This window comes from Artemia franciscana, unplaced genomic scaffold, assembly GCF_032884065.1.
Source record: "Artemia franciscana unplaced genomic scaffold, ASM3288406v1 PGA_scaffold_60, whole genome shotgun sequence".
NCBI lineage: Eukaryota > Metazoa > Arthropoda > Branchiopoda > Anostraca > Artemiidae > Artemia > Artemia franciscana.
Window position 1 is genome coordinate 118,497 of NW_027062699.1, and position 72,089 is coordinate 190,585.

At 34.8% G+C, this 72,089-nt stretch overlaps 4 protein-coding genes across 4 annotated transcripts; 2 read left to right on the forward strand and 2 right to left on the reverse strand.

Annotated features, from left to right (window-relative positions):
• Window positions 1-5,576: 5,576 nt before the first annotated feature.
• Window positions 5,577-6,530, reverse strand: LOC136042065 (N-acetyllactosaminide beta-1,3-N-acetylglucosaminyltransferase 2-like). The gene has a single exon (XM_065726938.1). The coding sequence runs from the start codon at window positions 6,528-6,530 to the stop codon at window positions 5,577-5,579; it is 954 nt and encodes a 317-aa protein (XP_065583010.1).
• Window positions 6,531-23,340: 16,810 nt separating this feature from the next.
• Window positions 23,341-29,282, forward strand: LOC136042066 (uncharacterized). The gene is made up of 3 exons (XM_065726939.1): window positions 23,341-23,465; window positions 26,894-27,165; window positions 28,912-29,282. The coding sequence occupies exons 1-3, from the start codon at window positions 23,341-23,343 to the stop codon at window positions 29,280-29,282; spliced, it is 768 nt and encodes a 255-aa protein (XP_065583011.1).
• Window positions 29,283-30,020: 738 nt separating this feature from the next.
• Window positions 30,021-32,177, reverse strand: LOC136042067 (uncharacterized). Its single transcript, XM_065726941.1, has 2 exons — window positions 32,074-32,177; window positions 30,021-31,167 (listed from the first exon to the last, which is right to left on the reverse strand). The coding sequence occupies exons 1-2, from the start codon at window positions 32,175-32,177 to the stop codon at window positions 30,021-30,023; spliced, it is 1,251 nt and encodes a 416-aa protein (XP_065583013.1).
• A 27,365-nt stretch (window positions 32,178-59,542) lies between these two features.
• Window positions 59,543-59,896, forward strand: LOC136042068 (uncharacterized). Its single transcript, XM_065726942.1, has one exon. It carries the CDS (start codon window positions 59,543-59,545, stop codon window positions 59,894-59,896), a length of 354 nt encoding a protein of 117 aa, XP_065583014.1.
• The last annotated feature ends 12,193 nt before the right edge of the window (window positions 59,897-72,089 follow it).

Below are 72,089 nucleotides of genomic sequence, written 5' to 3' on the forward strand. Positions count from 1 at the left end.
TCTGTGGGACATAAGGGGGAGGAGGTACTAATCAGAATTTTGTCTCGGGTGCAAGAGGGACCGGAATTGTCATTGCATTGTTATATTCGGGAAAGATGGAAAGTAGGAGAAAATAGTAATGATTAAGGAGGAGTAGAAGTAAGGAAGTAGTTAGGAGTATGATTAGGAGAAAGTATAATTGCGATTTCCTAATAAAGCACAAAACTAATTGCGGAAAATGTTTCAAGTAAAATTATTTTCAATATCTTAGTGATTTCATTTCTTCGTGAGAGTCAATAGGACGACAATGTTATGTATTAAAATACTGAGCGCGTTTAAAGCTCTACTTTCTTGTTTTATACTGGATAAGCTGTTGTATTTTTCATTGGGACTTGAATATCTGGCTTGAGTGGCTTGATAATTGGTTGAGATGTTTGATTAGTAGCTTGGATAGTGGTTTGATAATCTGACGAGTCGAGCTAACCAAAAATCTAGTGAAAGTGTAGGATTTTGTCCTGGACTGCTAGAGAACAGTAAATTATTTGATAAACTTGTAATTTATAGTTTATTTTTCTGTTAAATACTGTGAAAGAATATTTGAAAATCCTCAGTAGCATCGTCCCCCAATCGGTAATTGAGACTTCTAATAAAAATTCTAAAGATTTAAAATAGAGAAAACAATTTTGGAAGAAAGAATAAATACTAAAATTTGGCAAAACATAAAACGGTTTTCTATTCCTTACTTATTCATAGTCTTCTCCCTGCCCTCTTCAGAACTAAACGCTTAATAACAAGTATTTACTTCATTAAATACAGAAAACTTGCCATCCTTTCATTATCATAGTAGCTTTCAGTCTATCTATTCTAGCTCTCTCCTCACCTCTTTAGCCTGTACGCTATATAGCCCTAGCCTATTCATAGCCCCAGCATTCTAAGGCTATATAGCCCTAGCAGTTCAGAAATTCTGTTGGTTTCAGGTATTTTGTTTCTCAGAATAATTGAAAAATAATGTCCAATAATAACAAAATGGTATGATTCACTAGGTTAAAGATAAACAAATCACTTAATATGTGCTTTAACGTTAATTCCCAACAGAAACATCGATATGTTTGCAATTGTTCTCAGAAGATGGAGCAAGTTCTGCACATTAGATTCCGGGAAACCATATTCGATATCTCGCTGGATATTATATTGGATTTCTGCTTACAGAATCTTCAGAACATGCCCATTTTCTTTCGTGCCAATAGTAAAGTTTTTGGCAAACTTCAAAGTTCTTCGATTGGGACGCGCCCCTTTTCTAGTAGCTTAGTTTCGCCTAGATTTCATAAGCGCTTTAATATCTTTTGAACATAAAACAAGTATCAAACAGTTCGTGGTAACGAACTGTAGTAAGGAACGACCCAGCTCAATAGTAAACGAAACTCTGAAAAACAGAATTTTGATGCTAAAAGCTACATCAAAAGAATTGAATTTTCACGCTGATTCTAAATATATAAGTGTCAATTAATTTAGTCTTTTTCATCAAAAGTTAAGAGCCTGAGAAAATTTGCCTTATTTTGGAAAATAGGGGGGCACATCCCTTAAAAGTCAAAGAATCTTAACATCATACCATCGCATTTGGCGTATCAGAAAAACCTGTAGCAAAAATTTCAAGCTCCTATCTATAAAAATGTGGAATTTCGTATTTTTTGCCAGAAGACAAATCACGGGTGCGTGTTTATTTGTTTTTTGTTTTTTTTTTCTTTTTCCCAGGGGTTATCGTATCGACCATGTGGTTCTAGAGTGTCGCAAGAGAGTTCATTCTTACAGAAATGAAAAGTTCTAGTGCCCTTTTTAAGTGATTAAATAAATTGGAGGGCCCCTAGGCCCTCTCCCACGCTCATTTTTTCCAAAACTCAACCGATTAAAATTTTGAGATAGCCATTTAGTTCCGCATAGTCGAAAACCATAATAACTATGTCCTGGGGAAGGACTTACTCCCCCACAATCCCTGGGGGAGGGGCTACAAGTTACAAACTTTGACCAGAGTTTACATATAGTAATGGTTATTGGGAAGTGTACAAACGTTTTCAGGGGGATTTTTTGGTTTGGGGGGTGGGGTTGATGGGAGGGGGCTATGTGGGAGGATATTTCCTTGTAGGAATGTTCTGGGGGAAGAAAAATTCAATGAAAAGGGCGCAGGATTTTCTAGCATTACTAAAAAAAAAATGAAAAAATAAACATGAAAAGGTTTTTTCAATTGGAAGTAAGGAATAGCATTGAAGTTTAAAACGAACAGAGATTATTACACATATGAGGGGTTCTAAAAATATTTTGGCATAAAGAGCGTGGTATTTAGGGGGAGATAAATACCTCGCTCTTTATGCTAAGGTATTTTTAGTAAATTCAGCTATTTATTCTACGGCCTTTTTGATTCAGGGGTCATTCTTAAAGAATTGGGACAAAACTTACGATTTAGTGTAAAGAGCGAGGTATTAACGAGGGTACAAACCCCCTCGTACACATAGTAAAAACATAAGAATATAAAAGTTTGTTACGTAAGTTAATTCTTAAGTTACGCATATTTTTTACTAATAAAAACGTTCGTTAAAAATTATAAGTTCTTGTAGCCTTTTTAAGTAACCGAAAAATTGGAGGGCAGCTAGGCATCCTTCCCCACCCCTTATTTCTCAAAATCGTCTGATCAAAACTAAGAGAAAGCCATTTAGCCAAAAACAATTAATATACAAATTTCATTTCAATAATTTATGTGCGGAGAGCCAAAATCAAACATGCATTAATTCAAAAACCTTCAGAAATTAAATAAAAAAACTTGTTTTTTTAACTGAAAGTAAGGAGCGACATTAAAACTTAAAACGAGCAGAAATTACTCCGTATATGAAATAGGTTGTCCCCTCCGCAATCCCTCGCTCTTTACGCTAAAGTTTGACTCTTTGCCACAATTCTACTTTATAAAAAAATTAAAAGCTTTAGCTTAAAGAGCGAGGGATTGTGGAGGGGACAATCCATTTCATATACAGAGTAGTTTCTGTTCGTCTCAAGTTTTAATGTCGCTCCTTACTTTCAGTTAAAAAAACTAGTTTTTTTATTTAATTTGTGACAGGCTCTGTTTTAATATCTATTGGCCTTCTGTGGTATTTCGTAAGGTGATTTTTTGTTAAATTTGTCTACAGAGCATTTAATGAATATTCTCCCAAGTCCCTATTTAAGGAAATATTGTTATTGATCTTTAGTCTGATTTCAATTGCTTCTCCGACTACTTGCTTTATGCCTAGGTCATTGCTAACCGGATTCTTCAAGAAGTATTTTGTCGCTAGGATTTTCAAAAACACGGCTGCTTAAAGCAGAATCAAAAGAAACAGAAGAAATATTAGAATTTAGAGCTTTGGTGATATCAACTTTATGCTGTTTTAGACGTCCCTCGAAATCCAAGTGAGTTCTCCCTCCATAAAATTTACCAGAGTTGCATGGTATTTGATAGAAACTGCTTTGGCGAGTAACTGGAGTTTTATCTTAACCAGAATATAGGAGATTTATGTTTTTCAAATTACTGGTAAATACAACATACAAATTATTTTGTGTGTATACTTTTTTAAGATTCCTAGCGATTCTTTTCAGTCTACGGTTAATTGTATTATTAATAAATAAAAGGGAATCCCCATTTCCAAAAAATATGTCCCTGATAAAGTCTGGCTCTGCTGTGATGTAGGAATCAGATCAAATGTTTAGGGCACGGTCAACGTGAGAGATTACGACAGCTATTTTAAGTCGTGGGGTGGTGGTGGTTTGATTTAAAATGTAAATATCTTACGTTGGTTTTCTGTAAATAGTAAAATTGAGTTTACCTAAGCTACGAATAATTAACATATCTAAGAATAAGATTTTATTTGAAATTTCAGTTTCTAAGGTAAACTGTAAATTCCTATCATATGTATTAAGGTGATCTAAAAAATCCTCAAGTTCATTTTCATAGATGACGTAATTACACTTTGGAACATTGGGGGAAATTCTGGTTAAATTCCATTGGAAAAATCAGCCTCTTCGCTATTAAACCTTAAAGAATGTTATCGAACATTTGGGTGAAAAAACCTGAGATAGATTAAATAAAAACAAGATTTTTTCAAAAGAAAGTAAAAAGTAGTATTAAAACTTGAAATGAACAAAAATTAGTCCATGTGAGATTGGGGCTTCCCGCTCTTTAACCCCTCTCTCTCTCTCTCTCTCTCTACGTTAAAGTTAAATCTTTGTCCAATGTCTTAAGACTGACTGCTCAAACACAAGTGACGTTGAACTAACAACAAAAAACTCTACGAAACTTTCGCGCAAAGAGCGAGGGGATACGACCCCCATGGTATACAGAATGGTTTCTGTTAATTTTAAGTTTCACTATCGTTCTTTACTTAAATTTGAAACAAAAAAATTTAACCTCGACTGGTTCCAAAGAGCCAATTAACATGCATCAACGAATAGGCTCAAAAGTTGCTTGCAGGCTAAAAAGAAATGAAAACTGAAAAAGAAGAAGATAAAATACCCAAGCTTGTGCACTGTCGGGAAAAGGAAAGTTAATTTTCCCCATATGGGGACGCTACATGGATGACGTAATTTCACTTTGTAACTATGGGGATAATGAACTTACGGGTTTTATAGATTACCTTAATACATATGATAGGAATTTACAGTTTATCTTTGAAATTGAAATTGCAAACAAAATCTCATTCCTAGATGTGCTAATTATTCGTAGCTTAGATAAACTCAATTTGGTAAAATTCTAGTTAATTGACTTCTTGCTATCTCAGAAAGGGTTTAGGTTAGGAAAATGAAACTTTCAGGGATGAAACTACAGACTAAAGTATGTCCTGGGAAGGTATTTTGAAGCAACTACCTCCACCCCTTCTCCATGTAGAGGGCCCTGACCTTTGATGACCTTTAAAAATATGTCTGTTATAAAAGTGAAACCTTGAAAAATATAACTCTTCTGCTTAATTGAAGTACAACAAAATTGTTTTCAGCTTCATAACTTTGTTCAATTCCATTTTATAAGGTTTTAAATATATGCAAATACATTTCCTAAATTTTGAAAAAAAAACATTGATATGGCTCAATTTATACTCAAATAACAGGAATTGCATTTTCAGAACTAAAGGCAGAAAAAAGCAACTAGTAACGGAAAATAAAGGTAAAATGTTGTTTTGTCAAAATTTCAATAGTACCTGTCATGTTGGCAAATTTCAGGGCCCTCTAGAGGGGGAAGGAGCGGAGGTGGGTACTTTAAAATATCTTCCAGGGACATTCTTTAGCCTGTATACCCATCCCTGAAAGTTTCATTTTCCTAACCTGAACCCTTTCCGAGATAGCAAGAAGTCCTTTTACTCTCAATTTTACTATTTACAGAAAACCAAAACAAAGCAATAGATATTTACATTTAAAATCCAGCCGCCCCCCGACAAGTTAAAAGAGCGGTCATAATCTCTCTTGTCGATTGCCTAAATATTTACTCTGATTCCTACATCATAGCAGAACTAGACTTTATCTGGGACATACTTCTCGTTCAAAGAACAAAAAAGAAGAAAAGTAAAGAAGGGTAATCTACTCACGATCTACATCTGATCATTGTTCACAATTTCCCACAAGTGATGTAGTACTGAAGCTTCTGGTATTTGTGTCGGTCCGACAGGGCGTTTATTAAACGTCTCAGTAGCAATGAAATTTAATCTAGTTTCATTTATTTCAGTGAGATTGTAAGCATTTGAGGGTGCAATAAAAATTGGCTCAGTAAATCGTGGTATATTCGACTTCGCTGCTAGAAGGCCTGTGAAGAACACATCATCAATCCAAAAAAACTGTGTATCGTTGATATTACGCAGTAAAAGGTTTACTGCATTTTGAGGATAAATTATTGCGTAACCGTTACAATAGGTTGGATAAAACTTTCGTCTATATTCTTTTCTAGAAACGTACCATTTTGACTTTTTATTTCTACGAGCTTCAGCAGAAAGCACAGTATCACACAATATATTTGGTTTTTCAAATTTATTCTCTATAGATTCTATATAAGAAACTAGCTTCTTTGGCTGGACAAAAATATCATCGTCGAACTTAAAGAGAAAATTTACACTTGGGCAGTAGGTAATAAACCACTTCAAGGATATTACGTGTTTCCACGTCAGATTACGATAAGTGTCAACGAAATCACCAACTACTAAATCTTCATGTGTCGAATGTTCCAAAGATATAAGATCATGAACATCTTTGTTGTCATTCAAGCCAACGATAAAAACAACAGGAATCCCATGATGACTGGAATTTCCCCACGTTTCACGGATGCCCTGTCGTAACGCTGTATTATTTATGGCACTATGAATGGAAATTGCATATTTAGTTCCACTTTGGCATACTGAATACCTCGCTATTGTTATATTTACCAAGTCAGGGTCTGTTACTGTGTTATTTTCGTCCAGAAGGTTTATGAAAATCTTGTAGCTAAACCAGAAGCATAGCCAGGTCAAAAGTATGGAAAAAGCAATAGCTGTTCTTTTCCCAGGGGAATTCATTTAACCTGTTAAAAAAAGACATAGCCTACAGTTGAAAAACAGAATTTCCAAAAATATGTTAAAAAAAGAATGATAAACAAAAAAGCTTTATTCCAAGGATCACCATTCATGTTTTAGAAGAAATTCATTTTGTTCTCCCAATAAATTTGCTCTTCGTCTTTTCCAATTGTCATTTTTTTTTCTTTTTTTTGCCTGCAAGCAACTTTTGAGCTTATCCGTTGATCCATGCTAATTGGCTCTTTGAAACCAGTCGAGGTTAAAATTTTTTTATTTCAAATGGAAGTAAAGAGCAATATTAAAACATGAAATTAACAGAAATCATTCTGTGTACCATGGGGGTCTTATCCCCTCGCTCTTGGCGCTAAAGTTTCATAGAGCTTTTTTGTTATTAGTTCAACATCCCTAGGGTTTGTATGTTTCAAATGGAATATAATCAGAATTTTCCTCATAGTTCTAAAGTGAAATTACGTCATCCATGTAACGTCATCATATGAGGAAAATGAACTTAGGGGGTTTTAGATCATCTTAATAGACATGATAGGAATTTAGAGTTTACCTTAGAAATTGAAATTGCAGATGAAATCTCATTCCTAGATGTGCTAATTGTTCGTAGCTTAGATAAACTAAATTTTACTATTTACAGAAACCCAACACAAAACAATCGATATTTACATTTAAAATCAAACCCCCCTCCTAAGTTAAAAGAGCTGTCGTAATCCCTCTCGTCGATCGTGTCCTTTATCAGGGAAGCACTTTTTGAAAATGGGAATCCTATATTATTTAGTAATCATACAATTAACCGTAGAATGAAAAGACACTCCCGTAAAATCAACGATAATTTACCATTTGACAATCCCGATAAGCCCCAAAACATAATTTACCTCCCATATATTCCAAAAATCACTAGGAATCTTAAAAAAGTACAAAGACAAAATAATTGATAAATTAAACGAAAACTTACTAAGTTTGAAGTTTGATTGTAATTCTACTCCAAAGAAGGAGCGCCAGCGTAGCTGAGAGTTCAACTGAGATAGACGCGTGCAATCGCCTCAATTGACCAAAACCAAAACCAGTATTTTAAAGTCGTTGTAGTATGCGGTGGATAAGCTCATAATGAAACGATGAGAGTTCAATGGGAAGGGAAATCGGGAGGGCAGTTGAACTCTCGGCTGCGCTGGTGCTCCTTCTTTGGAGTAGAACTACAATCAAACTTCAAACTTGGTAAGTTTTCGTTTAATTTATCAATTCTGCTCCAAAAAGAGCGCCTTAGCTTCGCCTCGAGTTAAAATGAGATTTTAAAGTTCAGCATGACCTAAACCAACACTAATGACCAATATTAGCCCTGTTCAATAAAAAGAGGGTGCTGTACAAAAATTCATTTATAGTAAGATAATTCAAATATAACAGAATGCGATGAGTAACTTCAAAAGACATATAACTGTTTTCCACTTTCAATTGGTTTATTTTAGAACCTTGCAAACGTTTTGGCATTTGTCCAGCCTACATATCTTATGATTTGGTCCACATCAACTCCTCTTGCTTTAAGGTGGGACGTTGAGGCAGACCGTGTGCTATGAGCACCATAAACACTGGTATCTATACCTGCAAGAAATAACACTTCTTTTATCCATCTAGAAATAGATGACTTGGACGCAGCAGTATAAGGCTTATGATATGTAAGAAAAAGTGCGTCGTCTCTATTCAGGTATGACGTCATTCTAGTATACCTAGCTAGGTGCGTCACCGGACAGAGGGACGACTCTAGAAAAGGTCGAAATTTAACTACTGATTTGTGGTTTCCCGGTTTCGTTGTTTTTAATAACACTTTAATTTGAAAATCAAAACTCCAATCGTCATTATGTATCATATTATTAAGTGACAAACTGGCCAAAAGCTGAACTCTTTCACAAGCCGATAGAATCAATAAAACTGCTAATTTTTGTGTTAGTGTCTTTAATCTAAGATTTTTGATATCCCAAGCTGGGAATCTAAATAGATCGAATACACATTTTACACCCCAAATACTAGAAATCTTGGGTAGACTAGGCCTTCTATTAAAGACACCTTTCAAGAATTTATTGGTGATGTGATTACTGCCCTAACTGAAGGCTTGGTAAAATTGCGGATAAAGCACTCTTCGCAGTATTAATAGCACTGTATCCAACACCTGAGTGAAACAGTTCCGTAAGAAAGGTCATAGTCTCCAGTACAGTTGCCTCCAAGGCCTGGATTGTGTTTCTACCACAAAAGTCGATCATTTTTAATGTAAACCCTGTACTGGCGCTTAGTTGAATCCCGCCATCCATCCATGATAATATCGACTGTGGAGGGAGAATATCCCTGGTGGTGAAGCCCTTGCCGGAGAAGACACAAGCCGCTAGACGTAACGTTTTGGACAAAGGATGTTGTTAGGTCGGTTTCTGTGGAAGAGACAAAGTAAAAGTATCATTTGGTAAAAGTATAGGAGCTCCTATTAAGAGCTTTAATAGTAAGGGATACCAAACTTGTGTGGTCCAGTTTGGGAAAATCAAAATACCAGTTGCCTGATCTGTCTCTACCTTCTGAAGGGTCCTCAGAAGTAAGCTAAATGGGGGGAAAGCATAAAAGAAATGAAGCTCCCAACTCATTGGAAATGCATCTACGAAAAAACATTCTGGATCTGGTTTCCAAGAAACAAATGGTTTAATCTGAAAATTTCATCTAGTTACAAACAGATCAATATCTATCGACTGACATACCAACGAATTCAAAATAATGAATATTCTAGAATCTAATTTCCATTCTTTTTCATTATCAAATTTTCGAGATGCTTTGTCTGCGATACTAGCAACTCCTGGCACATGCTCTGCAGATATCCACCCTTTACCCTGCAATACTAACTGCCAGATCTTATTTGCGAAATAATTACAAAATTCAGATTTTGTTCCTCCCATTTTATTGATATAAGCTACTGTAGTTATATTATCTGAACACAGCCGGACATGAGTGCCCTTAATATCCTGAGCAAAACACTTTAATCCCAGATAAACGGCCTTCGTTTCTAAAACATTGATGTCAAATCCATTCTCTTCTGAGGACCTTACACCTGTGGCTGTTCTCATGGAATATTCATCGAAGAGTACCAAGCCTAATTTGGATGCATCGCTGCACAAATATTTGTCAATTGACCTAGGCTAAATTGCTTTAGAAGCATGATTGGCAATATTCAACCACCATTGCAATTCCGAAATTACATCGGATGTTAAAGTTAACCTAGCCGCAAAATCACCCTTCGCGTGCTTTAGCACTTGAGTTTTCAACGATTCCGCTTTCCCGTAATATAAATGCCCTAATTCTACTGCTGGGAAGGTTGAAACAAGAACACCTAGAATTTTGGCCAAATTTTGAATCGTAGTCGATTCTTGACGAAGAATTTTTGAAACTAATTCTAAAACCTTTTTAATTTTTCTTTCCGGCAGGAAAATACACATTAACCCTTTAAGTACTGAATTATGAAATCGATAGGGAAAAAAATATTTGAAGGATTTCTCTAGATGAAAAAAAATTGCAGAACTCGAATATGGAGTCACATTTTCGGTATCTGGTTCAGGATTCGAGATCCGTTATGTCCTTTTAAAAGGACATCCGTCCTTAGTTGAGTATTTTTTTTCAAATACTGCCATGTATTTTTGTATCAGACAATACTAGTAACTACTACAAAAGTAAAAAAGAGTTCACCTCCTGTGGTAGGAAAGAATACAGTTCCTCTCGGGAACAAGGCACAGTACAATTCCAAGGCACTTGCTACACAGGATTTTTGTATTTTTCTGACAAATTCGGCAGCGTTTTTTATCTTTTCCGAATTCAGGAAAATGGTTGTACCCGCCATGATTCCCATCCGTAGGGAGGGGGGTAGGCTATGTAGGTATTTTTCATGGAGGAGTATCTTCGGCTTCCAGAGATAAAGGTCTACCAGGGCACCTTTTGGATGTGTCGGAGTATCCGAGAAAGCATGCAATGAAGGTTTTGAACTTCAGTAGAGGTATTGGTTTGTCGTTTGACTGCCAGCAGTGACGACGATAAATTAGCTTGGCATTGACTACTGCATTGTCAAGAACGTAGTAGAATATGCGCATATGCCACTTTCTTGCCTTCAGGCTTGAGCTATACAGCTCTATAGGCATATCAGCCTAGTCCACACCACCCATGTACTTGTTGTACTCTTTGAACACTGCGGGCCATTCGATTTCCACGTATTTCTTCTCGGAGGAGTCCCAATGTCTACAGGTATCCTTGGGCCCAACTGAAACGTAGTACAACACAAGTGAGACCGCTTTGTTATCATACCAGCGCACCAAGCAAACTTCTGTCGATTTTTCAACTCTCCAGTCGACGTGTCCCATAAGAAACCCCCTATGTCCCCAGATCCGATTCGAATTGAAAATGGAACATCTGAGACATAAGATGCTTCTATATATCAAGCTTCATTAAGAGCTCTAAAGCAAAAGATCGTTCTAAACATCGAATTTCATTAAGATTCGATCACCCTTCGAAAGTTACAAATACCTCATTTTTTCTAATCATTTTTCCTCATTTGTCCTCCCCTTTATGACTCTGGATCCGGTCGGGATTTAAAGTAAGATTCGTTCCGATTTTGTCAATCACGTAAGTAGGACTTCTGCTTATTTTTCCCACCATGTTTCATCCCAATCCCTCCACTCTAAGCGTTTTCCAAGATTTTAGGTTCCCCCCTCCAATTCCCCCCAACGTCACCGGATCTGGACAAGATTTGAAATAAGAGCTCTGAGACACGACATCCTTCCAAACATGAAATTTCATTAATATCCCATCACCCGTTCGTAAGCTAAAAATACTTCATTTTTTCAATTTTTTTAATTAACCGGCCCCCCACTCCCCCCACAGATGGTCAAATCGGAAAAAAGACTATTTCTAAGTTAATTTTGTCTGGTCCCTGATACGCCTGCCAAATTTCATCGTCCTAGCTTACCTGGAAGTGCCTAAAGTAGCAAAACCGGGACCGACAGACCGAAAGAATTTGCGATCGCTATTTTTCACTTGGTTAATACCAAGTGCGATAAAAAGGATATCGATGCTTCTACATTGAGAGCTTTTCTTCCGGTTTTTATTTTTGAAAAAAATTCTTTTTGGTAAAAAAGAACCACCTTGAAGAAATGTCACTTTTGCTAAAAAGTGTCACAACAGTGTCACGTCTCCTGAAAGGTGCCACTTTGAAAAAAAAGTGCCAAAAGTGGCACGAAAGTGTCATTTGTGGCAACCTTGACCTTGAACTAAAAAAATGCTGGGCTTAATGATTGCTTCATCCCCTAGAGAAGGACCACCCACTTACAGATGATCTTTAAAAGATAACAATTAGCTCAAAGATTACCTGACAGAGGGTTAGAAGTTGTACAGGAAATGGATTAATATGATCCTGGTGAACCAATCGGGTAAATTCAAGCTGAAAAATCATCGAAAACGGTTAACAAATTCGGTCTAGATCAGTAATTAGGCACTATCCCTTATTCTTTGAGAAGTATCAGAAAATTACGGGAAAATGAAAAAAAATCATGAGATTTGGGGGGGGATAGGCTCGGAGGGCTCTTCTGCATACGTCCATGCACTGAGACTATCTGTTTTGGCTTAACTTCAATTACCCATGGCTTTCAAGTTTTTCATTACTTCTACCCAAGTTGACAAACTCAAAAATTAAATTCAAAATTATAGTTTTAGTCACTCCAGTCGTGCTTCCAGTCACTCCAGTCTTGCTTTGGCTCTCACTGAGACTATTTGTCTTGGCCAAACACCAATTAGCCATGGCCTCCAAGTTTTTCACCGCTTCCATCAAGTTGATTTGAATTCGAAAATGAATGGACTTTCAAAAACTAAAAAAAAAATTCTCAAAACCAAACTAAATGGCATCTTTCCGAATCTTCTACCCCGTACCATAAAAAGAGTACCCCAAACTCTTTATTTTGGAATTCTTTCAACCCTGCGGTGTTTCATTTTCGAAACCTTGGCGCTGCATTAAATAATTGCCATTTTTGACCGATTTTCAATTTTTAAGGCATGATCTTCATGATTTAAACTGTCTTCTGTAATTGGTGATTTTAAAATTATTTGCAAGAAATTTTGTGTCAATAGCTTAACACTTTTCCAATTTTTTTCAAAAGGCAACACAAAACCCTATTCCTAAATTATAGTAAATAAAAAGAACAATAAGAAAACACTTGATGGTATTATTAGATATTTAACGTACCTGAGACCCCTTTGACTTGTTTCTAATGAATAAATGGGGTTGAAGTGAATGCAGGAAAATGGCATTTAAAAAGTTTTCCAAGACCCAACATCCAAGTTCATCGAGCGTCTGAAAAGCCTCCCACTCTAATGACAGACTAGTGGTCAAAGGTTAAAATTGCGGATTAGCTACACTGACTAGCACAAGTTAACCTTTCTTTAAATTACAAATAACGAATGGAGCGTTCTAAACTGATTTTTTTTTGCTGATACCAAAACAATTTTCGAAAGGCCGACCAATTACACGTTTTCAACTTTTGGTTACTATGGGCTGTGGTTCGCTCTTTACTATTTTGTAGCTACTGCTGCAACTATGATTTGTTATTTGAATATATACAGACATTTTTTGGGAGGGGCTATTCTACAAGGGGAGAATTTTCAGCGGTAAGGAAAATTTATGGAGATGAACTTGCCAAAGGAAATATAATCCAGAGGAAACAAATGGAGCGTTCTAAACAGATTTTTTTTCGCTGATACCAAAACAATTTTCGAAATCTTCCCGTCCCCCAGTTTTAGTGTATTTTTAAAAAAAGTTTTATTTTTGGTTTTTCCTAGGGAAATTTGGCTGGTTTGACCTTTAGAAGAAGTCAGTGGCTGAGGACTTCTTCCATCGTTTTAAGTTCTTAAGCTAAATTCAAAAATTAATCAAATTTAAATAGGTATCCTCGGATTCTATATTAAATGTCGTGAAGATTGTTCGCAACACCAAAAACTCAACACAAAAATTGTAAGTATTGTGGCAGCAAAGCTGTGGGCGTTTGAGGTAATCTCTCAGTTTTTTTTCGTTGACAAAAATGTTACAGTAGGAAATTTTTTGTTGACAGTTACAATTTCACGCTTTTAAACTCCAAAACACCTAATTCTGCGAAAAAAAAGTTCTGTGAAATTATACAGCGAAAAATTCAGATTTAATTTTTAAAATCAGGATATGATCTTAAATGAGGAAGTAATAAGCAATATGTGATTTTTATATTTAACAAAATCACTTTGACAGTGTTGTTACTATTAATATAAAGGTGTAGAACTACAGAAAAAGTTCTTACCTGCCAAAACCTTATAGGAGTAAATACTCGAAATTCCTTTTTAGAATGCGCTGGAATCAATACTTACTCTTTCTTCTGGTATTCCTGGCATAGTCCCGTCATGTCTTAAAAGAAATACTGATTACTGTCCTATATTTTCATAAGCTAGATTTTAGTTTTCCTGGTAAAGCTGTGTAGTCACTTTGCTATAGATTATCAATTATTCAATAAACAAGATTCTGCAGATGATTTAAGCATCAAGAGTGTGACGAAATCAAGATATTTCTTCTAGATCTTTCCTATGTGAGTCTTTGGATTTATTTATTCTATCAAGACTATAACTTTTTACCACGTACAAGCCAGTATTTTTCAAACAGTTCGTGGTAACGAACTGCAGTAAGGAGTGACCCGGCTCAATAGTAGCCAAAACTCTAAAAAATGGAATTTTGATACTAATAGCTACATCAAAAGAATCGTATTTTGAAGCCGATTTTAAATAAATAAGTTCCATCAAGATCAATTATACCCATCAAAAGTTACGAGCCTGAGAAAATTTGCCTTATTTTAGAAAATAGGCGGAAACACCCCCTAAAAGTCATAGAATCTTAACGAAAATCACACCATTAGATTCAGCGTATCAGAGAACCCTGTTGTAGAAGTTTCAAGCTCTTATCTACAAAAATGTGGAATTTTGTATTTTTTGCCAGAAGGCAGATCACGGATGCGTGTTTATTTGTTTGTTTGTTTTTCTTTGTTTTTCTTTTGTTTTTTTCCCCTAGGGTGATCGTATCGATCCAGTGGTCCTAGAATGTTGCGAGAGGGCTCATTCTAACGGAAATGAAAAGTTCTACTGCCCTTTTTAAGTGACCAAAAAAATTGGAAGGCACCTAGGCCCCCTCACACGCTAATTATTTTCCCAAAGTCAACGGATCAAAATCCTGCGATAGCCATTTTACTCGGTGTAGTCGAAAAACCTTATAACTCTGTCTTTGGGGACCACTTGCTCCCCCACAGTCCCCGTGGGAGGGGCTACAAGTTACAAACGTTGAACAGTGCTTACATATAGTAATGGTTATTGGGAAGCGCACAGAGGTTTTCAGGGGGATTTTTTGGTTGGGGGAGGGGTTGAGAAGAGGGAGATATGTTGGGCGATATGTTTAGGGAACTTTCCATCGAGGAATTTGAAATGGGGAAGAAAATTTCCTTGAAGGGAGCGCAGGACTTTCTAGCATGATTTAAAAAAAAAACACAATGAAAAAATAAATATAGAATAGTTTTTTCAACTGGAAGTAAGGAGCAGCATTAAAACTTAAAACGAAAAAAAATTATTACGCATATGAGGGGCTCACCTCCTCCTAATACTTCGCTCTTCACGCTAAAGTATTTTTAGTAATTTCAACTATCTATTCTACGGCTTTTGTGATTCAGGGGTCATTCTTACTGAATTGGGACAAAATTTAAGCTTTAGTGCAAAGAGCGAGGTACTGACGAGGGGGTGAACCCCCTCATATATGTAATAAAAACATAAGAATATAAAAGTTCTTTACGTAAGCTAAATTACAAGTTACGTATATCTTTTACTAATAAAAACATTCGCAAAAAATTAAAAGTTCTAGTTTCCTTTTTAAGTCAAAAAATCGGAGGGCAACTAGGCTTCCTCCCCCACTCCTTTTTTTCTCAAAATCATTCGTTCAAAACTATGAGAAAGCCATTTAGCAAAAAAAAAATAAAATGCAAATTTGGTTTTAATTATTCCTCTGCGGAGAGCCAAAATCAAAACATGCATTGATTCAAAAACGTTCAGAAATTAAATTAAAAAAAAACAAGTTTTTGTAACTGAAAGTAAGGAGCGACATTAAAACTTAAAAAGAACAGAAATTACTTCGCATATGAAAGGGCCTGCTTCCTCATTAACAACTCGCTCTTTACGCTAAAGTTGTAATGGGGTTGAAAAGAGTGCCTAGTGGCCCTCCAAATGTTTTGTTTCTTAAAAAGGCCACTAGACCTTTTAATTTTATTAACGAACGTTGTTATTAGTAATTAATATATGAAACTTACGAATTAACTTACATAGCGAACTTCTATGTTGATATATTTTTAATGCGTATATGAGGGGGATCAGCCCCACGTAAATACCTCGCTCTTTAAACTAAAGTTTGAATTTTGTTCCAATTCCATAGGAATAGCCCCTGGATAACAAAGATAGTTTAATTAGAATAAATAGCTCTTTTGAAATTACTAAAAATACTTTAGCGTAAAGAGCAAGGTATTGAGGAGGACAAAAACACCCTTATATGTTTAGTAATTTTGTTTGTTTTAAGATTGAATGTTGCTCCTTACTCTCAGTTAAAAAACTCATTATTAAACTTTGTTTAATTTCTCCTTTTTTTAAATAGTGCTGAAAAATCCAGCTTTTCTTTACTTCCCCCATGGTAAATTCCTCCGTGGAAAGATCCTCTCACTTAACTCCCTCTTCCCGATCTCCCCCACCACCACCTGAAAAATCCCCCCTGAAAACGTCAGTATACTTCCCAATAACCAACACAATATCTAAACAATTGGCAAAGCTCATAACTTGCAGCCTTTCTCCTGAGGATTCTGGGGGATTAAGTGGTCCTCGAAGAGATAGTTATTAGATATTTCGACTATGCTGAGCATAATTGCAAAATGGTAAAAATGAGCGTGCGAGGGGGCCTAGTTACCCTCAAATTTTTTGCTTCACATAAAAGGACACTAAAACTCTTAATTTCAGTTGAAATGAGCCCTTTTACGATAATCTAGGACCTCTGGGTCGATACAATCACCCTTGGGAAAAAAAATAAAAAAGTATCCGTAATCTTTCCTCTGTCAAAAATACAAAATTCCATATTTTCAAACAGTTCGTGGTAATGATCTGTAGGTAGGAGCGACGGCTCAATAGCAAACGAAAGTCTAAAAAACTAAATTTCGATACTAATAGATACACTAAAAGAATTGTATTTTTATGCTGATTTTAAATATACAAGTTTCATCAAATTTAGCCTTACCCATGAAAAGATACGAGCCTGAGAAAATTTGCCTTATTTTGGAAAATAGATGACTATTAGGAAAGACCGCCTAAAAGTCATAGAATATTGACGAAAATCACACCATCGCATTCGGCGTATCAGAAAACACCACTGTAGAGATTTTAAGCTCCTATCTACAAAAATGTAGAACTTCGTATCTTTTGCCAGAAGTTCGATCACGGGTGCGTGTTTATTTGTTGTTGTTTTTTTCTTCCTTTTCCCAGGGGTGATCATATCAACAGTAGGGGTGACAGTGGTCCTAAAATATCGTGAGGGGGCTCATTCTAATGGAAATGAAAAGTTCTAGTGCCCTTTTTAGATGACCGAAAAAATTGGAGGTCATCTAGGCCCGCTGCCACGCTCATTTTTTCCCCAAAGTCAATGGATCAAAGTTTTGAGTTAGCCATTTTGTTCAGCATAGTCGAAAAACATAATAAGATCTCTTTGGGGACGACTTACTCCTCCAGAGTTCCCAGGGAGGGGCTGCAAGTTACAAACTTTGACCAGTGTTTACATACAGTAATGGTTATTGGGAAGTGTACAGACGTTTCCAGGGGGATTTTTTGTTGTGGGGGGGGGGGAGGGTTGAGGGGAGAAAGATACGTGGAAGGATCTTTACTTGGTGAAATTTGTCATGGTGGAAGAGAAATTTCATGAAGGGGGCTCAGGATTTTCTAGCATTATTCAAAGAGAACAATAAAAATAAATATGAAAAAGTTTTTAAACTGAAAGTAAGGAGCAGCATTAAAACTTACAAAGAACGGAAATTATTACGCATATAAGGGTTTCATTTCCTCCTAAATACCTCGCACTTTACGCTAAAGTACTTTTAGTAATTTCAACTATTTATTCTACGGCCTTTGTCATTCTTAAAGAATTGGGACAAAACTTAAGCTTTAGTGTAAAGAGCGAGGTACTGATGAGGGTCAAACCCGCTCATATATGTAACAAAAATAAACAAATATAGAAATTCGTTACGTAAATTATTTGTAATTTATGTATATTTATTACTAACAAAAACGTTCGTAAAAAAACCAAAAAGTTAGTTACCCTTTTAAGTTACAAGAAATTGGAGGGCAACTAGGCAACTAGGCAAAAGGGGCAAAGCCCCTTTTTATCAAAATTGTCCGAACAAAAATATTTGAAGGCCATTTAAACAAAAATAATCAATATGCAAATTTCGTTTTAATTATCCAGGTGTGGTCAGCCAGACCTGACCACAAAATCAAAACATGCATTAATTAAAAAATATTCTGAAATTAAGTAAAAAAACAATTTTTTAACTGCAAGTAAGGAGCGACAATAAAACTTAGAACAAACGGAAATTATTCCGTATATGCAAGGGGTTGCCTCCTCCTCAACGACTCGCTCTTTACGCTAAATTTCTTTATTTCTTTAAAAAGCAGTTAAGAGTTGTGACACAGAGTCAAACTTTAGCGTAAAGAGTGAGGAGTTGAGGAGGATACAACCCCTTTCATATACGGAATAATTTCTGTTCATTTTAAGTTTTAATGTCGCTCCTTACTTTCAGTTAAAAAAATTGTTTTTTTTTATTCTTTAAATAGTTGCAGATAAGAGCTTGAAACCACTGCATTAGGGTTCTCTGATAGGCTGAATTTGATGGTGTGATTTTCACTAAGATTGTATGACTTTAGGGGGTTTCCCTCTTTTTTCGAAAATAAGACAAATTTTTTCAGGCTCTTAACTTTTAATGAGGAACATTAAACTTGATGAAACTTACATATTTTAAATCAAAATCAAATTCTTATGACGCGTATAGCCTATTGGTATCAAAATTCCGTTTTTTAGAGTTTTGTTACTATTGAGCCTGGTCGCTCCTTACTACAGTTCGTTACCATGAACTGTCTGATCTTTCAGATTCAAACAAAGGCAAAGCTTTAGCCTTATCTAAAAAAGATACAAATCTCAGCCTTACATTATTTTCATGAAAGGGCAGTTATGATGAACTAGAAATTTCTCTGAACGGTGATAGTGACTGCTCGTTTGCAAACGGGTCTCTCGTGTCTAGCAGTTCGAAAAAGAGAAATTTTGGGGCAAGTGACAAATATTCTCAGATACTTACAATCCCGGGAAACTAAAGACATGTTCAAAGACTAGCTCATAAAAAAACCAAGTGGTGATTCGGTAATTTGCTAATGGTGTAATGCTGAACTGAGCTACCATAAGGGAAATAATTAGTTTCACGAACCATTCTATGTTGAAAACCCACAAGAAAAATGTAGCCATTCCGAAGAACAATGCACGTATTTTCCGCAGGGAGAACATTCCATGGGGAAGGAGGTTTCCAGGGGTGAAATTTTGAGGGGGAATTGTACACTGGGGTAATTTGCCAGATTTCCTAAACATTTGTTTTTACTTGTTTTTACTTTCTCTCTGTTGACCCAATCCTATGCTTGGAGATGTTAAGGGTAATTGTCAGGGATACATTTTTGACAGAACTGAATTGTCTAAAAGATATTTGCGGGGAGAGGAGGGATTTTCCGTGGAGGTGGAGCCGGATTTTCTGGCATTTTTAAAAAACCATTTGAAATAAAATAATAAATTCTTTTTTTTTCATCTGAAAGCAGGCCTAAGGAGCAACATTAAAACGAAAAAAATATATTTATCTATTATGGGGGTTGCCCCCCTCCAACCGCTTCAACACTTCTGTTTTTCCGCTTTTCTGCTTGAATTTAGTCCCGATTCTGTAAGAAATACTCTCAAAACACGTTTGTTGTTTAAATAGAGCAATGAGAAGCTAAAGTACTAAAAAACTTCAGAGTGAATAGTCTGGTGTTTAGAGGGGGCAGTCCACCTTACTATGTTATCGTTTATATTCGTTTTATTTTAATGCCGCCCCTTACTTTCAGGTAAATTTATACACAATTCCTGGTGTAAGTTCATGTCTGCTTGCCGAAGAATATTCAATAGTTGGAGAAATCATTGCATGTGGTATTGCCTCTCTATGCTTTATTTGTATCAGTTTTCTTAAAATAAGAGACATAAAAGTCTCATTTTCAGGTCAAGAGAATAAAGCAATAAAGACATTATAAAACGTAAATCAATGGAGTTTCAGAGTGTAATTCAGATAGTTTTTTTAATTTAAAAATAATTTTGAAGTATTTAACGCAATAAGCATTTTCACCTATGGGTTCCAATCGCGTGCTGGCTCTAAAACTTACTCTCTTAAAGTCAACTATGATTTACTAGGCAGATCCAACCCCTATTTGAAACTGAAAATGAAGCTAAAACCTATTCTGGCCACCCAAATTTTCGCAACAAAATTTCATTTTGTTTTTCCGTGAAAATTCCACGAATCTAGTTACTTGTCCCCGAAAACTCCCCGAATTTTTAAGACTTTTATCTGAGTTTTAAGATTCGAGAGTGGAAGTCCTTATTTTTTCATCTATAATTAGTTAATTCACTCTAGTCGTCTTCACCTGTTCGCTATAGTCAAACAGTTCGTGGTAGCGAACTGTAGTAAGGAGCGACCCGGCTCAATAGTAAACGAAACTTTAAAAAAACAGAATTTTGATGCTAAAAGATACATCAACAGCATTGAATTTTCATGCTGATTTTAAATATAGAAGTTTCATCAAATTTATTCTTTGTCATCAAAAGTTACGAGCCTGAGAAAATTTGCCTTATTTTGGAAAATAGGGGGAAACACCCCATAAGAGTTATAGAATCTTAACGAAAATCACACCATCGCATTCGGCATATCAGAGAACCCAACAGCGAAAATTTCAAGCTCCTATCTACAAAAATGTGGAATTTCGTATTTTTTGCCAGAAGACAAATCACGGGTGCGTGTTTTGTTTGTTTGTTTTTTTGTTTGTTTTTTTTTCTTTTCCCCAGGGGTTCGTATTGACTAAGTGGTCCTAGAATGTCGCAAGAGGGCTCATTCTAACGGAAAGGAAAAGTTCTAGTGCCCATTTTAAGTGACCAAAAAAATTGGAGGGCATCTAGGCCCCCTCCCACACTCATTTTTTTCCCAAAGTTAACGGGTCAAAATTTTGAGATAACCATTTTGTTCCGCATAGTCAAAAACCATAAGAACTATGTCTTTAGGAATGACTTAGCCTACTCCTCCACAGTCCCTGGGGGAGGGGCTGCAAGTTACAAGCTTTGACCAGTGTTTGCGCACAGTAATGGTTATTGGGAAGTGTACAGGCATTTTCAGGAGAATTTTTTTGGTTCGGGGGTAGGGTTGAGGGGAGGGGGCTATGTGGGAGAATCCGTATATGAAATGAGTCGTACCCTCCGCAATCCCTCGCTCTTTACGCTAAAGTTAGACTTTTCCACAATTCTACATTTTAAAACAATTAAAAGCTTTAGCGTAAAGAGCGAGGCGTTGCGGAGGGGACAACCCATTTCATATATGCAATAATTTCTGTTCGTTTTAAGATTTAATGTCGCTCCTTACTTTCAGTTAAAAAAATTAGTTTTTTTTTTAATTTAATCAAACAGTTCGTGGTAACGAACTGTAGTAAGGAGCGACCCAGCTCAATAGTAACCAAAACTCTAAAAAATGGAATTTTGATACCAATAGCAACATCAAAAGAATTGTATTTTAATGCTGTATTAAATATATAAGTTTCATCAAGTTTAGTCTTACCCATCAAAAGTTACGAGCCTGAGAAAATTTGTGCTTTTTTAGAAAATAGGGGGAAACACCCCCTAAAAGTCATAGAATCTTAACGAAAATCACACCATCAGATTCAGCGTATCAGAGAACCCTGTTGTAGAAGTTTCAAGCTTTTATCTACAAAAATGTGGAATTTTGTATTTTTTGCCAGAAGGCAGATCACGGATGTGTGTTTATTTGTTTGTTTGTTTGTTGTTAGTTTTTTTCCCCAGGGGTGATCGTATCGACCCAGCTGTCCTAGAATGCTGCGATAGGGCTCATTCTAACGGAAATGAAATGTTCTAGTGCCCTTTTTAAGTGACCAAAAAATTGAAGGGCACTTAGGCCCCCTCCCACGCTATTTATTTTCCCAAAGTCAACGGCTCAAAATTCTGAGATGGCCATTTTGTTCAGCGTAGTCGAAAAACCTTATAACTATGTCTTTGGGGACGACTTACTCCCCCACATTCCCCGTGAGAGGGGCGACAAGTTAAAAACTTTGACCAGTGCTTACATATAGCAATGGTTATTGAGAAGTGTACAGGCGTTTTCAGGAGGATTTGTTTGGTTGGGGGAGGGGTTGGGAAGAGAAGGATATGCTGGGGGAACTTTCCATCGAGGAATTTGTCATGGGGGAAGAAAATTTCCATGAAGGGAGCGCAGGATTTACTAGCATTTTTAAAAAAAAAACGATGAAAAAATAAATATGGAAAAGTTTTTTTCAGCTGGAAGTAAGGAACAGCATTAAAACTTAAAACAAACAGAGATTATTACCCATATGAGGGGCTCACCTCCTCCGAATACCTCGCTCTTTGCGCTAAAGTATTTTTAGTAATTTCAACTATTTATTCTACGGCTTTTGCGATTCAGGGGTTATTCTTAATGAATTGGGACAAAATTTAAGCTTTAGTGTAAGGAGCGAGGTACTGACGAGGGGGCGAACCCCCTTATATATGTAATCGGAGGGCAACTAGGCTTCCTCCCCCGCTCTTTTTTTCTCAAAATCATTCGATCAAATTATGAGAAAGCCATTTAGCCAAAAAAATAAATATGCAAATTTTGTTTTAATTATTCCTCTGCGGAGATCCAAAATCAAAACATGTATTGATTCAAAAACGTTCAGAAATTAAATAAAAAAAAAAAAGTTTTTTTAACTGAAAGTAAGGAGCGACATTAAAACTTAAAACGAACAGAAATTACTTCGCATATGAAAGGGGCTGCTTCCTCATCAACGCCCCGCTCTTTATGCTAAATGTTGACTCTTTCTCTCAATTTTTCTTTTTAAATCAGTAAAGAATTTTAGCGTGAAGCATTTAAAACAACATTTAAAAGCTATTCTCTCACTGTTGAAAAAAAACAGCCACAGGGCAAAAGAGGAAGCCATGAACAGAAGGCAACTGATGAGCCAAAAGTAATGCAAGAGAGAGGGGATACCGAGCTGCCATTCTTGGGAGACATCTGACAGTTTATAAGCAGTTACGGGATTCCTATGTTGTTTTAAAATAACTTTTATGTGAATAGGCAGCGTAGCAGCAAAGTACACTTGGCACATTGACGATAAGTTGCAGTCTAGTTTTAGTTAAGAAATATTAATCAGGCAGTGGTTTTTTGCCCCCCTAGACCAGGGCCAATGCTTAAATTCTAGCCTTATAACACTTTATTTCAATAAGATCATGGTATGCATGCAATGAATTGAGTGTAATTTATCACTCAGTGTTTGTAACCCTCGGTATTGTGCGCCCAACACTTATGTGCAGGTTATCTAATATACCGCTTGTATTTTCTCCTCGTTTTACTCATAATACTATAATGGATATAACATGGTTATATTAACTTTGGCTATTTTTGGTATTGAGCCAATTTGGGCAATATCTATACGTTCTGCCAAAAACCTGACAACTATTAGAAGAGGTGAGATGTACCAAAATGGATCTGTTGAACCACTGTAGCAGCGTCGCCTAACCCTTCAAAGAAGAATGTACCACAAATGGCACGAAAAATATACAAAAGAAAAAACAAATTGTATCATATATGCAACACGCGGATCGTCGGTATCGTATAGTACTATCTATGAAAATTTCCTATAAAACATTTTCAAGAAAAAAAAATTGTACCATTACAAAAACAATGCTTAGAAACAATAGGGAAACTTTCCTCAAGACAGTGGAATTCAAATCAGTGAACATTTCGGCAATGTTTAGAAGGGCCGTCTTCAGCACAACACTATATATATATATATATATATATATATATATATATATATATATATATATATATATATATATATATATATATATATATATATATATATATATATATATATATATATATATATATATATATATATATATATATATATATATATATATATATATATATATATATATATATATATATATATATATATATATATATATATATATATATATATATATATATATATATATATATATATATATATATATATATATATATATATATATATATATATATATATATATATATATATATATATATATATATATATATATATATATATATATATATATATATATATATATATATATATATATATATATATATATATATATATATATATATATATATCTATATATATATATATATATATATATATATGTACCAATATATATATATATATATATATATATATATATATTATATATTTATATTTATATATATATATATATATATATATATATATATATATATATATATATATATATATATATATATATATATATATATATATATATATATATATATATATATATATATATATATATATATATATATATATATATATATATATATATATATATATATATATATATATATATATATATATATATATATATACTCACATTAAAATGCGAACATTAAAACTAAAAATACTTTTAAAATACCTTTTAAAACAGCCCTAGTATTCTTATTTCAACGAAATTCAACCAGGCCGAAATATTAACTAATTTGAATTATATTGTCTTGAGAAAAATTCCCTATTATTTCTGATTTTTGTTTGCTTATTATGGAAAATCAGCGTAATCTTCGTTGCTAAAAATTGTACCATGTCTCAAATTCGCCGGTGACGTAGATTACTATCTATGATAATTTTGTATGAGACATTTTCATTCACTTTCTTTATCCATTCCTTCGATTTTCTTTCTCTTCTAATAGTAACAGCCAGTATAGAGGTCATTGTTTCTAGTAGAAAGTCGGTGAAGATAGAATGTTGTTTACAGAAACGTCAGTGAAGACAGCAATTTGCTGAAAAAAAACTAGAGCTAAGAGCTCATATGGCACTTGTGACGAGGCGAGAAGAGCTAAGAGCCAGGGAATCATATGGTATGAGGTCTAACAAAATTCTATGAATCAATAGATTGATTTGAAAAGTAAAATAAGAGGGTTAATGCTGGTCAGGATTTAAAATAAGAGCTCTGAGTCACGATGTCCTTCTAAATATCAAAATTCATTAAGATCCGATCACCCACTCGTAAGTTATAAATACCTAATTTTTTCTAATTTTTCCTCTCCCTTTAGCCCTCCAGATGGTCGAATCTGGGAAAACGACTTTATCAAGTCAAATTTTGCAGCTCCCTGACACGCCTATTAATTTTCATCGTCCTAGCATGTCCAGAAGCACCAAACTCGCCAAATCACTGAACCCCTCCCCCCACCTCCCCCAAAGAGAGCGAAAGGTAACAGGTGACACAATACGTTGGAACAGGTGACACAAAAAAGGTAACAGGTGACACAATACGTTGGAACTACATAATTTTGGCTATATATTTGCACATTAGGCAGGTTGGACGTAAATTATAGTATAGAGATGCCTGCTTTTCCATTGTGTATGTAGGCTAAGTAGAAGGTCACTTGTACCTGATTCTGTCCGTGTTGTTTTTAGTTGGGTGGGAAACATCCAAAGAAAGTTTCCTTTGAAAAGGAAAGGTGAGAATGCCCAAAAGTGAGATTGAATTTGTCAAAGCTTGGAGGTTTGCCCATTCAGTCTGTTTAAAGGAAATGGATTCATAATTGAAGCTTTGTTCATTTCAATCTTAAGGGTGACCTATATTTGTGACAATTCATTAAATGGTTGTAAAGGGGTTACTTTTGTTTATTCATTAGTCTTCTTTGTTTTCTAACAATTTTTTAATCTTTAAATTGATATCCATTTCTTACAAATTTTTATTGATGCCAAAGGCTCATTTGCAAGTTTTCACCTACTTTGTAATCCCTGGTCTCACAATTACATTTAAATTTACTGAAGCTAGGAAACATAGAGCTACTATCTATTTAAAGAAAATCAATGGATATAAGTAGGTTTTATTGTATTTAAGCCCTAGGGCCATGGCAATTAAAGACAAATTAAACAAGATTAACTTTAAAATACTGGACATTAAATAAGCATGATAGTCACAAAGAAAAACAAATAACAAAATTATACTTCTGTGTTCAGTTGCCAACCTGAGCAATAGTCATAAATTTTTTAAATCTTGCAGAACATTCACCCCAATTACATTCACAAGCTATCTCTCATGACCCACACTCTTGTCCATACATCCACATTTCAGGGAAATAGAAGGACCATCATACTGGTATTCTTCATTTTTACTTATATTTAATGGGTTTGAAAGAGAGTTTCTATGGCTAAGTCAGTAGGCCAGTAAAGGACCTGGTGGTCCTTTAGCCAGGTAGTGCAATAGGAAGCTAGGGACCAGTCAGCCTATGCTCTTGCATGCCCTTCCTTCTTACTGTCCCTAGATTTCCATCTGTACTCATTTAAAGTTAGGCCAATTCTAGCTGAGGTTAGTCATATCACCAACCCCTATCCAAAACAAAATAAACTGACAATGCCAGGAATTAAACCTGTACCCCTTGGACAAAGCATTCCAGTCCAGAGTGCCTACCACTTAGCAAGGAACACAAATTTGACCAAAGAATAATAATTATTTTAAAAACAGTAGAATATTGAAATAAAAACTTGCTATAGTTGTCCCACTACTATCCTGTAAATGCTATAGGCCCATTTTATTTAGACATATCAATTTAAGACAGGTATCAACAAAACTCCATCAGGGATTGTATATGCTTAAGATACAATCAAGCTATTTGAATGCTTAGTTATGTGATATTCTAGTCTTCAAATAATAAAAAAAGAGAAAAAGTATATGATCTATTTATTTTTCACTAGCTCATTTGAGCAAAATCATTTGTGACAGCCAAATGCCCATGGTTGGCTTAGAACCTCTCTAAATGCTATGAAACTGAAGGAATAAAAAAAATATACTAATCAGCATTAAACTGTCCCTTAAATTTAAACACGTGCATATAATTCGAAAATAACGCTACTGCTAGTCAGCTTACTGTGCCGTTCCTACTGGCTCTACCGCAGTTAGAAATGGGCAGTTACCGCGCAGTTACTGCAGTTACTGAAAAACCGTCAGCTGGAACACACCCTACGTTAAAAGCCAAAATGGATGTTTTTGATGAACAAATTATTGAATTTGTAGAAGCTAGGAAATATTTATATAGCTCAAAGGACCCTGGTTTCAAGGATAGGCAATTGAAGCAGAATTCGTGGGAAAGTCTGAGCCAAAGCTTTGCTTCAGTTGGTAAAGACATTAGTGGTGAGTATTCTTGGTATTTTCTTGATTTGTAGGCTAGGGTATGTTTTGCTAAATTTTGTTATTTCACTTACTAGCAGTCTGTAAGTAATGCTGAAAAAATTAACAATGCATTATATATTTGAATTGATTTTTCTGTTGTTTTTTCAAATATTTGAAACAAAATTAGCCTAGCCTACTGGTATTTTACCCTAGCCAACTGTATCTGTTATAATAATTGAAACTCTTTTGGAAGTAATCTTTTTCTAGGCCTGTTCATAATTAGACCCATTGTTGAAATTATTCTTTAATGTGGAAAGAATTTAAGATCATAAAAAATAAAGAATTTAAGATAGGCTAGGCTGAAATGGTTAAAATGTGGTTAATAATGCTAGAAACATCATAATCTGATTGATAAAATACATGATATGTTTTATATTTAAGAACCTAATCATTATTCAGTAATTTGGTATTTTTTTAGGTTGGCTACTGAGGGCTAAATCTGGTAGCCCATATTTAAGAGGAGGGTAAGGTGCGTTGTCAAAAATACAAATGTGATACATAAAGAGAACATAAAATAAGGAATCTAGTGGTAGCCTACTGCTTTCAGTATTAGGCTTATAGACTGTTTCCTCCTATGGAACTCTTGATCGAGAATAGTAGCCTACCTTGCATCCTAGCCTAGTCTCCTTTCACCTGATATTCTTCAATTTGAGCTATCTAGCTATAATATAGCCTATCAAAATAGCCAGGCTGTACATGAAAGTCTGTTGATTTTTTTCTGAAAATGGCAATACTGTTGGAAATAAGTAGCCTACAATAAACAATGCAAGTCAAAATAATCACCAAAGTTTCATATATAGTCCATGCCATTGGCTATATATTTTACATTGTCATTAGTAAACCATGTAGCAAAAGAGATTGAATGACACTGTTAGATTATCTTTATTATTAACAAAGCTTTCAAATCAAAGGAGGTCATTGCTTATAATTTCAAAACTGTGATGATTAATTCCCCTATTAGTCTCCCTATTTGCATATATGTTGAGCAATGTCTTTTTCTTATGTTGTTACATGTACTGTTGGCATCTTGTTTTGTATTTATACTGTGAAGAAGTTTATAAATGAGGATTTGGTAAAACATATAGGGCATATAGAGATGTGTAACTTTATGGCAAAGAGCCTTTAAGGGATGTGAATGATTTCATTTCTGCTTTTGTCTTTTTTGTAAAAAAAACTCAAGTAATATATTACAAGTCAACTTAAGTCATTATCCCACATACTATTTTACTCACTCAGATTTTATACCCTATTGAAACTAATTTTTAGCAATTGTGTTCCTTCAGTTTCAAAACAAAGTAACTTTGAACATATGAAGACTGAACAGTTACACCATTTTTAGCTGAAAACTTTATAAAAAAAAAACAAACAGAATAACTATACTTTACAAATCTATTACTAAACATAGTGCTAAGAAATAAAAACAAAAATATATGGGTTGAGCGCATCAAAGACAATAATTTTCTTGCTACAAGTACTTTAACTCAGAATCAATGAATAGTATTGATATAAGAAAGTTACAAATTTTTAATGTTGTTGAAGTGACAACAAGCTTAAGTTGGTTTAAAGGATCTTTCTTTCACATTTCATTACCCTTTCTATCTACAAAATATTGTTTATAGGGAATAGCTATGTAGGTCCCAGTTGAATTTGCTGTAAAAAGAGCATGTCTAAAATTGCTAAACATAGTAATTATTGTTGTTTTTCCAGTTACTGAGCTTGTGAAAAAATGGGGTAATTTGAGGGATCGCTATGTCCGTCTGAAGAAAAAAGGAAAAGCTCCCAGTGGCTCTAGTGCTGATTCAAGCTTAAAGCCAGAAGAGCGAAAACTTGTTGAAAAAATGAACTTCCTTCATAGCCATATTGTGGAGAGAAGCAGAAAAACTACAGGAAATACTGTTCAGCGTGAAAGTGGTATTACTAGTGAGAATCCACTGGACTACACCACCACCATTTTTGCTGATAGTCATGATTCAACATTTTTACAGTCTGCAGATAATCAAGAGTCAGAATTTTCACAGTCTGCAGAAACCAGCCTTCAAAATAGTGATGAAGAAGTGAATATTGATGGAGTAGTTTGATTTTATTACACCAAGGAAAGAGACTTTTATGGCAAATGAATCAAGTGCTTCATCTTTTCATCAGAATACCACAATCCCACTACCAGGAACTTCAAAAAGAAAAAGGACTGTGTCTGCAGATTCAAGTGACTTGAATAATATTCTGACAGATTATTTCAAGCAAAGAGGTTGCAAAAAAAATAATACAGATAGCAACTTGGATCAGCATGATCCAGACAAATATTTTTTACAGTCACTCTTGCCTCATTTAAAAAAAGTACCAGATGATTTGATGTTGGATTGTCAACTAGATATTTTACAAACAATTAAGAAGTATATTTAATCAGATAGTGTATTTTGAAGTATATTTAATCAGTTTTATAGACAAATAAAATAAAGCTTTTTAGTTTTCGATTTAATTTAAGCATTGTATTATATTAAAAAAATGGTTAGTAGGTCAAAAAAATTATAAATAGGCCATCAATATAAATAATGAAGAATAATTATTTTAGTACAAAAATAAAACGTAATTTGAGAAAATAGTTGCAACATTTTATGGCTGTGTTTGAAATAGAGTAGCTGGCTATAAATATTTTTTTAAACAAAATTTCTTATAATAGCTTTAGTTTAGACTCCTATTTCTTAGGGAGATGGAGAAAAACAAAGTAAAGAGGAGACAATTTTAATATAAAGTAAATTAAAATATGTCAAAAGACATGGCTGTCATATCCCTATAATTAATGTGAAAGTAGTAACAATTTAGAAACTGACACGTAATGCTCTTTCCCTTTGCCAAGGTACACTTCCAGTAGGTGAAACTAAATACCTAGCCAGACTGTCTCTGAGACATTGGGAGTTTCGTGATGCATTGTTGCTTCCAAACCGTCTGTGTTCAGATAAGACAAAGCTAGTTGATGTTTCATTTTGATCACTCTGAGCTCCACGAGTCTGGATGAGAAAATTATGCAAACATAAACATGCTAAAACTAGTAATTTTGCATTTTCTGGCTGGAGAATAATCTCACTCCGAAATATTCTAAATCGTTGGGCAAAAATACCAAACGCATTCTCAATTGATCGGCGGGCACTTGATATTCTGTAGTTATAGATTTTTTGTTCCTCTGAAAGCCTGTTTCCAGGGTATGGGCGCATTATGTAGTCTTTTAGAGGGAATGCTTCATCAGCAACAAAGAAAAAAGGGAATTTATCATGAGTTCCAGGTAATGGGCTTGGATCTGGGAATTTAATTGCACCACTTTCAATTTTCTGTCCAAACTCTGATCTTGAAAAGACACCCCCATCACTCTCACTTCCATATGCACCAACATCAACAAATTTAAATATGCAATTTGCATTGCATGTTGCTAGCAGAACTATACTATGGTAATTTTTATAGTTGTAAAATTGGGAGCCTGAATTATATGGACACTGAATTCTAATGTGTTTTCGATCCATGGCTCCCACACAGTTTGGAAGTGATGATTTTGCCTTGAATGTTTGGCTTATTTCTTCTAGATCACAGGAATCAGGCAGTTTTAAATATTCATCCTTGAGAGCTTCATAAATAGCATTCAATGCGTCTTTTATTATGCCAGATACTGTTGAAAGGCCAACTCTAAAATCATATTGCAAAGAGGTCATTGACATTCCTGTGGCAATGTACCTAAATATTAATGCTAACTTTATTTCTGGTGAGATTGGCTTCCGAAAGTTGGTATGATTCTTTGTCAGCTTGTTCTTTACTTTGTCAAATATTTGAAAATACTCATGTCTTGTAAACCGTGTATAGTTAAAAAACTTCTCCTCATCATCAACAAGCAACATGTGTTGTACCAAGGCAATCTGGCCCTTCTCCTCTCTTTCCTTTTGACTGAAGATTGGACGGACCCATATTCTTCTCTTCTTTCTAAAAAAAGCCAGGATTTTAATGGAGGTTAGTATTATTCCTGTTGCAAAACAGAGGTGAATATGCTACTGGAACTATGGTTTAGAACCAGGAATTGATTCAATTGAATCTAAAGCCATTATAATATAGCCTACCGTCTGGTAAGAATTCTTAAGCAATGTCCCTTTCCCAACCTTAAAAACAATTGCTGTCATCTAGTAATAATTAATGAGCACAATAGGAACCAGTTTGTATTTTGCTTCAATTTTGGAATATTATTACCAAAAATAGAAAGAATTTAAAAAGCTTATTTATTCAGTTAATAATTTCAAAGTTATCAAACAAACACAAAGTGGAAACAATAGGGAAAATCTTTTCAAGACAGTGGACATCAATGTAGCCCTGGTTGAACTTTGTGGAAGTAAGGATGGTAGGACTGTTTATAAAAACACTTTTTCTAATTAATTCTCAAATTTTAATGCAAGTTTATTCATATATATATATATATATATTCTTTCTTGTATTGTGCTGAAGAGAGCCTTGGACATAGGGCCAAAATATCCACTGTCTTGAAAAGATTTTCCCTATTGTTTCTACTTTGTGTTTGTTTGTTATGGAAAAGAAGTGTGGTCTTCGTTGCTATTTTCAGAGTTATCAGTTAGGTCACATAGATGCAGACTGATTTCTAGCTGCTATTGCTTCTTTAAACAAAGAGTACAATTTATTGGAAAAAAATCACATGACCATTAAAGCATTTATTATAAGCATTTATTTAAGCATTTATTACAAATTTTGTTTGGAAGGAAAGTAATCCTCAAACAAAAATATGAGCGCTGAAAATAAGTAAAGACAAGTCTTTTCAAAGAAAAGAGAGCAAAAACACGCAAGCTTTCTGTAAAGAAAATTGGAATAAATAGGACAACATACCTTTTTAGCTGTTTAGATTCCGCAAGGATAGCCACAGCAGCGATTATATCCTCTTCACTGTCACTACTTGTTCCAGTGTTCCAATTCCAACTTGTTGATTCCATGTTTTGCAAATTCAAACTTTAGCAGATGATGATTGTGATCGATTTTCTGCGATAATGGTCTATAACTTTATTACAAATAAACGGTTCGGTGTGAAGGGAAGAATTTTGATGTGAAAAAACATAAACGTAAGACCCGTAATATGAAACGTAACAACCGTAGCATTAACCGGAACGTAAGGTCTTACGTTTTCAATGTGAAGGAACCTTAAGGCTGACCAAAATTGTCCGGAAACCCGGATCGCTCTTTTGGGCAATAAAGACGCCGGGAAATCCACATTAATCCGTGTGCTGACGAGAGGAATGTTGGATAACGGGCATGGAAGCAGTTGCAAGAATATTCTTCAAAATGAAATCCCGATACAAATGCCCGTCCTATAAGAAACCCACACGCCCGAATACCTCCAGGATCAACAATGTAATATTGGGTTTTGATCAAAAAGGAAATACATTTGATTACTCAAAACCTTTCATGACCCTCGAAGATTATTGCATGCAATCTACCAAAATCGTGAACTTCATTGACTTGGCTGGACATGAAGAATTTTCGCTCACTACGATCCGTGGAGTAAATTGTCAAGATCCAAATTACGCTATGCTAGTCGTTGATGGCGCAGCTGGTCCTGTGCACACCAGAAGATGCCCAAAATTTCATCAACGTTTGGCAATGGCAGTCCAAATTCCCATAATCGTTGTTATCACGAAGATTGACCTTATAACGATTCCCACTTTGGAATATGTAATCAGAAGCGTAGAAAAGCTTCTGGAGTCCGTTGGTGAACTCCGAAGTCTTTTGAGAGTTATAGAAGACATTGCTACCTGTTGGGATGGATCAGAATATCCCAATTCTATGTCTCTCAAACGTGACTGGCGATGGATTGGATACTCTGAAGAAATTCTTAAATTTGCTGCCACCTTCAACAGCTGGATTGCCTTCAGCTCTTGAATAAAATGAAATTTCGGAGGAGTGTGTTGAATTTCATGTCGTTGACAACTTCAATTTGCGCAGAAATAAGACCCGCCTTGAAGGAATTCTTCATAAGGGCACATTGAATGACGGATGTCAACTTCTTGTCGGCCCCTTCAGTGGTGAAGAATTTCTGAGTATTTCTCCCGACTTCATCTTGTACCACAAACTGCGCTGTAAATCAGTTATTGCAAACACAGCTGCAGGTGCTGTTGTGAAACGAAAGGTTGGTCAGAGAATAAGAAGAAACATGGTTTTGGTTTCCCCGTCTTCCAACCCAAAGGGAACCCTTTGCTTCCGTGCATCCTTCAATGTTCTCAACCGAAATAAGAAGGATATCATTCAGGTTGGATCCAGTGCTGGTGGAGAAAATTTTTTTTAGTTTTCTCCCCGACAGACCTTTACCCTGGTCCAGGTTTTTAACCTGATATTGTTAATTATTGGTGAGATGGCACTTATGCAAATTTCATGTTCTTTCATCTTTTTGTTTATGTATTTATTGACCTATTGACCTTGGCATGTTTTTTGGACTTTGATTGTTGGATTTTGATTTGGATGTTGGTTTGTTTTGGATTTATTTTCAATAACTTTTTATGCAACAAAACACAAATATTAGCCTCGGAACTCGGAACGATTTTTTGAAAGTTAGTAAGTATAAAAGTCGTTGTTTTCTTTGCCAAGATCATTTTGTCCCACGGACTTCTGTTAAAAGTACATTGTATAATAAAAATTTTGCATGCAAGTTACGTGGTCATGTTAATTGTAGAACAACCAATGTAATTTACCTATTAGAATGTAATAAATGCTGCCTACAATATGTGGGGGAAACAACTAATAATATATATAAAAGATTTTCTGGACATAAGACAACAGTTAATAATGAAAAAACTAATAACTATCTAGTTCAACATTGTAATAATGGTAAATGTTCCATATCAGATATAACTGTCACAATTTTAGAAAATTTAGAATTAGAAAATTTAAATAAAGAAGAGAAGAATAATAGACTACGTAAACAGGAGGATTTCTGGATCCATACTCTTGGTACAGCTTATCCTTTTGGGCTAAATGATCGTGTAGCAAAATATGGTGACATGTCTCATGTTGTTGTTAAATGTATTGATGGTTTTATGGATAATCCTTCTTTTACTTGTCCTACTAAACGTAAAAAACGATCGAGAGGACATAGGAAAAATAATAGAAAAAATGAATTAGATGTACATATGCTTTCTATAGATCTATGCCAGCTACTTGAATCTAGGGGTATGATTTCTGTAATAAAGTGTCTAAATAATTTATCCAAGAGGAATTTAATCAAACTTTTCTGGATTGTTAAGAATAATACAGCTCTTGATTATAATTTTAAAGTAATATGTGATACAATTTGCATTCTAACTAAAACGAAATTTATTTCAAAAAAGAAAAAGTTCGATAAGATTAGTAATAAGGATAACAGATTATATTTACCTATTAATTTTACTTGTAAGCAGATTGAAGATATTAATTTACCAGAAATTTTAAATCAGCGGCATGTGAAACAGGCCCTTCCTAGTAATTTAAATTATAATGATAGTCCAGTTTTAACTTATAAATTTTCAAAAACTATTGGGCAAATTATTTTTAATTATAATTTAATACTAAAAAAACTAGATAGTGATATAAATTGGAAACCGGTTTGTAATTGTAAGCAACTTGGCCCATTTGTAAATCCTACTTACAAACATGTTATAACAGGGGACTTGTCAATAATAAAGCAAGATGATCTTCAAATTATAATGAATAAAGGGGCTAATTTCCGTCTTTCTCATCATTTGAAACCATCGAGTGTTCTTGATGGCTTGGAAAACGATTTTGATTTATTTATTGATAAGTGGTGTAAGAAAGAGAATAAAAATAAAGAGAGTTTTCAAAGTTGGAAGAATTTAATTATTAGTAGAGTAAGAAATAAAATATATTCTAACTTAAAAAATAGTAACACTAAATCATTATTTTATAATGCGAAGATTAAACAAGCAATTGCTAATCTAAAGAATGAAATTGTAATTGTGCCAGTGGATAAAGCTAATAATAATTTTGCCATAATTTGTAAGAAACTGTATTGTGATATCTTAAAAAGGGAGTTATGCACAACTAATGTTTACGAAAAGGTAAATATAGAGGATGAGAATTTAATTGAAAAGACTGAAGAAATACTTTTTAAAAATTTTAATATTAAAATAAATGACAATGATAAAAAGTTCCCTTTCCTATATTGGACTGTAAAATTTCATAAGAATCCCCCTAAACCACGGTTTATTGCTGGAGCAGCTAAATGTCCAACCCGCATTGCTGCTACTGACCTCTCTTTAATTTTAAAGGAAATTGTAAATAAACTTAAAACCTATTGTTCTGGTATTAAAAAATTTTCGAATTTTAATCCATATTGGAGTGTTAATAATTCACTGCAGGTGATAGATTCTTTAACAATGGTTTCAGCTAAAAGAATTGAGTCTTTCGATTTTGCGACAATGTATACTAATTTATCACTTAATTTAGTGTTTGATAATTTAAAAACTGTTATAAAGAAATCTTTCCTCTTATCTAGTAAAAGGTTCTTAAAAATAGACATTTATAATAAAAAAGCTATATGGACAAACTGCTTTAATACTACAGTTAACTTGAGATGTTACAGCTTGGATATGATTTTTGAGTTATTGGAATTTGTTTTATACAATACTTATATAAGATTTGGGGGTGATTTGTACAAGCAAATTATGGGAATTCCCATGAGGGGGAATGCCAGCCCATTTATAGCTGACTTGTTTTTAAGTCAACTAGAATATAAATATATGATGGATAAGAATAATCCAATTAATTTAAAACATGCTTTGTCAAATAATAAAAGATATTTAGATGACATTTTGGTCTTAAATTGTAAGGATTTCATTGATATTTCTAAAAATATATATCCATCAGAGCTTATTCTTGAGCCTAGTCATGGCGCTGGTCATGAAGATCATTTCTTAGATTTAAATATTAATATTTGTGATAATAATAAATTAAGTTTTAAAATGTATAATAAAACGGATAATTTTGATTTTGAAGTGATTAGTTTCCCATTCCCAGAAAGTAATATACACTCAAATATCACATATTCAGCGTTTTTCTCACAGTTACTTCGTTATGCAAGGATTTGTAGTAATTATATTGATTTTAAAAATAGATGTAAAATCTTAAGCCAAAAATTGATATCAAGAGGTTTTTCTGCAAATAAATTTGCAGAAATAACATGCAAAAATCTGCAAATAACATTAATATATTATTTCTTTTTCTTTCTGGATGTTTTTCAATTTTTTTTTTTTAATTCATCGTCTCTGATTGCCCATGATGTCATTCTTCGTGAACGTTTATTTGATTGTTTTGTTATTGTGATATATTTTTTGTCATTCTGCTTTGTGTGGTGGGCCGTGGACTTCTAGAGTCCAGAAACTAGGATCTTCAACTAGTTTTACTTATGTTGATAACGTCACCACAATCACAAGCTCTGCCTCTCCGTGGTGACCATGTGTATTTTATTTGTTATACGTACTACATTAATAAATTGAATTGAATATGCTTTAAATATTGCAAAGGATTACATGGGGCAGGAAAAATTAAAAGTCAAAATTCTAGTTTTCTGGATTCTAAAATTATTTATTCTGTAGGTTAAATCTTAAATTTTCTGTAGGTTTGTTTTGAAAAAGCGTTTGTCATTCTTAAAGATGTTTTTTGTCTTAACATTGGATAAATAGAGACAAAAATATATTTGCCCATGGGGAAAGGTAATTTTTCAAACATAAGGTAACAATGAGTACAGGCACTCCCCTTCATAACACCCTGTTGGATGAAAAGATAAAACTGGTTTCATACTAGTTAAAAATACTTTAATAAACAAGTCATCTTTTTTAACCTTTTCACAGCAGCTCTTAACTCAATACTATCGTCATTTAGTTAAAAAAATTCTTATTTAGTCATAAATCAAGCCAAATACTTCCGCGGGATTGCCAGGGGATGAATACATAAAAATTCCAGAATGTTGTAAAAAAGGGTTTTTTTATTTTTTATCAACTGAAACTACGGATGACCTTCACATTGGTACTCCAGAAGTGTTCACTCCTAAGGAACAAGTACACTTCGACGTCGAACGAGTTCCCGCTGACGTCACTAACCTTTCGATAAATAAAGAAAGAGAAATTGTTGAAGCTAAGTATGGACGCTGTCATTGGTCCTATATTAAAGAAATTCTTCAGTTCAGGGCCAATAGAAGCAGGATTAGAAGTGGGGACGGACGCGGGATTGCCAGGGGATGAATACATAAAAAGTCCAGAATGTTGTAAAAAAAGGGTTTTTTATTTTTTATCAACTGAAACTATGGATGACCTTCACATTGGTACTCCAGAAGTGTTCACTCCTAAGGAACAAGTACACTTCGACGTCGAACGAGTTTCCGCAGACGTCACTAACCTTTTCGATAAATAAAGAAAGAGAAGTTGTTGAAGCTAAGTATGGACGCTGTCATTGATCCTATATTAAAGAAATTCTTCAGTTCAGGGCCAATAGAAGCAGGATTAGAAGTGGGGACGGACGCGGGATTGCCAGGGGATGAATACATAAAAATTCCAGAATGTTATAACAAAAGGGTTTTTTATTTTTTATCAACTGAAACTATGGATGACCTTCACATTGGTACTCCAGAAGTATTCACTCCTAAGGAACAAGTACACTTCGACGTCGAACGAGTTCCCGCTGACGTCGCTAACCTTTCGATAAATAAAGAAAGAGAAGTTGTTGAAGCTAAGTATGGACGCTCTCATTGATCCTATATTAAAGAAATTCTTCAGTTCAGGGCCAATAGAAGCAGGATTAGAAGTGGGGACGGACGCGGGATTGCCAGGGGATGAATACATAAAAGTTCCAAAATGTTGTAAAAAAAGGTTTTTTTTATTTTTTATCAACTGAAACTATGGATGACCTTCACATTGGTACTCCAGAAGTGTTCACTCCTAAGGAACAAGTACACTTCGACGTCGAACGAGTTCCCGCTGACGTCACTAACCTTTTCGATAAATAAAGAAAGAGAAGTTGTTGAAGCTAAGTATGGACGCTGTCATTGATCCTATATTAAAAAAATTCTTCAGTTCAGGGCCAATAGAAGCAGGATTAGAAGTGGGGAAGGACGCGGGATTGCCAGGGGATGGATATATAAAAATTCCAGAATGTTGTAAAAAAAGGGTTTTTTTATTTTTTATCAACTGAAACTATGGATGACCTTCACATTGGTACTCCAGAAGTGTTCACTCCTAAGGAACAAGTAAAATTCGACGTCGAACGAGTTCCCGCTGACGTCACTAACCTTTTCGATAAATAAAGAAAGAGAAGTTGTTGAAGCTAAGTATGGACGCTGTCATTGATCCTATATTAAAGAAATTCTTCAGTTCAGGGCCAATAGAAGCAGGATTTGAAGTGGGGACGGACGCGGGATTGCCAGGGGATGAATACATAAAAATTACAGAATGTTGTAAAAAAAGGGTTTTTTATTTTTTATCAACTGAAACTATGGATGACCTTCACATTGGTACTCCAGAAGTGTTCACTCCTAAGGAACAAGTACACTTCGACGTCGAACGAGTTCCCGCTGACGTCACTAACCTTTTCGATAAATAAAGAAAGAGAAGTTGTTGAAGCTAAGTATGGACGCTGTCATTGATCCTATATTAAAGAAATTCTTCAGTTCAGGGCCAATAGAAGCAGGATTAGAAGTGGGGACGGACGCGGGATTGCCAGGGGATGAATACATAAAAATTCCAGAATGTTGTAAAAAAAGGGTTTTTTATTTTTTATCAACTGAAACTATGAATGACCTTCACATTGGTACTCCAGAAGTGTTCACTCCTAAGGAACAAGTACACTTCGACGTCGAACGAGTTCCCGCTGACGTCACTAACCTTATGATTTATGATTTTGATTTTGAAGTGATTAGTTTCCCATTCCCTGAAAGTAATATACAGTCAAATATCACATATTCAGCGTTTTTTTCACAGTTACTTCGTTATGCAAGGATTTGTAGTAATTATATTGATTTTAAGAATAGATGTAAAATCTTAAGCCAAAAATTGATATCAAGAGGTTTTTCTGCAAATAAATTAACTTGGCAATTTAAAAAATTTTGTTTTCATTATAACGAACTTTTAAATAAATATCAAAAGAATTATCTAGAAATACTTAAAGAAATTTTCAACTACTTTCGGAGGTTCGAGAAATGTTGTCGCAGCGCCATTTATTTTGAATTGTGTTTCTTATTGAGCGGATTTTCTTAAAAATTAGCCACATGGTAAAGATGAATTCTATAATTGTTTAGTTCATTCAGGTTTTTTGCAATGTGTTAATATTTGTTATTTGGTAAAATTTATAATATCTAGTTTACCTATTGTTGCTAAAGGGAGGGATATATTAACAGGATAAGCTTGTTTTGGTTTTACTTGGTTGTTTTACATTTGCTGTTTTTTTTTCTTTCATAGGCATATATTTTGGGGGTGATACCTGACGCGGGGATGCCATGGATATTCTGTGGTAGCCACAACACTGTGCTGGGTAGAGAATTTAGAGTGGCGAAAGCCTATATAGGCCAATGTATTCTCCTGATGAGCCCTTATGTTGGGTGTTGCCTCTGAATTATTTGTCTATATTATTTTTTCTATTGTTTGGTAAATGACGACTTATACTTATTGACGACATGACTGCCTGTCCATGAATTATTCTTTATGGTTGATTGTGTGTGGCTATGCTGTTTGACCTATGTGATTGTATGGATGAGTAGGGTTAAGGCCTCATTCAAGTGCTGGTCTATATTAATCACTAATTTAGGTAAACAGTCTTCCTTTTCTCCTTCTGTCTCTTTTTTTTTCTTTTTTTTGTGTTTGTGCTGTTGCATTGGTGATTTCTCTCTCTCTCTCTCTCTCTCTCTCTATATATATATATATATATATATATATATATATATATATATATATAATATATATATATATATATATATATATATATATATATATATATATATATATATATATATATATATATATACTAGCTGTTGGGGTGGCGCTTCGCGCCACCCCAACACCTAGTTGGTGGGGCGCTTCGCGCCCCCCCAAGCCCCCCCGCGCGCGTAAGTCGTTACGCGCCATAATAGTTACGCGCCATTGTAGTTGTGTCCCTGTGTCCCACCTGTGAATATAGATAGATTTATATATGTGTTTCAAACTACGTAAAAATTGCGAATATACAACATTTTTGGCTTTCCCACTACTGGAAGCTTTCCGTTTCCAATTGCCAGCAATTGATCTGAAAATGTTTGACCAGAATCATCGTTTTGCAATCGGACACGCATATTTGTAGTTAATTTTAATATTTTTACGTGTGCCCATAAATTAGAATTTTTCAGGCAAGCATTCATTTCGTCTGCAGGAGTTAAACTACGTAAAAATTGCGAATATACAACATTCTTGGCTTTCCCATTGTCTGTGCATATACAAAGCCGTATGCACTAATAATGACGTCATATGCAAACGCTCTTTTTACAAACAAACAAACATGCATACACACAACTCGTTTTTATATAGATAGATAGATAGATGGATACAATACAAATTAACTGCGTAAAACTTGCGAATATACAACATTCTTCGCTGTCCAATTGTCGCTGCATATAAATAGATTGTCAGGTTTACCGACCCTCGAACATGCAACGTACAATTGTCCATGGGAAAAACAATCAGTATTAAGATCTATACCACATTTTTCTAATGATTGACCTTGAGCTTTGTTAATGGTGATTGCAAATGCTAATCGAATTGGGAATTGCAATCTTTTAAATTGAAAAGGCAGATCCGTTGGAATCATGGGAATGCGAGGAATAAGAACAGCCTTACCCTCAAAATGCCCTGTCAAGATTGTCACCTTTATTAGGCTTTCCATTGTTTTTTTTACGGCAAGTCGCGTGCCATTGCAAAGCTTTGGTGGGTCGCCTATTTTTAGTTGTAGCACGTGTGGTGGAAACCCTGAAAGATATATGGAATTTAAAAATTCAGATGTATAATTAACCGCTTCATTTGGTTCCGAAACTGTGTCGACTGACTTGCAAAGGACTGCCTGGTCTCGAATCTTGGTCAAAACAATATTATTGATTTCGTGGACGTCTATATTTTTGGGTGCGAGAATCGCTCTTTCACTTAGCCATTTATTATTTTTATAATTTTTTAGAATATTCGGAAATACTTTTTCAATCAATTCATTTTTGGACGTCACTAAACTACAGAAATCAGCAGGTAGTTGTATACGTCCTGAAATTGAGTCTATCGTATCATAAATGTCTTTTTGTTCCGACGTTAACTTGTAAATGTTATTTTGTACATACGACAATAGATCACTCGTACCGTAACTTTGTTCACGATCCAATTCTACACATGTCGAAACAGCAGCTATACGGTTAGGTGAAGGCATTCCCAGATCCTGAACAGGTTTGTTTGCCATACGTACGCACAAATCTTCTATAATAACTAAAGTGTCGTTATAAATTTCTGATGTAAAATCAAAAGTCATTTCTGACGTCTCTAACTGTTTTCGATGGAGTATATCTTCGGACATTTTTGACTTATATTTTTCCCATAACTCTGTAGGAGCTGATGGAGAGCAAGTGTACGAATTTGACTTGGGGTTGACGTTTCGCACGCGTCATTGATGCAGTTATCCCAGTGTTGGTCATTCTCCAATAAATTCAGAGCTTGGCATGCACTACGGTAAGTGTCATGTATAGTACCGTTTACAGTTCTCAAATACTCAAAGGATGTCGGACCGGGTACATTCACCAAAAGCAGGCGTAGAAAGAAGCATTCATGTTGATTGGGGTGAACGGTGTAGAGTCTTCCTATCGTGGTATCTTTGAAGATGGTAGGTTGGCCGTAAACCCACTGGTTATCTACTTCGATGGTGGTACCGTTGCCATTGTAGGTTTTTCAGTCATTTTACAATTAGAAATTTATCTTTCAACGGTCTTCTTACAATTAAAAATTTGTCTTTGAACGATATTCTTAAATACCTGTGTCCTGGTCGTCATTTATATTCCCTGTGTCCCGGTCGTCATTTGTGTCCCGGTATCCCAGTCTGTAATTTCTCTTTTTTCTTTTTTCAGTTTTCTTTTTCTTCTTTATTTTTCAGCTTCACTATGAAATACATATCGCCGAACCTTTGTTTTTTTAACTAAAATCTGGTAGTCATTGATGACCTTATCCAAGTCAAAATCCCAAACCCAATCATCATCGCTATCATTTTCAGTTTTAATATGTTTCGACTCTCGCTGTCCAGGTGGATCTTCATCTAACTGCGCGGTTTTGCGTTCTTTAGCCTCAAGCCTGTTTCCTTGCTGTTCTTTTGATTCCTCGGCACGCTTTCTTTTCTGACTTTCTCTATCAGCAGCAAGTTTTTTGGCATAGACTCTTTGAGCATCTTCATCAGTCATTGTAAACTTGAACATTAATAGAATTCTACGCGAACATGTCTTATATAACTTGAATGACGTCACCTTCAAAGCAAAAATGATGGCAACTAATTTCATGACGTCAGCCGAAACATGACGTCACCTGATCCACGGTCCACAGATCCACAGACAACTTATTTTTATATATATATAGATATAGCAATCTCTGCCAGCCAGCCTGCTTGTTAATATAAAATAGAAGTATAAAAATAAAATGTGAAAAAATCTTGTGTAACTCTTCCTTAATTTCTAGATCTTTGCATAATTAGTAGACAAAGGTCTACAAATTCTTACAATATCTTACCTCTGTTCAGTTCAGTTCCTTTTATTATTGCAACAACTATTTACAAGAGCACTACTCCAATGGTCTTCATTTTGAACTAGAAATAATTTGTATTTATGTATAAACTATTTTTCAAGAAAACCTCTACATTTTTTGAGGAGAATTGACATCCTGTGATTTGTGGGCCTCAAAAAATGTAGATAGGTCATGAATTCAAAAAAAGATCGTTAAGAGCTTAATTTTGGAAAGAAATAATGCCAGTGACATCATTTTAATGGGCATATTTCGAAAGAAGAGACACGTCAATTTCACCACAGGAGTGGTTGTATCGTCTATTGTATCAATTAAACATTCAAAACTTCACAAGAAACGCAGCTAAGCATAATGAGCCATTTACGAAATACATTTTCATCAGTTTCATAATAACAAGAGGACAAAACTGTAAATTAATATTTATTGCGATAAAACAGCAAATTACAACGAGTTGACAACAAAAGAGAAGAAAATAAAAACACTCGATTATTCGATAAGTGACAGCGAAAATTACAACAAGCAAAAAAAAAGAAAGAGCAGAAAAAAGAAATGTGCGGTTTCATGACATGCAAAAACTAGGATCAGGACGAATCAAAATTCGATGAGAGGAGCAGGGAAGTGAAGAAAGAAATGTAAATGACCAATTGCTCAAAATCCACAAACTGGAACAACAAAAGAGACAAGACAAAGAGGACGACCAAATAATTGTAAATGCACCAGTGAAAATGAACAAACTTGACCATGAAATGTGACAAATCATTTCGAGCAGCAATAGTAAAGAGCATTTAAAAAATCTGAAGTAATAATATATAAAAAAAGAACAAATGAATGTTTGGTAAGAATACTTACTAAAACGAGTTACAACGATGCAAAACCGAAATTGAAGAGCAAAATATTTGTGATTAAACGTCGAGTGGCAGCGAGAAAGAAGTATCAGATATTGTTGATCATATTGTCAGATCATATTGTTGCCTTTAATCTAGATGATTTTGTGAAGGCTGATTAAACACAGTTAAAAGACTAAATATAGCCATGGTTGGGATCGTGATTCTTAGGGCTCATTCACAGTGAGATTTTACTAATACCGAGATTTAGCTATCTCTAATTTGAGCCAATCAGATTTTACATAGAATTCTCTGACTGGCTGAATATTCTACAAGAAAGTCTAATGGGCTTGAATTAGTGCTGTCTAATGGGCTTGAATTAGTGTTGTCTAATGGGCTTGAATTAGTGCTAGCTAATTTCAGCATTAGTATAATCTCATTGTGAATGGGCCTTTAACTAAATTGGCTTTTATGAATAATTATATTGCAAAGTAATTTCTATTCTTAAAAACTTTGTTCATAATCTTCAGTAGTTTATTTTTAACTTCATACCCACCATATTTAAGCCATATTAAGCCCAAATGAGGATGGGGGCGGCCGGGGTACAACTTATCTCTTATAATCACATTTGAGAACTTATAGAATTTGAAAGAAACCCCATCGTCAATCACTGGGCAATATACATCGGCCCCTGGAGATACACTGGTCGGGAGAAGTCTGCACCACATGTCGTGGTGCATTTGCCTGGGGAAGGTGACCCTAGAAAGACCCCATCCTTTTTGCATTTTGTGAGGTCACCCATTCGTTTCGCCAGTTTGGAAGTGGAAATTGAAAACAGTATTCAATGGAGGATAAACAACCAACGATCCACGAGATTTCAATTCCGCGACTGCAGACCCCAAGAAGAAGTTGCCGCCGTCGCCATTGAGTCAGGGTTACGCAAAGAGCCTTTACCAGAATTCAAAGAGTATGATTTTTTGGAATGTAACTGCGAGCACTTCGCAAAGTGGTGTTTTCACGGAGAAAAAGAAAGTCTCCAAACATCAACTTGGCTAGCATCATTGATGAAAACTTTATAAAAAAAAAGAGCCGTGGTACCCGCCGGGCTTGTCCCTTAAATTGCGGGGACAAGGTAGGCAGCCTCCAACGCTTCCCTTACTTCTCTCGCAAGTGAACCTTCAATCTAGAGAAAATGGGAATTGGCAATTGGTGCGAAAATGAACTTTTCTACAATCCTATCCTGTGCTTTGTACAGAAAAATCTTGCAAAAGGAGTTTCGCCCGATACGATAAAAGAGTACTTGGCCAATTTCTTCGAGTCTTCTTCTCTTGGTGAGACCCGTAAATTGCTTTTTTTAAATCTTTTTAAGAATGAAGTCCCGTCGAAGCGCGTAGGAGCCAATGCTGCAATAAACTGTGCTTCGGACATTATTTCTTCGCTTGTAAAGTGCGATTCCCAGAACATAAAGCTTCCGGACTTTGTTATCAAATGTCCCAGCGAAGTGCCAATGATCCCTGTCGATGCCTTCAGTACCCTCAGTGCCAAGGTGAATTCTTGCCTTGAACAGCTGCGTGATATTGCGTCCAAGGTTACAGAGGGACAGTCTAAGCTTGTAGCCCCTACTCAAAATACGAAAAAACCATCCTACGCTGTCGTTGTAAGAAACCCACCCCCGGAGCTCAGCTACCCTATCCTTCCCATGAAGAAGCTCGAAACGTTGGATGGTCACGACGGAATCATAAGTCTAAAATCTAAGCCACATAGCAAAAGCTGGGTTGTGATGGTACGCGATAAGCGCTCAGCCGACTCGCTTGTTGAAGCTGTTACTAGCTCCATCCCTAACATTGGAGCCAGAGTGATTGATAAAAAGCCTTTAGCTGTGGTCCGGGATATACCCCATAATTATTCAAGAGCTGATTTGGAGGCCTCAGTGGAAGGACTTATTAGTGCTAGTCAGATCGGCGACTCTCGTACTTTTCGCCTCGAGTTCGTCGACAAAACCGCTCTGAATGCGGTTCTGGAGTCGGGAATCCGTATTGGATATGAAATTTTTGGCGCTAAGCCCTTTCAATCCATTCCGCGTCGACGCTTTCGCTGTCAAAGTACTGATCACCTGATTGGAGCTTGTCCCAGCTCACCAGCACATCCCAAGTGTTCCAGATGTTCTGGCCCTCATGTGAATTCCAAGGAAAACCCTTGCCAAGCCTCACCAAAATGTGCAAATTGCACTATGGAACACGTAAGTTTTAGCCTGAAATGCAAAGTTCTTCGATCGGCTCTCAACAACGCTAATAAATGAATGCTCAAACTCCGCTTAGCTTTGTCTCCCTTAATATTAATGGTACAAAAGACAAGGATCTACTGATAAGTGAGCTACTTGAAAATAATATTGTGTTTCTACAGGAGCACCTTCTCTCTAAAGTGAATGTTGATAGCCTAAAGCGTTCTCGGACCCATTATACCTTCTTGAGAGCCGCCCAAAAAACCCGTGGAAGACCATCAGGAGGTCTGGCCATCTATTTCAGACACAAGACTCAGCCGATATTATTGCAAAGCGACGCTAACATCTTAGCGATAAAATGTGGTGATACCGCATTTATAAACATTTATTTCCTCTGTAATAAAAAGACTGTGCAGTCATTGTCTAGTTTTTCACAAGCATGTAATCGCCTACGAACACTACTTAGCGACCTTTCAAAACAAAATACCAAATGGGTTCTCGCCGGTGACATGAACACTGACTTATTATCTAATTCCGACCGATCTGAAATCTTTCTCGATTCAATACCTGGAGGATTCCATCTTGCTGATAAAGATCTTCTATTTACTTATATTCACAATCGTGGTGGTCTTACTTCCAACCTTGATCATGTAATTGTGTCAGATTCAACTCTACTTTCATCAATGGTTCATGTGGAAGACTCTAAAATCGACGACGATCATTTACCAATCACGTGCCAACTATCTTGCTCCATGGCGACCTCTGTGCAACGTAACTCTCCCAAGTGGTTCTCAAAGTTAAATTGGGAAAATACCAATGTTCCACTTTATGTATTGACATTGTCCCAGTTATTATCATCTATTAAAGTGCCTTTCCACTTTTTGCAAACATCTGTATCTACAACTTCAACGCGGATAGATATCAACTCGTATTATCAGCAAATAGTGTTCTGTCTAAAGTCTGCCGCTAAAACAGCTGTACCCTCCGAGTGCGTGCGAACGGGTACTCGCAATCCCTTTTGGAAAGTTGATCCTAAAGTGAAGATAGCTAAACAAAAAGCTAAGTTCTGGCTCCGTATGTGGATAGCCTGTAATCGTCCTTCTTCTGGTTCAGTACATCAAATAAAACAGAAAACCAAACGAGAGTACAAATATTCCCTGCGTAGAGCGAGACTGAATGCCTGGGATGGTCCTCGTGACAAGAAATCCTGGGATCGTGTTATAAACAGTGTTAAGTGTTCACCTCCAATTAATTCGTCTCTTCGGCTATGTGACTTCGTTTCTCATTATAAAAATATTTCGCTTTCGTTTAATATTAATCTCCAAAATCATTTTACAAAGCTTGTAAACTCAATCCTCCCAATTCGTATCAACCAATCTCAAGTGTTGTCGGTGGAATCTGGTGTTATACTCCGAGCTCTTATGCAAGTGAATAAGTCTGAGTCTCTCGATAGTGATGGTCTTTGCTTCAAGTTTTTTGCTTATGATTGTCCTGAACTGCTGAAGCATTTGCAATTATTGTTTCAGATGTGTTTGGCACAGTCCGTTGTGCCAGATAGTTTTTTGTCCGGTTGTATATCTCCCATAGTCAAGAGGGGTAAGGACCCCAGTGCTTGCTCTAATTATCGTCCTATCACTGTGTCTTGTTAGTAAGCTATTTGAATATGTACTGCTACCGGCCATTAACTCCAAGTGCAATTTTACACCCTTCCAGCTTGGTTTTAGAAAAGGTATGGGCTGTTTTCAAGCTCACCATATTGTGGGTCGGCTAATGAAACAAGCTGTTGCTCAAAAAAGTCCCCTGTATTGTTTGACTGTTGACATATCTAGTGCTTTTGATAATGTAATTCATTCAAATGCTTTGTTTTCTCTAGCAGCCTCGGGTGTTAACCTTTCTAATGTTTCCGTGCTTAAGTATTGGTATGCTAATTCTTCAGTTAGGGTGAAGTGGAATGGTATTTTAAGTATTGCAAGTATTTGCTGCGTCTGCCTCGGTGGTATCGGAATCATACAGTCGTCTCTAAATTTGACATCGTTGATGTGCCCTCGCGACTGAAACATTTATCTAAAGATATATGTTTTAAAACTCGGCAAATGGTCGGTGTTTTTGACCCTCTTTGGCCATTTTTTAATTGGAGGTAATTCATTTATGTTGTATTTCGTTATGCTGCTATGCTATTTATGTTGTTATGTTTTTTGTCTTGTTTTTTCTTTTTTTGTGTGTTTACTCCACAGTTTAATGTACTTTGTGGGTTATAAATAAATTATTATTATTATTATTTAAAAAACTCATTTACCACGCTATCAGAAGCTGGGGCCTTATTGTTTTTCAGTCCTTTTAGTAATAGGGCTCTGTTTCCCAATAAATCTAAATTGAAGTTCTCGGGCCTCATGGATAAGTTCTATCAAATATGTATATCTGAAGTAATTATATAAAAAGAACACATTAATGTGTGTTAAGAATACTTGCTAAAACGATAGATACAACGATATATATTCTTATATTATCGAAAAAAACCTCCAGCGTGCCATGTCATTTTTAATATAGGACAATTTCAGCTTCTAGTCAGAGTAGAAATGCCAGAGTAGAAATAAATAATACAAATTGTTTACAAGGATTCATTGTGAAACACGTTTATCTACCCATGATATTTCCTGCCATTGACGGAAAATTTCGAAAGTATGAAGGACCCAGAGGAAAATGGGATTTCATAGCATTTATTGAAGAAAAAAGTGGAAAGAAATTGAGCCACTGCCTTTCTATGTTGACCACTGTCAGGCGCTCAATTTGAGCGAATTGGACGAATTTTTGCTGGAGGAATTACGAAAAGTAACAAAGAACCTCTTAATGTTTATTTCTTGTGTGCTTTAGTCGTATTTTTACTTTTGTATATTACGTGGTCACTGCACCTTGGACGCTGGATTATTATGGCTGGTGCAGTTGTATTGTTGACGCCCTACATAAGACGCTTGATTGACGACATTTGGCACAATTGAAGAGATCATTGTTGAAGGCATCATTTTATTTGAAATTTCTATCAATCTTTTTTCAAACAACATTTTTCTATTAAAATAAATCGAAATAAAAAAAAAAAGCCGCCTGTACTGTAAGTAAGGTATTTGAGTATGTTCTACTCCCACATATCGATGAATTTGTTAATTATGAGGCTAACCAGTTCGGCTTTCGGTCAGGTCTGAGCTGTCAACATGCTCATCGTGTTTTAGTGCAGCTTATTAAGGAAGCCACTCGGAATAATTAGTCTTTATTTTTGCCCCCTTGATATATCTAGAACATTCGATAGTGTTTGCCATGCTCAGGCTTGGTATGCTCTTAGTCAGCTTGGTGTGAATGCGTCTGTGATTCTGGTTTTGAAGTTTTGGTATTAAAATTCTTATTTAAGATTGAAGTCAGAAAATGGTGATTTTTTCGGACATATACCAGTCAAGTGTGGAGTGAGAGAGGGAGGAGTTCTCTCTCCTCATATCTTTAATGCTTCTATTGAAAATGTTCTGTCTGGTATACGTAGTTCAGTTTTACTTCAGTGTTTGATGGGAACGACTAATTTTATCCTTGGTTTTAACATGGTTTTATCCTTGGACGAATTAGCAACTGCAACTGGATCCTCTAAGTTGGAGATTCTAGAGTTGTTTCATGGTAGAAATGTTGTCGATTGTTTTATCCATCAATGTGGATTGGACAGAGAACTTCAAAAACATTGGAAATCCACTCAATCAATTGAGTACACATTCAATTGTCGAATTCTTCACGAACCAACTAAGTATCCGGACCCAGGTCCAGTTAAAGGAGCAGGAAGCGATATAATTGAAATCATAGCACCAGATTTCAGATTAGAAAGATGTCAGATTAGGAAAGAAGAAGCAATTGGACGAAAGAGTCCTGTTTTTTACGAAGAAGAAGATGAAAATAAAAAAAAACAAACAAGATCATCCAGCCCCAACCAGACCCAGACCCAACCTACTTTTTTTGGCCCGACCTTTTGGGGTGGATTTGCTATAGGCCTGGGCCTCACTATGATCGGAGTGACGATTGGAATGAAGATATGTATTTATAAATAACAAAGTGTCGTAACAAATTTGTCATTTCTTGCCCTATGTACTCCCGCAAAAAATATAAATTTTGAATAAAATTTAGGCCCAAAAAAAAAATAGGATTCACAGACGTATCATACTTAGCTTATGCTGACGACTTGCTTTTTATTAGCCGAACTGAGACCGGTTTAGCGCGTTCTGTCCGATCCGTTTCTGATGCATTTGCAAGAATTGGATTATTGCTAAATGTAGATAAATGTGAATTTCTTATATTTAATGGGGTTAGTTCGTCTCATCCTTTGGATTGCATTTCTTTTTCCGTACCAAAAGTTACTTTTTTTCGATGGCTTGGGATTTCTGTTTGCAATTCTTTAAATTCTTTTCGTTTTCAGATGATTAGGGATATTCAATTTAAGCTTAAACTGGGGCATTCTAAAATTGTTCGAAATCGTGGACATTTCCGACGACAAGCACTTACAAAGCTGTACTCGAGTTTTTGCGACCATTCTGTGTTATTTTGTGCTGGTTTTTTTATGCTTTCGAATAAAGGTGACGTAAAGAGGGTCAAGACGGATTACTATCGCTATTTAAAGTTCCTACTTTATTTACCACGATCATTTCGGAACGGAAGGTTAATTAGTAAATATCAGGCAACGGATATTGTTCTTTCAGTGGAAAAACTAAGTTCAAATTTAATTGATGAAGCACCAATCTGTCTTGGTCCTAACAATCATCTTATCTGCCTCTTTTGCTAAATTGTTATATTTTTTTTCTTATATTTGTGTTATTTGTTTTTTTGTGTTCTTTGTTTTATTTGCAGTTCTTTGTTTTTCTCCTTGTACTCCACTTTTCCCTTTTGTAAGTGGGTAAGAAATAAATTATTATTATTATTTAGTAATTATCGAATTTAAGATAAGTCGAGGCAAAAGGCAAGGATGGACGAAGATGTATTTTATATCCTCAGCAGAGTCAGCACAATATGGAAACAATATGAATACAAAACGTACGAACCTTTTCTGGGTATATTCACAGCTGAAAAAAAAGAAAATGCAACCCACTGTTGAAATTGATTCGAAAACAGTTCTTGCGACTAACTTAACTAATGACAAAGAAACCTGGTCTGAAAGACAGAAAGATGGTGAAACTGGAAATACAGGTGAGAAGGGAAAAGACGGAAGTAAAAATAATATTAAAAGTAAAATCGAATATACAATCCTTCCTGAAAGCAGTATTTTCTCTACACTAATAGAAATACACTCTCTTCTAGAAACTCTTAAGTTCAGGACTAAATTTCTCAGTCATACCCCTTTAGTAAATTTCAATTAGAAAAAGGTTTGAATAAAATCATTTAGAATTTAGCAGTTGCTAAATTTAGCAGTCTGCGTAGTCCAACGCAGTTGGACTACGTGCATTTAGACAAAGTTAAATGTTATTTAACAAGTTAACTAACTGGTTATTCTGAACTCTGGGTTTTTTTGACTCAAAACCAGAAAGGAAATCCTTGCCATGAAAATAACTTCTGGGTGCGGAATGAAAATAACTTATTGGGGATTATATATAAAGCTGTTTTATTCTATTAATAATTTAGCTCCCATATCCTACATCCACATTAAGCTATTTAGACTTAGAAAAGTTCCAAGCATCTCAACGCAAATCCCCCTTAAGATAAATCCCACTCCAAACGCATTAAACAACAAAACCACCCCGTAACATATGGCGCGGTCGAAAAAAGAAAGAAGCAAAAGGAACTGAAAGTACCTACACAATGAATGCCTACTAACATGGACACATATGATTATTTACATTTGACGTTTTGATTTTTAAGTGCAATGCAATTTTATCTCGAGTTTTGAATTTTTAGGTGCAGTGCGATTTTATTTCTATGTTTCCATTTTTTTTATATATAGGTATACCACATTCAAAAGTAATCAAAACCTTTAAGAATGAAAATAAAACAGTGATAAAAAAAAAATTATTTTATACCGCTACTTAAAAACAGACTACAATCGACCAAGAACAAGATGAAATATTAAAAGCGCAACAAATTATTGCAACCTCGGTAGAAATTGCAAAATCATTACCAGAATATGAAGGAGATACGGACGTTGATCAATTCAACATCCATTTAGGACAATTCGTAGAAATGACAAAAATTGACTTGAAAGTATTAAAAAGCATGTTACTTTTAAGACTAAAAGGACAGGAGCTAACTTTTCTAAAACAAATCGAAAATACAATTGGCACAGAAGCAACCTCAACAATTAACTCAATAGAATTATTGCAACAGGCCTTCCAAAAAAGATTCATTGACACAAGTTCATTGAATAAACTGAAACATGGCTTAGTTCCATTCGAACAGACCCAAAACGTTCGTGAGTACTTGCATAAAATTAGAATCGCAACAGAAGCGCGATATGGTCCAGGAGAAGGGGAACTATATGAAAAAATAATACTCAATGCATTTAAACAGGGACTCAAAATTATACCGCCTTTTGATAGCTAAAAATATTGATAACCTAGAACTAGCAGTTCAGGAAATAGAAAGAGCCGTAGAAATTGATTCGATTGTCCTGCAGCATCAAAAACTGTCAATAAATGCTGTAGAAAACAAAGACACTGTAAAGTCAAGAGATTTCTCTCCGCGATTTTTCTCATTTCATATCTCTCATTCACATCACATTTCAGCCCTTATAGATTCAGGAGCAACCGTAAACGTGATAAATACATCCGTATTTAATAAATTACCAAATTATATTAAACGACGAATGAGCAATATCTGTCCCAATTTATCAAGCGTAACCGGACATGACCTGGATGTGAAAGGCACTGTGTACCTAGCCTTGCGCAAGGATAACACAAATTTCTATACTCGATTTATAGTTTGTAAGAATTTTCCATACGAGGCGATAATAGGCGCGAATTTTTTAAAATCAAATAAAATATTATTAGATGTAGCAAATTCAAAGTTTATCTACCCGACGGACACCATATCAATAATGAATAACATACAAGCAAACAAAGTAAGGGAGAATATAGGCAACATGAAAGTGTATAGAAACAAACAAATTCAAGAAATTTCTTATTTATGGAAAAAATAGAAACTCCAGGAAAAAAAACAGCGGAGAATCTTCTAAATTCAATAAAAGAAAAAAATAACGAAAAATATTATGGATTTGTAGTGCGAAAAACCAAAATTCCCCCTAAATCAATGCAGAGGGTCCAAATATCACAAATGTTAGAACCAGTTAATGATAAAAATGAAATTTGGGTAGCATCGCCGTCGGAAGATCTCCCGAAATATGTAGTTTGTGAAGAACAAATTATAAATTACGAAAAGGGAGAAGGTTACATTTGGGTAACGAACACCCACGAAAATGACCTAATTACCCTAAGCAAAGGGACATGCTTAGTAGAGATACAAGTAGAGATACTTAGTAGAGACCTCACGAGAGGCAACCCACAAAAGATTGTGTGGTCTAAAACACCTCAGAATGCATTAAATCATTTAAAAAAAGCTCAAACTTCAGAACCTATTTTATCGTTACCCGACTTCCAAACAGGACAATTCGTTGTTACAACGGATGCCTCAAACAAGGGAATTGGGGCGATCCTCTCCCAAATAACAAATGGGGAAGGAAAGGTAATAGCGTACGCTTCTCGCACCCTGACTTCTGGAGAGAGTAATTATTCTGCTACACAGCTTGAATTATTATCAATTATCCACCATTTGGACAAGTTCAGACACTATTTGGTAGGCAGAAAATTTAAACTGCGTTCGGACCACATATTTCTTAATTTCGGTATTCCTAATACAGTATTGAGCGATAATGGCCCTAATTTTGTATCGAAAGTAACTAAGGATTTAATGTCTTTCCTTCAAATAAATAAATTGGTATCGACCCCCTATCTTCCACAGGCCAATGGGAAAATCGAGAACAGACACAAACTATTCTCTAATATTTTAAGTATTTATACGAAAGAAAACCACAGGGATTGGCACGAAACCTTACCTTATTTAACAAATGTAATTAATACAGCTTACTCCCATGTCATTCGGGATAACCCATTTTATATATTATTCGGACGAGACTTTAGAATCCCCTATAATGAAATTATAGAGTCACGACAATTTTATAATGATTCTCAACATTATAAACAGGAATTTATCAATAGAATGAGGAAAACTTATAAACTTGTAAAACAAGAAATAGAAAAATCAAAAAGAAAGCAAGAAGCAAAAAATATTCCTAACGTCAAAGGTAAACTCGATTTCCAAGTAGGAGATTGCGTTTACTTAAAAAATGAAAACAAATCGGACGGCAAGAAACTTTCGGACCGATACCTAGGACCGTTAAGAATAATTAAGAGGTATGATAATAATGTTACATTTAAACTATTAAAACCAAAAACAGGAAAAATCTATAAAACCCACGTTAGTCGTATAAAAAGGGCAAAATTCACAGAAATATGGACCCCTCAACCTTCAACATCAAATACCTTGGAGGACGAAAATCAACCACCTCGCTCTAGATTAAGTGGGCTTAAACCTTTTAATTTCAAACAAGGATATTTTGAAAACAGTAGTGACGAAGAAAAATTTAATGAATTTCTAACCATGACAAATATGGTTACCCCCCCAAAAAGTACCCCCGTTATGCGGAGACGGAGGAATAGTGATTCATCTTCCAGTGAGGAATCAGAAGAATTGGACTATACGATTTCTCCACAAACGCAATTTTTCCCGGATCGAATTTCGACACCTTTTCCACCAAAACGTTTCCCCGACGATTTGGTACACCCTGTCACACCAATAGACAGACCTTTTTCGTTACACGATGAATTAAATAAGGCTATACAGACCCCTGGTGACATAGTCAGAAAAGGTCTACCAGCCGCAACGACAAACATTGCGGGAAGCCATGGATCTTATTAATTACCCAATTAAAACTAGACAAAGTACACTTAATACTAATCCAGTTACCGATGAACAACAGTATCACGATATAACCGTCTCAAAAGCAAAACCAAAGGACTGGGTATCTTGGAAGGAAACCTTAATGCAAACAATTCCTCACCCCCCGGAAGATATGGCTTTCAAGCAGTGGAGGCACCCCAAGAAGACATTTGAATCCTCCCAAAGCTCCCAAGAATCGTTCAATTCTCCCGAGCCCAGAGATCAACAGGACGAGTCAATCAGTAAACCCTCTACTTCACGTGGAGAAGAAATTTACGAAGGTCAGGCTGGATCTACACCTAGATCTCAAACTTCTATTTCAAGAGAACCAGATACTAAATCTACAACTAGTTCCTCAGATACTGAGAGTGAATCAGGCGCAAATGAGCCCAAAGATGTGGAAGGAACAAGACCACAGAGTGCAACTGCCCAGGCTAAAAAGGCACAAATTAAAGGTCAAAAATTTCTTAAAAAACAATATAAAAAGTTTGATTTGATATCGCTAGCGAAGCCAAAGAAAAAAACCGAGTCTACCGAAAAGAAGGTAACAACAAGGTCAGGCCGAGTTGTCGAAAAACCAGATTTTTATTAAAAATTAGATTTTTAATAAAAAAAAATCGATGTATTTCTATTCTGTTCGTGTGTTTTATTTTATTAAAAAATAAAATAGTAATTTTTTTTGCTAATTGTTAATTGGTTACGCTAAGGAACCATCCCGTAATAAAAGGTCCCTAAAGAAAATACTTTTCAGGGTATCTGCCTAATCAAAAAATTGAAAAATTGGCCTGCTTCATAAAAAAAGCGCTCATTATTGCTATTTCCCTATTGCAAACTGATCCTATAAATATCCTATATGTATATATATATATATATAGGGTAAAATAAAAACGCCTTATGCTTGTGATATAAAATTCTAAATGTTTGCGCCTAAAATTAGACCTGCCCCGTCGACTAAACGTTTCGCCAGATAAGTAAACGAGACTCTTCCTAATTCCTAAATTTTAATTTCTCCAATAATATAACCCATCGCTTTGTTAACAAATCTTACCAAAAGTAGAACTTAACTGGAACAAAACGTTAATTGGAAGGCTTATTAATACTACCATAACTTACGCGTACCAGTCAGAAGATTTAAGTTTAAAAACAAAATTGCAATCGAGATTACAAGCAGTTTACTATACACGCAACCTGGGATAACAATAACGGACGCCCTTACAAGTTGTGATAAAAAGGCTAGGCGTGTTTCAGCTCGCCTTTCCACACATTATTTGAGAGGACTCCTCAAAGCTACGTCTTCATCGTTGTAACCAGTGATAAAGTGAACAAATGAAATTAATTATAATCCAAATTCACCGTGAGCCAATAGTCTGTAGTTGGCATGGATACTGCTTACGAACTTCATTTGAGTTCATATGCCGTATCAGTGCGATTTCCCAATTACTATTTCTTCATTGCTTCAACCCAGGTTATTTAGGTTAATTCGATGTATTTGATAAGGTCGGGTTATGATTCAAAAGAAGTTGATTCAATTTTTTTTTTTCCTCGCCAAAAAAACACTCCGTAATAAAACATCCTTAAAAGAAAGTACTTTTCAGGAAGTCTGAAAGACTCCAAGTGAAAAATTGGCCTATCTTATCAAAGAGTGCTCATTATTCTAAGTAAGTTCCAAATCACATTTTTTTACCAAGAGTAATCATAAGAGTGTAACTGCTTCATTAACATTTTTGCTAAAATAAATAAATAAAGAACAGCAAAATCGTAACTCTAATACCAAGTCTAATTTTAGGTTCTGACCTTGTCATAAGTGTCATATGAGCTCTTGGCTCTTGTTTCTTATTTTTTGTTCCATTTACTGTATTTTAGCTATTTTGTTTCTTGGATTTTACTTTCTTGCCTTTCTTGTCTTAGATAGTTTCTTGATTTTCTATCACTTTTTCTTATGTAAATAACAAATAGACAAGTTGTTTTACATTTGCTGTTTTTTTTTTCTTTCATAGGCATATATTTTGGGGGTGATACCTGACGCGGGGATGCCATGGATATTCTGTGGTAGCCACAACACTGTGCTGGGTAGAGAATTTAGAGTGGCGAAACCCTATATAGGCCAATGTATTCTCCTGATGAGCCCTTATGTTGGGTGTTGCCTCTGAATTATTTGTCTATATTATTTTTTCTATTGTTTGGTAAATGACGACTTATACTTATTGACGACATGACTGCCTGTCCATGGATTATTCTTTATGGTTGATTGTGTGTGGCTATGCTGTTTGACCTATGTGATTGTATGGATGAGTGGGGTTAAGGCCTCATTCAAGTGCTGGTCTATATTAATCACTAATTTAGGAAAACAGTCTTCCTTTTCTCCTTCTGTCTCTTTTTTTTCTTTTTCTTTTTTTTTCGTGTTTGTGCTGTTGCATTGGTGATTTCTCTCTCTCTCTCTCTCTCTCTCTCTCTCTCTCTATATATATATATATATATATACAATAAACCAACTATTGTAAGGTCCATTACGACTTTCGGGAAAATATGACGATTTTCTAATGATACTTTGTATTGTGTAATGATAATGTTGCTTTTATCAATAGGTCTAAATTAGCAATCTCTGCCAGCCAGCCTGCTTGTTAATATAAAACTGAGAAGTATAAAAATAAAATGTGACAAAATCTTGTGTAACTCTTCCTTAATTTCTAGATCTTTGCATAATTAGTAGACAAAGGTCTACAAATTTCTTACAATATCTTACCTCTGTTCAGTTCAGTTCCTTTTATTTTTGCAACAACTATTTACAAGAGCACTATTCCAATGGTCTTCATTTTGAACGAGAAATAATTTGTATTTATGTATAAACTATTTTTCAAGAAAACCTCTACATTTTTTGAGGAGAATTGACATCCTGTGATTTGTGGGCCTCAAAAAATGTAGATAGGTCATGAATTCAAAAAAAAGATCGTTAAGAGCTTAATTTTGGAAAGAAATAATACCAGTGACATCATTTTTATGAGCATATTTCGAAAGAAGAGACACGTCAATTTCACCACAGGAGTGGTTGTATCGTCTATTGTATCAATTAAACATTCAAAACTTCACAAGAAACGCAGCTAAGCATAATGAGCCATTTACGAAATACATTTTCATCAGTTTCATAATAACAAGAGGACAAAACTGTAAATTAATATTTATTGCGATAAAACAGCAAATTACAACAAGTTGACAACAAAAGAGAAGAAAATAAAAACACTCGATTATTCGATAAGTGACAGCGAAAATTACAACAAGTAAAAAAAAAAGAGCAGAAAAAAGAAATGTGCGGTTACATGACATGCAAAAACTAGGATCAGGACGAATCAAAATTCGATGAGAGGAGCAGGGAAGTGAAGAAAGAAATGTAAATGACCAATTGTTCAAAATCCACAAACTGGAACAACAAGAGACAAGACAAAGAGGACGACCAAATAATTGTAAATGCACCAGTGAAAATGAACAAACTTGACCATGAAATGTGACAAATCATTTCGAGCAGCAATAGTAAAGAGCATTTAAAAAATCTGAAGTAATAATATATAAAAAAAGAACAAATGAATGTTTGGTAAGAATACTTACTAAAACGAGTTACAACGATGCAAAACCGAAATTAAAGAGCAAAATATTTGTGATTAAACGTCGAATGGCAGCGGGAAAGAAGTATCAGAATGTGTCAAAATTGAAAGCTAAGAACAAAGAAATGTCATATTGTTGCCTTTAATCTAGATGATTTTGTGAAGGCTGAATAAACACAGTTAAAAGACTAAATATAGCCATGGTTGGGATCGTGATTCTTAGGGCTCATTCACAATGAGATTTTACTAATACCGAGATTTAGCTATCTCTAATTTGAGCCAATCAGATTTTACATAGAATTCTCTGACTGGCTGAATATTCTACAAGAAAGTCTAATGGGCTTGAATTAGTGCTGTCTAATGGGCTTGAATTAGTGCTAGCTAATTTCAGCATTAGTATAATCTCATTGTGAATGGGCCTTTAACTAAATTGGCTTTTATGAATAATTATATTGCAAAGTAATTTCTATTCTTAAAAACTTTGTTCCTAATCTTCAGTAGTTTATTTTTAACTTCATAACCACCATATTTAAAAAACTCATTTACCACGCTATCAGAAGCTGGGGCCTTATTGTTTTTCAGTCCTTTTAGTAATAGGGCTCTGTTTCCCAATAAATCTAAATTGAAGTTCTTGGGCCTCATGGATAAGTTCTATCAAATATGTATATCTGAAGTAATTATATAAAAAGAACACATTAATGTGTGTTAAGAATACTTGCTAAAACGATAGATATAACGATATATATTCTTATATTATCGAAAAAAACCTCCAGCGTGCCATGTCATTTTTAATGTAGGACAATTTCAGCTTCTAGTCAGAGTAGAAATGCCAGAGTAGAAATACATGATACAAATTGTTTACAAGGATTCATTGTGAAACACGTTTATCTACCCATGATATTTCATGCCATTGACGGAAAACTTCGAAAGTATGAAGGACCCAGAGGAAAATGGGATTTCATAGCATTTATTGAAGAAAAAAAGTGGAAAGAAATTGAGCCACTGCCTTTCTATGTTGACCACTGTCAGGCGCTCAATTTGAGCGAATTGGACGATTTTTTGCTGGAGGAATTACGAAAAGTAGCAAAGAACCTCTTAATGTTGTATTTCTTGTGTGCTTTAGTCGTATTTTTACTTTTGTATATTACGTGGTCACTGCACCTTGGACGCTGGATTATTATGGCTGGTGCAGTTGTATTGTTGACGCCCTACATAAGACGCTTGATTGACGACATTTGGCACAATTGAAGAGATCATTTTTGAAGGCATCATTTTATTTGAAATTTCTATCAATCTTTTTTCAAACAACATTTTTCTATTAAAATAAATCGAAATAAAAAAAAGCCGCCTGTACTGTAAGTAAGGTATTTGAGTATGTTCTACTCCCACATATCGATGAATTTGTTAATTATGAGGCTAACCAGTTCGGCTTCCGGTCAGGTCTGAGCTGTCAACATGCTCATCGTGTTTTAGTGCAGCTTATTAAGGAAGCCACTCGGAATAATTAGTCTTTATTTTTGCTCCCTTGATATATCTAGAACATTCGATAGTGTATGATCAGGCTTGGTATGCTCTTAGTCAGCTTGGTGTGAATGCGTCTGTGATTCTGGTTTTGAAGTTTTGGATTTAAAATTCTTATTTAAGATTGAAGTCAGGAAATGGTGATTTTTACGGACATTTACCAGTCAAGTGTGGAGTGAGAGATGGAGGAGTTCTCTCCTCATATCTTTAATGCTTCTATTGAAAATGTTCTGTCTGGTATACGTAGTTCAGTTTTACTTCATTGTTTGATGGGAACGACTGATTTTATCCTTGGTTTTAACATGGTTTTATCCTTGGACGAATTAGCAACTGCAACTGGATCCTCTAAGTTGGAGATTCTAGAGTTGTTTAATGGTAGAAATGTTGTCGATTGTTTTATCCATCAATGTGGATTGGACAGAGAACTTCAAAAACATTGGAAGTCCACTCAATCAATTGAGTACAAATTCAATTGTCGAATTCTTGACGAACCAACTAAGTATCCGGACCCAGGTCCAGTTAAAGGAGCAGGAAGCGATATAATTGAAATCATAGCACCAGATTTCGTCTTAGAAAGATGTCAGATTAGGAAAGAAGAAGCAATTGGACGAAAGAGTCCTGTTTTTTACGAAGAAGATGAAAATAAAAAATAACAAACAAGATCATCCAGCCCCAACCAGACCCAGACCCAACCTGCTTTTTTTGGCCCGACCTTTTGGGGTGGATTTGCTATAGGCCTGGGCCTCACTATGATCGGAGTGACGATTGGAATGAAGATATGTATTTTTAAATATCGCCACCACATTGAACAGTCTTGTCATTTTCAACTAATTACTAATATATTTAATGCACTTAAGAACCAGCCAATATGCCATAGGTAATATAATTTTGGAATTGAAATTTATGAGCACAAATTTCTCATTGTTTGAAGAATATACTGCACGACCCGAGGATAAGCCCATATTAAAAATATCAGCAGATAAACATGGGATAAACCGAGCGTTTCTTTGAAAAAATTTAGAATTTATTACAAACTATAGCAACTCGTTACACTTATTACTTAATCTACAGTAAAGGGTTACCTTGTAAAAGCAAACTCGAATTATATCGATTTGATGCCAAAAAAGGGTAAAGCAGAAACATATAGGTGACATGAACAGTGTCGCAAGTAAATTGTCTAGTGCGACACTAATGTGCCCTTAATCGTACAACTCCATCCTGAAGCAGAAATAGTTTGCAGAATTGAACTAATGACTAACCTCACAAAACAGCAAAATGGATGAGCCGGCTGAGCCTCATTTCATTCAGAAAAATAAGTTCCAGCACTGTGAAAAATTAGTATTTGATACCTCAAAGAAAGACTGTTCACCATTTATCCTAATTGCTTCGTTTCACCTTATTCGATTTGATATATTGAGTGTCTTATTTGACTCATGTTAACAATCATAGGTTAATAGGGTATTAAGAAAATTGCTTAATTGTGTAACTCAAATAATCCTCCATCCTAAAGGAAGCAACTTGTCTATTTGTTATTTACATAAGAAAAAGTGATAGAAAATCAAGGAACTATCTAAGACAAGAAAGGCAAGAAAGTAAAATCCAAGAAACAAAATAGCTAAAATACAATAAATGGAACAAAAAAAAAGAAACAAGAGCCAAGAGCTCATATGACACTTATGACAAGGTCAGAACCTAAAATTAGACTCGGTACTAGAGTTACGATTTTGCTGTTCTTTATTTATTGGCAATTATTTTCGTTTGACTCGCACAAAATTTAGCATATAATCACGACTATCGACAAGAAAATATCAGACTACAAAAGATTTTACAGGCATTACATCATCTCTGTTCAACAAGTGATCTCTACAAAGAACAGAATATATCGATCAGCAAACGAATTCGAACCTGTTCTATCTGATGACCAAGAGATATTACAGGAAGAGACTTGTTTAAGCTCTTCAAGGTAAACGTTACCGAAATAATCTCTACGCTTACCGATTCACCATACAACAGAGAACCCAAACGAAAGATCTCAAACACCAGAAACTTTAAATAACACCTAAAATACTGAAGAAGCTCCGTCCGACCTGAATGCTTCTTCATGGGAAGAAGTCAAAGACACTCCAGAAATGGAGTGAAATTTTGATACATTCTTAATCCCTGAAGCCATAGACCTCAACGATGAAATATGCACAGCGCTAGGATTACAAAGTAGAGTTCAAGCTCTTTTCTATGAAAAAAGACTGTGAGATAAGCTTTTTCCCTACCTTATTTGGCGGACAACCGAAATGCAAAGCATCCAAAATATGAGTAACCGAAGCAGATTTCGTAAAATGGGAAATACTCAGCATAAATTCTCACTTTAGACAACACACGTAACATATATTTGTACAAGCCAAAAAAAATGGTAAGCGAAATTCAACAAGAGCCATAGTTTGACAAGACAAACTAAAAAGCCTCACAATGGACGAGACAGGCCAAGTCTCTTAGGTATTACATTCCCTTAAAATGATATATTAAGGATATATTGAGCCATTCCGGTAGCTTCTCAAAAAGGTTTTTTAACAACTTAAATCTTTGGGCGCTCTCTTTAGCTACTAACCTTGTTGATTTGTATTAATAGAACATGTGTTTTACCTATTTCGTATTGCATGTGTAGAGACTATGCATGTGTAGAAATTGTATTGTGTTCTTATTAACGTTATGTTGTCTGAAAATAAAAACTAGCACATCCAGAAGCACCGAACTCATCAAAGTACTGGAAATCTAGCCCCCCATCTCCCCCCCCCCCAAAATGCGAATCCAGTCTGGTTATGTCAAGCACGTATCTCGAACTTGTGCTTATTCTTCCCAGTGTCATCCCGATCTCTCCATTCTAAGCGTTTTCCAAGATTTCTGGTTTCCCCCTCCAACTCCTCCCAATGTAACCGGATCCAGTCAGGATTTAAAATGAATGCTTTGAGACACGAGTTTCTTCTAAATATCAAATTTCATTAACATCCGATTATTAACATCCGATACATATAAGGTTGTACATAAATGAACATATAAAGTTGTACCATGAGCTATAACTATGCACTTTACCTCATCCGGTAAAGAGAGGGAAGTTATATTTTTAACATGTGCATTTTTTTCTTTTCTTTTTTTTGAGTTGACCACATATATACTCAACGAAAAAAAATGTCAGTCCTCTTTCCTTTTTTCAGATCACAATCGTATATTCATCTGTTGAGTTCCTGCTTTTTTTTAGTTCCTTGTATCCTAGGCACTTATAACGATGGCCTATTTCCAGTTTTGTGATACTGTTGATGAAACAAACATCCGAAGAAGCAATACAATTAATTGAGCATATGCTTCGTTCTTTTCATAAAATAGTTCCTTGTATCCTTGCATTTATTTATATACCAGTTTTGTGATGCTGTTGATGAAACAAGCATTCGAAGATGCAATACAATTATTTGAGTGTTCTTCTATATTCAAAGAAGGTGTTCTTCTATATTCACTACCAGCCAATCATAATGCTTGGAAGATAATCACGAAATTAGACCCTAAACCATCAGAAACATTATTTCAGTAAGTCATTAGATTAGAGAAAAATACTGACGAACTTAAGGAATGCATATTTCAATTTTTAAGATTGGATAAGGTCTACATTCTAGTAGGAACTTACAAGATAAATTCGAAAGAAATCCCGCTACTTATGATCCCAAAACTTGTCAAAATTCATAACTGATTATTTCGATAAAGATGGACTAAAGTAATATGGCACTAGGAACCGATACAAGAGAAAACAAAAGTAGAAGGTCTATAAAGGATATCGAGAATTCTCCAGGCAAATATGCTTTCCCATAATCTACTAAAAGCCCCGTATACCCATTACCCTTCTGGGCTTTATCCTGTTTTGGGAATAAGGATCTTAGTGATATTCAAGTGGCCTATTTCCGTTTCTGTAAATATCTCACTAGAATAGAGATATTCGACTGGTCTATTTTATTTTTTTTTTTTAGATATCTTCCCTATCTTCCTTTGGTATAGGAATCGAAAAATAACAAGCATGCAGGACCCACTATACTTTATTTCCCCCTAATATCCAAATATATAGCCCAAATTTGTTTCCAAAGTATTTTATTTTAAATCTTACTTTGGTATATTTCACAAGGGTGAACGTCAGAGAAGCAGGTTCTACTTAGATGAAGAATATTAGGTCGGGGCTAAATGATACAAAAACCGAATTTTTTTTTTGATTTTTTTCTTAGTAAAATATTAAGAAACAGCAGTTTCAAATCTAGGACGGGATTATTATTTAGAAATTATTGGTAAATATTTCTTTCCTTTGCAGTTGGGACAATGTTGCGGACAATGTTGCCAAGTGATTATCAATGCTTTCGGACAGTGCCTCGCCAACCAGCGAGTTGTAAGACATGAGTCGGTGATTTACTATACCAAGGTCCCAACGAACGAAAATTCACAGGGAGTGTTTGGAGGATCAGAAATTGTTTGAAGTTTTTTGGATGGAACTGCTGCCTTTACTGAAATCCAATTAGTTTGGGAAAATTACAGCAGTGGAAGCTCAACACCCTAGACGGTGGATGCCTAAGGGTGAGAAAGTTCGAGACTGACAAGCACAAATCTTAATCAAAGAAATGATAGTCAAAAATAATTTCACAACGGAAAAAATAAATAAAAAATGGTACAATAGAAAAATAATTAGAATAACAGATTAAAATACAGATTAGAAGATTAATAATAATAATCATAATCATCCAAGAATACATTTTTTATCTTTAAATGAGTAGTAATTATGTTTGTATGCATGTATGTACTTTATCTCCAAAACGGCTTGACGTTTTTTTTCTGAAAATTAGCATACTTCCATTACGCCTTAAAAAAACGGGTTACATGAATCCTGACATTAGGATAATTGGTTTCCCCATCCCAGCATCCTTGAGATGCGTTCTTCATTTATGATTAAAGTAAAATAACGAGAAACAAACACGAAAAAATCTGTTAAAATTAAGTTTGGCTACATTAAGGTTACTTCTATTATCGAAGTTTTCAATCCAAATTACTTTTATGTTACATTAGTTTTTCCCCTTTAAATTGACAGAGCTCTTCAATTGAACCTGTAAAGCTGAATATCTCAGCAAGTATTCAACCAAAACACTGCAGTTTAGAACTGCATTTTTATTAAAGTAGGTTCGGTCTAATTTTGAATAGTTCGGGAGCACCAACTCACGAATAAGTTAAACAAAAGAAGGCCCCACCTCCCCTCCGTCGTAAAACTGTTTAATATAACTTTCCTAGATTTGTCGAAACTGAGATTCATTATTTTTTTGCCAAGTCAGTTCGTTAATTTTAGTCATTAAACTATACAACCGACAAACAAACTTATTATTCCAAAATTCAGTCTAAAATACCTTTTTTTTATATTATGCTATCGTGCAACGAACTATAAAAATTCAATTGACCCATTCTGTTACCGTTTACGTTACCATTCTGTTACCTCACTCTTTACGCTAAAGTTTGACTCTTTGCCACAATTCTGCTTTTTAAAACAATTAAAAGCTTTAGCGTAAAGAATGAGGGATTGCGGAGGGGACAACTCATTTCATATACGAAGTAATTTCTGTTCGTTTTAAGTTTTAATGTCGCTCCTTACTTTCAGTAAAAAAAACTAGTTTTTTTATGTAATAACGTTAAGAAATGTGGCACCTCTTTTTGGAAACCTCTCTCTACGAGGGGGGACTTCCTTTGAGCCCTCCTCCCTATTAAAACCCCTATTAGAGTAAATTCCGCATAAATTTTGATTCCTTGTTTATTCTTGATTTCATTTTTTCCCTTTTCTCACGATTAGTCTCCATATAAACTGTCTTTTTAGTTAGATATATATTATATTTAACTTATCTGATGTGTGTGGTTTATATTAGATTCTTTTTCAGAGGTGGAAAGAAGACTTGGACAATGTTATTCAGGTAAATGGCAAGAAAGCTTGAGACCTGGCTATATCTGATGGCAGAATTTCAGAAGATGGTATACCGTACACTAGAGTTATTTTGGACACCGGGTGGGATAAAAGGACGAAAGGACACGACTACAATTCAAAATCTGGCCATGCCATAATTTTTTACTATTATACCAAAAAAGTTGTATTTGTTAGTTCTAGGAATAAATATTGCTACATTTGCTCTTGTGCCAGAACTAAAAACGTGCCCCCTCTATATCACTTTTGCTACCGTAACTGGAACGGGTCTTCTTCAGGAATGGAGCAGGATATGATGGTAGAGGGTTTTGTGCTTAGTATCTTAATTCATGGGCTACGATATCTAGAATTTATTGGTGATGGAGATTCTATTGTACATCAACGCCTTATAGAGCACGTGACCTATGGAAAGGAAATTGTGAAGCATGAATGTTCTAACCATGTTACTAAGAATTTTACTAGGGATTTATATAGCCACACCAAAAATAAAAACCAATTCTCCAAAATCTTGACAAAGAGCTGGATATCATGTCTTACTAAAAATCTTCGTGGTGCAATAAAATAGAACCGAGAAGATGGAGGTTCTGTATATAATTTAAAAAATCTACTAAGAAATGTGCCGTCTCATGTATTTGGGGACCACAATAAATGTTCTTCTGGGTGCAAAAAATCGGGCAATGTTGAAAGGAAACTGTAAAGAGTTCCTACAATAGTTAGAGAAGCAATGACAAGCTTCAAAAAGTCATTCGCAAGGCCCCCAGTCTATTGATCGAGGCCACCACAAATATAGGAGAGAGACTTTTATGAGAATTGTTGTCAAATTCTCAGGTCACAATTAGGTTTGCCGTTCGAGGCGAAATTCCCATAGAGTACGACAGCAGAAGCTTTTGCAAATTTTCTTGGGAATAAGTGGCACTCACACACATATAAAAGTGTTTTTGGCAGAAACCCAAGTAAAAAAATCAAGAATTTGTCTGCTAAGTGGGAAAGAATGGCGCAATGTGCAAGGCGTCTGATTCCATCTTCATATGAAAGGCGTGGAGGTAGGTACAAGGCCCGTCAATCCAGCAATGGTAGCAGTGTCCGAGGCAAATCGCCAAAAAATGATTCAGAGTATCGGCCAAATTGCCAAACTCCGGATGTTCTGCCTACAGAATTTGAGGCTGCCAAACAATTATATTTGAGAAAAATGAAACCACCTATTGACCAGCTCAAGAAGCTGCCCATTATTACGGCTGGTCAGACTGATAATCCCAAATGGATTTCTAAGAGAATGGAAATTATTTCAAGCACACGGTTCCGATCTGTGTTCGTAGGCCTGCCACATCTTCGGCAAGGCTTGTCAAAGAAATAGTAACAGGGAAACAAATGTATTGTAACTGGCAAATGAATCACGGAGTTGATTGAGAGCCAATTGCAATCGCGGGTTTTGAAAGTAAAAAGGGCAAAGTTGTTCAAAGATCGAATGATTTTAGCCTTTTTGCTGATAAAGAAAGATGATGGTTTGTAACTTCTCCTGGCGGGATATGTGACTCTGGACTTGTTGAAGTTAAAACAATAACAAATATTCAAGCAGATAATACAGCTGCACAAGGAAATTCAGTGAGTGTTTTTTCCCTTAGGTGGGATCCTGTTGAGAGCCGTCTTCTACTCAAAAGGGAACACAAATATTATTACCAAATACAGGGTCAGCTTAATATCGTAGACAAAGAAACTTGCTATCTAATTGCCTTTGTTGAAGAAAATGATTTTGAAATTGTCGAGGTCCAACGTGACACAGAATTCTGGAAAAAGATGTTGCCAAGCTCACTTTTAAATTGGTTATTTTCACTTGACTTGGAAAAATCACCGAACTCCTCACCTCACTTGGAAAAATGCCAGGTATTTTTGTTTGGAGCTTAGGATTTAGGGTGTTTCTTTTGTTATTTTGTTTTTCTGTGCTAAGATGCTTTTCTTTTCATAGTTTAATTTGGTTTTAGATGTGTGATTTGGGATTTTTAGTTGGCGGTTTTTAGTGGAAAGACCAAAGTACAAAAGAGAGTACATCTTTGACGTTGCAGATTTGCATTTATAAAATCATTTCCTGGGTGGTAGGCTATGCACTTCTTTCTTTCGCTTATTATAATATATGTTAAATGAAGTTTCTTTGGTCAAACTAATAAACTTTGTAAGGTGATTGTACAAATTGTACTAGTGTAAGTTTTAGAAATTTCACTCTCATCTTCTAACAGTAGAATCTCATTTCCCTTACTATTGACGGATATCATCACAAATTTTATTCATGGAGTACCACCTAATTGACTACAAATTACCACATACAATTTTTTTGTAAAATAGTCAAAGTAGGAGACATTAATCCTTGTAGGTTTGTTGGATATTCAAGAGAACTAATCCGTATTACCCAAAATTGCTACATTAACTAGACACTGGTAAACGTAAAATTGAAGTCTTCAGATAGTGAACGGTTATATTTCAATAGATTAGGGGGTGATCGTGGAAGTGTTGTCTCCTGGCTAAAGTTACCTGTACTGGGCATATTATATACACGAGACTAGTAGTACAACTGGTAAAATCGAATGAAATCGAAAATAGTTAGTAGATATACTCGAGTGCTTTAATAAAAAAACAATAGAGAATTTGAGAATTTAAAGTGCCGAAACCCTATATGCAAGTGTATATATATATATATATATATATATATATATATATATATATATATATATATATATATATATATATATATATATATATATATATATATATATATATATATATATATATATATATATATATATGTATATATATATATATATATATATATATATATATATATATATATATATATATATATATATATATATATATATGTATATATATATATATATATATATATATATATATATATATATATATATATATATATATATATGTGTGTATATATATATATATATATATATATATATATATATATATATATATATATATATATATATATATATATATATATATATATATATATAATATATATATATATATATATATATATATAAAATTACAAAACTGTTTTTACAGGCCTGAGCTTGAAAATAGGCTAAATCTTTTATCTGATTTGAGATTTGCTATAAAAGAAATTCATGAGACTATTTTTATAATAAAATTGGTCGAAAATTTACGAATTTCTCTCTGTTTACCGTATTTTGTTAGCTTCATCAATATCTAATTCCCAAAAAACTATAATTTCTTCCTAAGTGGTATTTCAGCGGATTCATTGATGTCTTTATCACTGTAGCAGTTTTTTTTTTGTTCTTGGAATTAAATAGCTTTTTAATATTTAACTTTTAATGGAAAACAAATATTTTGCACCGAGATTTTGTAAATGAAAATATCGGACTTTCAACCAAGTAACAAAAAGCTGAGGAAGATAACACTTTAAAAAAATTAAACATGAAAAAAGGCGTTTCCCCTAGTTTTTGGTATTTGAAATATTGACAAATTCAATTCTCAAATAGAAAGAGAAATTAATTTTTCATGCAAAATGAAACAAAACTCAGCTACTTTTTAAATGGCAAGGATTCTCAGAAAAGGTATCAGTCAATTTAATCTAAAATAAATTTAATTAATATGCATTATTATGTGTCTATCATCCATTTTGTCCAAAAACTAGAGTGAAAGAAAATCAAACCGAAACCGAAATCACGGAAAAATTAATTTTCCTCTCTTTTCTTTAATCATATACCTCCTGAGATTTCTGCATCGCCATGAAATAAATTGTTGTCACGATTTCTTTTAATTTATAAATCTGATATCCATATTAACAATAAGTACTTATATCTTATAGCCACTGCACCTAAGAAGTGAAGTTAGGTTAATCCTAATGCAACAATTTTTACTTCAGAATATTCCGAATAATTGCAGCTAACACTTTTTTATGCAGATCCACTATACTTTAATCCCCCCCCCCTCCTTCTTATGTGTAAATATATATCCCAAATTATATATTTTCCAGCTATTCTCGCAATGTGCCTCCCTTGTTTCAAACTGTGTAACTGTAAGTTGAATCAAAAGTGATGAAACAAAAATTGAAAAGAAACAAGATAGGGAGAGAAAATGCATTGAAAATTAAAGGGAGGGGGGATTAGCTCCCACTACGTCATGAAATTGCTATTTAAAGATGGAGCGTATGCCTTAACCCATAAAAGGAAGTCGAATCTCCCTAACTACTCCGTAAATGTTCGGAATATTGTATAAAACTAAGTTAGGTCTTTTATTAGGCCCAAAAGAAAATATTCTTTTTAACCTACTTACAGCACAAGACCCTTTTCTAACTATTTTGGTATTGAAAGAAGCAAATAGCTGAACAAATTCAAGATCAACTGATAAGTGTCAGAAAATATTAAATCTATTCAAAGAAGTCTTGCGAAAAATTTTCCAAGAAGATGAAGTTCCATTTTTTTCTTCTCAAATACATTTAGTTTAGAAGAACTTAAGCAGGAGAGGTAACTTTTGCCTCTGTTTTCAAAAAAATGCAGTGCAAAACGTTTTCATGGATAATAATTCTCTCAAAAGATCCTCCTTACGCAGACCTGATCCATCATGGACCGTCAATCAGGCGGTTCTTATCTTATTTTTCAACTTCAAAATACAAAATCAAAATGCCCTTATATCAGTCAAAATATTAACAAAATATCCAACTAATTTACTGCTTGCTGTTTATAAGTATTCGCTAAGCTCCTCCTTTTTCAGCTTTAATTGGCCTTTTTTTGAATTTGCCAGTCTAATCTGTTTTAATTTTCATGACATGCTATGGCCCGTGTATGTGTATATATGTTTTTTTATCTTTTATTTAGCTGTTATCTTTTTTTATATTTTGCTAAAACTACGGTGAATTCTTTTGTTAATTTTGAATGTATAAGCATTTTTAAACCTTTTTTATGGTTTTAACTTCTAACCTTTTTAAACTTTTCTATTTTCTGTGTTGACCCCAAAATACGAGTTAAGCTCAGCCAGGTTTGTGATAGTTATTTAAAAAATGGTAGATCTTATCTAGATGAGGTTTGCATTTATTTAAAAATTTATGTTTTGCAATGAATAATTTTTAATATTTAAAAATTTGACCTATAAGTTACAGAACTATGCTTCAACTAATCGATTACTGAACAGTTTAAACTAAAGTTTCTGAGACCCTCCCTCCCCGAAATGTTTTTCTGATTTGTAAAAAGGTAAAAATGAATACAAACAGATTTTTATGGATTTTTTAGTTTGTTTTCTGTACCCCCGTATTTTTCGATCCCCCCCCCTCTCTCCTCCAAGAAAATCCTTTAATAAAAATCCCCACTTTTTAGGTTATGAATCTGGTTAGGTTATGACTAGGATAACCCTTGTTAGGTTATGACTAGGATGAGCCTGATAGAACTTATCAACATTAGTTTCCCCTCAAAACGGGTGAAAACATACCGAAACAAATATGGTACCGAGTCGTCAAGCAGAAAAAACCAAACATCCCTAAGGTTTTCGAAAATCGGGTTAATATTCTGGCCCCCCTTACACAGACCGTAACGAAGACTCGCGAAACGCCACATGAACTCTTAATTGGGCAGAACTTACCTAGCAAAAAGGTGACAGTAAACAGGCTATTAGTTTCTGTTTAATTTTCAGAAGCGTATAATTATGAATGTAAAGAGTGTGGATGAAGCAATCAGGGCAATTGATGCTATATGTAATAATAAATATAAAATTAATAAAACTTTAAGGGGAAATTTGACACTGGGTGGGAGGGATGGGCCATAATTCCTACAAAAAGATGCTATTTGGAAATATGCATTTTTGCATGCTTCCTGGGATATAATTTTTGCCATGGATACAATTTTAAGAGAAAGTTTTACACTGGAAGAGGTTGAAATTGGGTAAAATTCTTAAGCAAGATTTTGATGGATACGAAAT

Bases quoted from the DNA above. Each gene is read 5' to 3' on its own strand.
- LOC136042065 (XM_065726938.1), bottom strand. From the start codon at position 6,530: ATGAATTCCCCTGGGAAAAGAACAGCTATTGCTTTTTCCATACTTTTG.
- LOC136042066 (XM_065726939.1), top strand. From the start codon at position 23,341: ATGGTTATATTAACTTTGGCTATTTTTGGTATTGAGCCAATTTGGGCA. The intron at 23,466-26,893 runs GTAGCAGCGTCG...CGCTACTGCTAG, and splicing joins AATGGATCTGTTGAACCACT to TCAGCTTACTGTGCCGTTCC. The intron at 27,166-28,911 runs GTGAGTATTCTT...TTGTTTTTCCAG, and splicing joins AGTTGGTAAAGACATTAGTG to TTACTGAGCTTGTGAAAAAA.
- LOC136042067 (XM_065726941.1), bottom strand. From the start codon at position 32,177: ATGGAATCAACAAGTTGGAATTGGAACACTGGAACAAGTAGTGACAGT. The intron at 31,168-32,073 runs GTATGTTGTCCT...GGCTTTTTTTAG, and splicing joins GAATCTAAACAGCTAAAAAG to AAAGAAGAGAAGAATATGGG.
- LOC136042068 (XM_065726942.1), top strand. From the start codon at position 59,543: ATGATATTTCATGCCATTGACGGAAAACTTCGAAAGTATGAAGGACCC.